General features: G+C 43.7%; 3 protein-coding genes and 1 pseudogene across 6 annotated transcripts; 1 reads left to right on the forward strand and 3 right to left on the reverse strand.

Annotated features, from left to right (window-relative positions):
- Positions 1–3496: 3496 nt before the first annotated feature.
- On the reverse strand, positions 3497–23377 carry KARS (lysyl-tRNA synthetase). Of its 2 annotated transcripts, XM_025371071.1 has the most exons (15): positions 23166–23275; positions 19536–19715; positions 16507–16666; positions 15167–15332; positions 11884–11977; positions 11342–11528; positions 11109–11234; positions 9624–9743; positions 7458–7620; positions 7180–7353; positions 6919–7004; positions 6202–6287; positions 5193–5319; positions 4348–4491; positions 3497–3767 (listed from the first exon to the last, which is right to left on the reverse strand). In XM_025371071.1, the coding sequence occupies exons 2-15, from the start codon at positions 19679–19681 to the stop codon at positions 3669–3671; spliced, it is 1878 nt and encodes a 625-aa protein (XP_025226856.1). In that variant the 5' UTR covers positions 19682–19715; positions 23166–23275; the 3' UTR covers positions 3497–3668. The 2 variants fall into 2 exon arrangements, with proteins under 2 accessions (XP_025226856.1, XP_025226855.1); XM_025371070.1 differs by lacking the exon at positions 19536–19715 and having other exon boundaries at positions 23166–23377.
- Positions 23301–33012, forward strand: TERF2IP (TERF2 interacting protein). Its single transcript, XM_025371072.1, has 3 exons — positions 23301–24140; positions 29862–29986; positions 31788–33012. Exons 1-3 carry the CDS (start codon positions 23471–23473, stop codon positions 32193–32195), a joined length of 1203 nt encoding a protein of 400 aa, XP_025226857.1. The 5' UTR covers positions 23301–23470; the 3' UTR covers positions 32196–33012.
- A 4484-nt stretch (positions 33013–37496) lies between these two features.
- Positions 37497–38705, reverse strand: LOC112613842 (annotated as a pseudogene).
- A 17023-nt stretch (positions 38706–55728) lies between these two features.
- On the reverse strand, positions 55729–63166 carry DUXB (double homeobox B). 3 transcript variants are annotated; one of them, XM_025371242.1, is made up of 5 exons: positions 63101–63166; positions 61698–61852; positions 58561–58666; positions 57778–57932; positions 55729–56361 (listed from the first exon to the last, which is right to left on the reverse strand). In XM_025371242.1, exons 1-5 carry the CDS (start codon positions 63123–63125, stop codon positions 55765–55767), a joined length of 1038 nt encoding a protein of 345 aa, XP_025227027.1. In that variant the 5' UTR covers positions 63126–63166; the 3' UTR covers positions 55729–55764. The 3 variants fall into 3 exon arrangements, with proteins under 3 accessions (XP_025227027.1, XP_025227029.1, XP_025227028.1); XM_025371244.1 differs by lacking the exon at positions 61698–61852; XM_025371243.1 differs by lacking the exons at positions 58561–58666; positions 61698–61852.
- Positions 63167–64263: the final 1097 nt, after the last annotated feature.

A 64263-nucleotide genomic window follows, 5' to 3' on the forward strand; every position in this document is an offset into this window, starting at 1 on the left:
ACTCAGGCTGGAGTGCAGTGGTGCGATCTCGGCTCAGTGTAAGCTCCGCCTCTCAGGTTCACGCCATTCTCCTGCCTCAGCCTCCCAAGTAGCTGGGACTACAGGCTCTCGCCACCACGCCCGGCTAATTTTTTGTATTTTTAGTAGAGACGGGGTTACACCGTGTTAGCCAGGATGGTCTCGAACTCCTGACCTCGTGATCCGCCCGCCTTGGCCTCCCAAGGTGCTGGGATTACAGGTGTGAGCCACCATGCCCGGCCGCCCAGTATCAATATTTTAAAAAACACTTATGTTCTGTTCTGTTTTTAATGCAAAGTTTAAAAAATCTGATGTGTGTTATGCTTAGAATACATCCCAATTTGGACCAGCCACATTTCAGATGCTGTATAGTTGCATGTGGCTAGTGGCTACTGTAGTACAGTACTACTACAGTGTAGTGGACAGGTCTAAAAACCTTTGGATTGCCAGGAATAGGTAATATCGCTGTCCGGATAGTTCAGGGGACTTTGTCACTCAGTAACTGAATGCCTCTATTACTAAAAATGAAATAATTCATTTTTCTTTGTTACCCCTCAGAAATGTATGCAACTTGCTCAACCCCATCCCTCTCTCTAGTTCAAAGGAAATGGGCCATGGCCCTCCTCCAAGGCCAAAGACTTTGCTCCTCATTCCTGTCCAGTATCTTTAATCTGCAACTGACTGCCTCTTCTGTCTTTAAAGAAATATTCCAGTGCGGGTAAGGGGTATCAAAGACCTTCTTCTAGGGTTCTTTATCTCAGAGATTTGCATTACTAGCAATCTAGTTGCACAACTAAAAAGTGAGTCATCTTCCTTGTTATCTCCCTTCCCTTAATCCCCTTAGTGCAATCCATTACCAAGTCCTGTTGATCTTACTTCCTATCTCTTGAATCCATCCATTTCTCTCCACTTCCATGCCAATATGCTAGTAAAAGTCACTATCATAGAATCTCTTGGATTGCTACGCTCATCTCTGAACTTCCACCTTTTCTTGCTTAACTCCAATTCATTTTTCACAGAGCAGCAAGACTAATCTTTTCAAATCACAAATCTGATGTCACCCCACTGCTTAAATAATACTTCAGTGAATGCCTTCTCAGTACTTTATTTTTTTTTATGAGATGGAGTCTCCTTCTGTTGCTGAGGCTGTAACACAGTGGCACAATCTCAGCTCACTGCAACCTCTGCCTCCCGGGTTGAAGCAATTCTCCTACTTCAGCCTCCCGAGTAGCTAGGATTACAGGCACATGCCACAACACCTTGCTCATTTTTGTGTTTTTGGTAGAGACGGGGTTTCACCAGGTTGGCCAGTCTGGTCTCGAATTCCAGACCTCAAGTGATCCACCTGCCTTGACCTCCCAAAGTGCTGGGATTACAGGCGTGAGCCACCATGCCCGACTGGCTTCCCAGTACTCTTAAAATGCAAAAATCCCATAGTAGTGCTCACAGTACTGCACTGTCAGCCCCTTCCCGCCTCACCTGGTGCCGTATTTCTTTGGGCTTCTGTACTCTGTCACTGGTCTTCTCCATATCCCTTCCTACCACAGGGCTTTTGCACTTGTTGCCATACCGTGGAAAGCCCTCTTCCCTTCAGATCTAATGTCCTCAGAGAAACCTCCTCTAACTAGATCCATGGCCATTATAGTTTCTCAATACCCCATGGACCTCTCCTTCGAACCATTTACCTGAGCTGCCATTTTATACAATTTTGGAGGATGATTTATTACATATCTATTTTCTTTACAAATGTAGATGCTTGATGAAGTTTGGGACCATGCCTGTTTCTGCTCACCCCAGCAGAGCAGTTAGCAAATTGTGAGCCTGCAACTGTCTGAAGAAGAAATGGGGACTTTATGTCCCTTCTAGCTTTCGCACTCTTGGTCATTTTTCCTGCCAACCCCCACATACAAGTTGTCTACTGCTGCCTCAGTTCCTTTCTATCCCCAGCCTCCTTAAGACCAGACAGCTGGTTTCTGCCTCCAGCCCTCCATTAAACCACTCTGTAAAGTCACTGATGACATCATCAATCCTTGTAGCCTTTTTCAATGGTGTGCCTTGACAGTATTACCCGAAACCTGGTCCCTTACCTGGCCTTGGCCTTCCACCACCTCCCTTGGTGAGGTTATTATGTCCCGTTTTAGTTACCACTCCCTTTCTGAGGATGTGCCATCTGAAAATGTTTCTTCCGAAATGCCACCTGGTCATGTACTGCTTAAACGCCAGCAGGGGTGAGCATGCTCCGCACTCCCTGAGGTAGTTCTGCTGGGTAACTCTGAATGCTTAGGTTGTTTACCAGTTACAGAAACAGAAACCAGCTCTGTGAAAGGAGGCTGGCTGCTCCCAAACTGGGATGCTTGCAGGTTTTGCTGCGGTGCAGAAGGTAAGTCTTCCGTTATCTGAAAAAAGGTCTTCCCCGCTGGGTCAGGAAACAGGGGCTCCACTCTCACGGCAGGCCATCAGCCACAGCCTTGTCACATTCTTACCTCTATTGAATGGAGCTGAAAATAATGAGAAAACTTCAGATTCATTACTCAACATTCTGCTATTCCCATCTGGCTAACAGGCATGTCAAGTTTAACATGTCCAAAACCAAACTTCCAAACTTCCCTCTGAAACCTGCACTTCAGAGGGCAACTTTCTTCTAGCTGTTCAGGCTCAAAACCGTGAAATCACTTTCGGCTTCTTTTTGTCACAACCCACATTCCATCACCAAATTCTTCTGCCGTCAGGAACACAGGCAAAGTGCAACCACTTGTGACCATTTCCACTGCTCCAACCACGTCCCAGCCACTGTCTCCTCAGCCTATGGTGACTGCTCAGCTGGTCTCCCTTCTTTGCCCTTGTCCTCCACACAGAAACTGTAATAATCCTTGAAAAACACTCCTCTGCTCAAAACCCTTCCATGGTATCTCATCTCCCTCAGAAAACACATACTTTTCTGCGTGGCTTCCGGGAGTCTGCGTGATCTGGCCCCTCACTGACCTTCACTCATCCCTGTCCAGTCACACCAGACCCTCTGCCATTCCTCAAAAACATAGTCCTTTGGTCCAAATGGCCTTTTCCCATAGACCTCCCCAGCTCAGTCTCCAGACCTCTACTGAAATGCCTAGCAGAGGTCTTCCTGACCACCATAAAGTAGCACTGTTCCCTCCACCTCTAAAATAGCACCTCTGTCCCCTTACCCTGTTCCATTTTTCTTCTTGGTATATACCACCACCAGAAAGAACAGGTATTTCCTTGTTTTTTGTTTGTCTACTTCTCCTCCCTATCCCAAAGAAAGAATACAAGTTCCATGAAAGCAGGAACTTGGCTTTTGTTCACTGCTGTGTTCCCAATCCCTTAGAACAATGCCTGGCACAGGGCAGACATTAATATAAATTTGTTAAATGAATAAGATGGTAAAATCCTAAACATTCATTAGGCCAGCAGTGTGGGAAAAAAAGTTGACATTCTAAAGGTAAAGAGAACAGACAAATGGTTTATTTGGTAACAAGGATTAAAAAGAAAATTTTAATTCCTTGTCTCTCTTCTAATGGCTGAACCGAACTGCGGTGTCAAATGGAAAGCAGCACACAAGAATTCCCTTGCAGACTTGATCTTTCGCAGAAATGCAAAGACGCCTGAGTTATACAACTTGCAATTATTATTTTCTAGACAGAAGTGCCAACCGTTGTGCTTTCCAGCGTATCAGTGGTTGCTACATTCTCTTTCTTGTCTTCGGGTTTCATGGCCGGAAACAGAAGTACTTCCTGTGGGAGATAAAAATGTACCCTGAAGCTAAGAAGCACTCTGAACATTTTTTCACACCTATCTACTCATTCCTTTTGCCTCTGTTGTTACCACCAAAATCTAGAGATTAGTATATTATATTCCAGCTGAAAAGACACATGTCTTCTTCTATTTCAACTCAGACCCTCTCAGTTACAGATGACAAAGAACAAATGCATAGCACTGCCTAGGGCACTATGTCAAAAGGATGAATAGACACATTTCTATGAAAATTTGATATCCTCATCTGTAAAAATGGGAAACAAGAGTTTCTATACCTCATTGGGCTGACTTAATTAGCTGAAATAATGCACGGAGACTTCCCTGGATCCTCAAGAAATGCAAACAATTAGTATTCCTTCTGCCTCTGGGAGGAAAAAACCCAAATCCTTCCAGGTCAGAGGCTCTGGCCCTCCTGTGAGTGGCATGGAACTCCTCTGCCTGCTCCTCTTCCCAGTCCAAATCCCTTCCTTAATTTTATCCCCCAGGCCCACCATGCCCTGGCTGCAACACAATGGAGTTTCTTCAGGGCAGTATGCGCTGTGGAGGGCTGCTACGTACCTTGATGTTGTTGGAGTCCGTGAGAAACATGGCGACTCGGTCAAGGCCCATGCCAAAGCCACCTGTCGGGGGCAGCCCATATTCCAGGGCAGTACAGAAGTTTTCATCTATGAACATGGCCTCATCATCACCTGCAGCCTTGGCCTAGAAGAGGAAAGAGAACCAAAAGGTGATCTTCTTCTAGGATATCTCAGTGTGTGAGTGAACACGTTAATAGGCTCCGAGGTGGGAGTACCATCATTCCAGGGATGCTCCTGACACTCAGGACTTGCTGGGGATTCATTTCCTAGTAACTCCAAGATGCAGCCGTTTCTCTCAAAGACCTGGAGGTCAGGACTGATGAAATCAACCTCAGAACACATACAAATTTCTCTGAAAGAAAACACTTCCGCTGCTTGGGGTTCTGGGACTCCAAATAGGTTAATTCTCGGAGACTGTGACAATGCCAAGAGTCTTTCTTGCATTTCCTGAAAGCAGCCCTCACTGGCAGCACCTGCTGCAGGCAGCCTGTGGGGGCTTTGTCTTCTCCATCCATCTTTACCTGCCTCCCAACCCTAAGCCACCTCAATACATGTATAATCTAAGAAAATAACGTTCTTGTTTGGCAAGCGTATTTTCAAGACCAAACATCATGCTTCCCATATGGAGATTAATAACTAAGTTCCTCTTATGTACTACAGAGTCAATACCAGGTGAAGTCTCCATTTTGAAATGTGACTTCCTCCAGCAAAGCCTATGGCTTTCTTCTGAAGTCACCAAGAACGTATATGCCGACACAGATCAGGGTTAAGGCTGGTATCTCCTGGTGAGTTGGCACAGCCTCTGCTCACAGTCCCCTTGCTCACCTTGGCCTGTTCTTCAAAAAGCTGCCGCTGCCGCACGGGATCATTCAGCTCAGTGTAGGCATTGCATATCTCTTTCTTCATGACAAACAGCTCAAAGCGCTCAGTCAGACCCTCTTTAGAGCGGTGCCTAGGGACAGGAGACCAGAGGGGAGGCTGAATATACAGGCCCCTAATGAGCTAAATTCTTTTTTTTTTTTGTTTGAGATAGAGGCTCACCGTTGCCTAGGCTGGAGTGCAGTGGTGTGATCTCGGCTCACTGCAACCTCCGCCTCCTGGGTTCAAAAGCTTCTCCTGCCTCAGCCCTGAGTAGCTGGGATCACAGGCGCATGTCACTATGCCTGGCTAATTTTTGTATTTTTAGTAGAGACAGGGTTTCACCATATTGGCCAGGTTGGTCTAATGACCAAACATCTAATACAAGAATTGAACTCTAGTGGACTCAAAAGTGTTACTGATTGCAGTTTGCAGCCTGCATGCACTCTCAGCAACAAATCGTTTGGTATAACGGTGAGTAGGGTGAGAGAAACCAGGAAGGTTTAATGATCTTCCTAACAGGCCAGTGTGGCAGACTGTTACAATGGAGCACACCTCTTGTATTCATGCCCACGTGTAGCCTCCTTCACCTGGACTCTGGGCTGGCAACATGTCTTGGTTTGGCCAATGGGATATCAGCAGAGGCTTGATATGTGTTTGCACAATGAGGTCTGTTCTTTTGGAAGCTTCTCCTCAGAGCCCAATCGCCATGCTGAAAGGAAGCCCAGGCTGTGCTGCCAGAGAGGCCACATGAAGAGGCCCTGGAGGACAAGATCCTATGTGGAGTGACCACATGGAGGAGAACCAAAGTGCCCTGGCAGAATCCCCAGTTGAAAAAAAGCCCCTTGGGTTATCCTAGTCACCACCACCCAGCAGAAAGACCACCAGTCAACCCACAAAATCTTGACAATAAACTGTTGTTTAACACCACTAAGTTCTGGGGCTGTTACGCAGCAATAGGTAACTGGAATCTTACCATTTAGCCAAAGGGCTCATTATCTGTGGGTGATCACAGATGAATGTAGGATTGATGCAAGTCACCTCCAGGAACTCCCCAACAAGCTTAATGAGAAAGAAAAGCAGAGTCAGTCACCATTTCTGAATAGTATTTGATCATCCCAGCCCAGACAGAAGACCTCAGCTCCCATCCAGATGGGTTTATCCTATAGTTATTTATTATTATTATTAATATTATTGAGATGGAGTCTTGCTCTGTCGCCCAGGATGGAGTGCAGTGGCACGATCTCGGCCTGCTGCAACCTCCCCCTCCCGGTTCCAGTGATTCTCGTACCTCAGCCTCCTGAATAGCTGGGATTACAGGTGTCCGCCACCACACCCAGCTAATTTTTGTATTTTTAGTAGAGACGGGGTTTCACCATGTTGGCCAGGCTGGTTTCAAACTCCTGACCTCAGGTGATTCGCCCGCCTCGGCCTCCTAAAGTGCTGGGATTACAGGTGTGAGCCACCGCACCCGCCCTACCCTATAGCTTTTTAAAAGCTGGAAAGGATTAACAGAGAGCACACCATAAATGATTTGGCACAGAGCTTAGTATGACAGGTCGAAGTTTGTTATTTCTCTTGTTCAAACTCTTTAGGGTTTTCCTACGAAGGTGCAGAAATGAACTCTCCCCAGGGAAGAGGGAACTGTTCAGCACCAGATGAGGACATGTACAACAAAGGCGGAGCCTCTCACCTTGTCAAGGAGCCTGGCTGTGGTCCGAGGTGGAGGGCATTCAACAGCTTTTGCCACACAGATATCATCAAGAATTTTGCGAGTTTCTGGGATACAAACGCACAAGTTAGGGCAGGAGACATCACATTAGCCAAGTACAAATGTACGTAAAGAGAATAGTGTGGGAAATTCTAGCTCTGACCCAATCAAATTCAGAGCTGGACAGGAAGAGAGGAGGAGTAAGTGCTGTCACTCACAATGGAGTGAGTGTTGTCACTTTACCTTCAGTTTCAAAGAGATTAGTTTCTGGCAGCTTCATCCCCAGGGCTTTCTCAAGCTCTTCTATCATGCTGATTCGCCGGAAGGGTGGGGTGAAGTCAATATCGTAGGCTTGGCCCTCTGGGCCATCTGGGTGGTAGCTGATCTTGTAACTGCCTGTAATATGCTTCACCATCCCTGGGAGAGAAACCTGTAATTTAGCAGGGATGAAACCCAGGCAGCCCTCCTCTGAAAGCAGCATACCAAACCACCCGATGAGTATGACGGAGGGCAGGAGTCACCTGAAACCATCTTCTCTGTGATTTCCATGACATCGTGATAGTCTGCATAGGCCATGTAGAACTCACAGGTGGTGAACTCAGGATTGTGCGTCAAATCAATCCCCTCATTCCGGAACTGTCGTCCAATTTCATAAACCCGGTCGATGCCACCAACCACAAGAATCTAACAGCAACACATGGCCACGGTCATGACAGCTAATCTTATATTAACACCTCTGGGAAGTTTCAGTCTCCAAAAGCCATAACTTGGTTTTCACAGATTAGGCACGCTCTCAGGTCTCTAGTCAAAATGCCAAGCACCCTGCTCTCTTTAGACCCTTGTAGTGTGGATAGTTACCCCTCCTTTTTGGCTGCCCAGGAATTCTAGATACTCTTCCTGTCTTGGGCATCCCCCACCGTTGAGTCTGAGCCTCCCCAAGGAAGCAGCGTCTCTTGGGGTTAGGCTGCAGGCGTGTGACCCGCACTCCACCAGTCAGACACACTTGAGACTTCAGCATGTTACATCTATTACATCTACATAACAGAAGATGTAGGTATTGCACAGAATTCATTCTAGTGAAGGGGGCCAGTCATATGTAGCATTTAGATTGCAGAGGTCCTAGTGGCAGTGACTTGTGCCTAGTGCCAGGGTTATGAGCTATACTAACTGTGCCTAGTAGGAAAAAACACTGGGTTCTCCATGAGAACAGCCCATTCTAATATGACTCGGAATCATTCCTAGTTGTGTAGTTTACAAGCCTGATTCTCTGATCCTCCTGGGGACTGTGAGCTTTCTGTACGTGGGGATTCACTCAGGATGGTGGCAGAAATATTAAAGGGAAATATTGGGGAAGTTATAATAGTCGCAAATCTTTTGGAAGGCTGAAAGGTTACGTAGCTTATAATAACTGAACAGGCTGAAGGGAGCTGGTTCTTACCTTAGAGCATTAGGTCATAGGGTAAATACTACAGACAACAGAGGCTTTCTCAGTTAAATCTGTTTACCCTATCTCCATTAACTAACCTTTGAGCCACATGGCCCTCTTGGGGGGAGGTCGACCAAAGATACTGCCCCCTAATAGTATTTACTTTAGACAGCAGTACCTGAGCTTTAATAATTCCTAGAACTACTCTCTTAACCATGTTAATTATCCACAAATGTGTTTACTCGAAGCTTCTGTTGTTAATTCTCTACTAAATAAATGCCTGGAGTGCGAGCTGCTCGTGGTCGGCCGCAGTGACAAACCTCTCTTGGTGTGCGAGCAGTCACTCAGCAGGACTGGCAACACAGAGTACCCGTATTTCAGTGTACGTTTTATTCATCCGTTGTTTACGTCAGGCTCTGCGGGCAGACCCCCGCAGCTAATGCCCTCTTCTGAGGAGCAATACCTCACCTATAGAGCTGAATAAATTTTTATTTTGCTTCACCTAGTTATAACAGGTTCTGTTGTCTGCAACTAAGAATCCTGAATAATAATCTTCGATATTTACCTGGGAATTTGAAAAGACATCTTTATAGTGATTTGAAGATACTTTTTTTTTCTTTGAGACAGAGTCTCATTCTGTCACCCAGACTGGAGTGCAGTGGCAGATCTCGGCTCACTGCAACCTCTGCCTCCTGGGTTCAAGCAATCCTCCTGCCTCAGTCTCCCGAGTAGCTGGGATTACAGGCGCCCGCCACCATGCCCAGCTAATTTTTGTATTTTTGTAGACACTGGGTTTTTCACCATGTTGGCCAGGCTGCTCTCAAACTCCTGACCTCAAGTGATCCACCCGCCTTGGCCTCCCAAAGTAGCTGGGATTACAGGTGTGAGCCACCGCGCCAGGCATGAAGGTATGATTTCCAACTTCCACAGAGAGATTAGGCTCTTTCTTCTATGAAAGACTTAAATCAGATCCAATCCAAGTAAGACTGTATCTTAAAAGTTTTAGGGGAACCAAAGTAGGTAAGGAGTGCCTGTACACATGGGAAAGACAATCCCTTTAGCCTCTGCCCTGCAATGCTCTATTGATCTTGTAGAGAAATTCTGGCAGTGTTACTCATGTCCACACACCTGACCCATCAGAACACCTTCTTGGCTGCTTTACTCTCTCTCTGTTCCTCTTATTTCTGACTATACCTGTCTAGCCAATGGTTTTCCAGCTTTCTGCTTCTTTAAGGGAACAGGATGTAATATTTTTGACTACCTTATGATAGAGTTCTGGAGCAATTCTCATATATAAGTTCATGTCCAGCTCGTTGTGATAAGTGATGAAAGGCTTCGCCACAGCTCCCCCTGGGATGATGTTCATCATGGGAGTTTCAATCTAAAAAAGACAGGAAGAAACATTCAGTCCTTAGATAACCAGAGGCCTTGGGGACAGATCATGCTTTGCATGTAATATACTAAGCCTGTTATATCCCAAACTAAATGTTAATAAGTTCAACAGTAACGTGCAAGTGCTTGACAAAAAAGAACAGATAGTATTTCTACGATGGTGTTTCAATTTCTATTAATACCTAACACCATTAATATAGTACCATGAACTTTCACAAGCTGTAAATAAGAATCTAAATGGATATAGCCTTTCTTGAGTTCAATTTGCAGTATTTATTTTTTGAGACACAGTCTTGCTCTTTTGCCCTGGCTGGAGTGCAGTGGCGTGATCTCGGCTCACAGCAAGCTCTGCCTCCCGGGTTCACACTATTCTCCTGCCTCAGCCTCCCAAGCAGCTAGGACTACAGGCACCTGCCACCACACCTGGCTAATTTTTTGTAGAGACAGCGTTTCACTGTGTTAGCCAGGATGGTCTCGATCTCCTGATCTCGTGATCCGCCCATCTCCGCCTCCCAAAGTGCTGGGATTACAGGCGTGAGCCACTGAGCGAGCCCAGCCCAATTTGTACTATTTATTAAAAATTTAAAAATTAGGCTGGTCTGAAGGTAGTGAGTTATCTCAACTGATTGTTTAAAAAAATTTTAACTGCTTATATCCTTTGACTTATTCTACTTCTAGAAATCCATCCTACAGAAACACTTGAACATGTGTATAAAGATACTTGTTGAAACAAACAATGCAGCATTAAGAAAGAATATCTATCTATCTCATACAAAGAGTTCCAGAATATCTTAAGTGAAATAAAAGCAGGTCCATCACAATACATACAGTGTGACTTCACTCATATTTAAAGCAAAAATAAAACCGCTCCAAATTGTTTACATATGTGCACTCCATCCGCAACACGCACATGTATGTATGTAATATGCCCAGTAAATGGTGCGGAAGGATACATATCAAACTCAAGTTTGGGGATGGAAGTTAGTTGGAAGGACTGGAAGGGTACTTTCAATTTTGCTTCTATTTAATTTATTGTTTGAATTTGTTTTATGGTATGTGTGTTTGCTTTTCTCATACCATCAAAAAATATTTAATGCTACAAAAAAGCAAAATGGTTTGAATACATATTGAATGTGACATCATTAGCATGTGGATGGCCCTATACCTTGTCCATTATCTTAGAAGTCAGCTCCTGCCTTCCTAATCAGGACAAGGTAGAACAGAGACAATGGCAAGAAAGGGGACATTCTCATTAAGCATGACACAGGATACGCTTTGGAAAAGGCAGGCAAGGGAGAGGCGGCAGCAAGCATTGCAAGGCAGCTCATCACGTCAGGCAAGGAACTCTCCCTACCTCTAGGAATCCCAGCTCATCCAGGAAACTTCTTATATATGTGATCATCTTAGAGCGGATGATAAATTTCTGCCTAACGAAGTCATTCAGGATCAAGTCCAAGTATCTCTGGCGATACCTTGTTTCCTAAACCAAAAGAAGCAGTTAGAAATCACTGGTATGTCTGATTCGATGGTATGATAAAACAAACAGAAGGCACCGCCATGCCACAGCTAGGAGGCATGAACGCTTACCTTGTCTTTGAGGCCAAAGTGAAGATGAGGTAACATATGCAAACAGGGAGACAGCAGTGTGATCTCATACGGAATAATGCTCAGCTCACCCTTCTTGGTTTTCCCAGGATTCCCCTGAACTCCAATTATGTCTCCCCGACGCAGTTTGTTATTAATATGAATAAATTCTTCTTCTGATTTATAATTTCTGAGTGAAAAGGAAATGTAATTCAGTAAGAACAATTCAAATGAACACTGACTACTGGGTTCCTCTGGAACCCTCACTCATCTGTTAATACCTAGTTAATGTGAGCCCAAGAAGCAGCTCAGATTCAGGGGCCACTATTAAAAAGGACTATCCTTTACTTTACTGTCATATAACTTGAGGGCAGTCATCACTTTACAGGTGACCAGGTGGCCACGTTATCTTCTTCTCAGTCTTCCCCAACCATGTCCGACTCCTTCTTACTCTTAACTTCAAATACCAGTAAGACCACATCAGCCTATTGCTGTGTTGTTCTAGGCCAACCAAGAAAAGTCTATAACTGGGTATTTCGAGATACCTGGAATTGGCCATGACTTGCAACTTCACTCCCTCTCCTCGAAGATCATAGAAGATGAGCTTTCCCCCAGAAGCTCTTTTGGCATGGATCCTACCTAGAAAAAGAAGAGCAAAAATACTGACTTACAGAACCAGAAGTCATTTTACAGTATCAGTGTCAAAAAAAGCTCCCTCTGCATATATATATATATATATATTTTTTTTTTTTTTGGAGACAGAGTCTTGCTCTGTTGCCCAGGCTGGAGTGCAGTGGCACGATCTCGGCTCACGGCAACCTCCGCCTTCCAGGTTTAAGTGATTCTCCTACCTCAGCCTCCTGAGTAGCTGGGATTACAGGTGTGCACCACCACACCTGGCTAATTTTTTTTTTTTTTTTAACTACAGAGGGGGTTTTACCATGTTGCCCAGGCTGGTCTTGAACTCCTGGGCTGAAGTGACCCACCCACCTCAGCCTCCCAAAGTGCTGGGATTACAGGCGTGAGCCATGGTACTGGCCTGCATTTTTTTTTTTCGTCAGGGCAGAACACCAAGCAGTACAATCTTATTTTAGCTTGAGGTCTAATCCCCATCTTTTCCCTCAAGCCAACGATCTCCATTCAGATCAGTTAAAGACATGCAGGGAGACCTGGCTTTCAAGATAAGTCACTGGATGCCTGGAAGATGGTGGTGCTGGGAGCAGCAGAGTTTTTGGATTTCCTTGAATCCTCAAATAAAAATAGAAAGCATAGCTAGAGAGGCAAAGTGAAAAATCTATGGACAAAATTTACAACAAAATGATGTGGGAAGATGTTGCCAAGAACCCCCAAATACAAGCAATGAGGTAAACCACCAAGAGTCATAAGACCTCTACATGGAGAAAAAGCGGTGGGGAGGAATGGGATATGGGAGGGATCTGAGAACTGGAGAACTCCCAAATGGCCAAAGTTATCCGCTGGAGAATGTGAACCTTTTCCTCCAGGAAAGCAGCTGAAGCTGGGAGGGGATGTGCCCATTTCCATACAGTTGAGGGCTACATTAAGATTTAAAGGGGGCCGGGCGCTGTGGCTCACGCCTGTAATCCCAAGACTTTGGGAGGTCGAGGCAGGCATATCACTTGAGGTTGGGAGTTCAAGACCAGCCTGACCAACATGGAGAAACCCCGTTTCTACTAAAAATACAAAATTAGCCGGGCATGGTGGTGCATGCCTGTAATCCTAGCTACTCGGGAGGCTGAGGCAGGAGAATTGTTTGAACCCGGGAGGTGGAGGTTGCAGTGAGTTGAGATGGCGCCATTGCACTCCAACCTGGGAAACAAGAGTGAAACTCTGTCTCAAACAAGAAAAAAAAAAGATCTAAAGGGAATGAAGAGCCCACAGAAACCCTCTCAACAGCCAGGCTCCCTTCTAGGATAAGACCATAAAAAACCGAATGGGACAAGGGAAAAAGAGACAAAAAAAGGAGAAGACCCAAAAAAGATGAGGAAGAAGATGAGGACTGGGAAATTTCAGAAAGCAAGCTGCTGTATTTCTGAACACGTTACAAAAACAAGAGGGAGCTCACTAAAGTTGGAAAAACGAAACCTAGTTTCCTTTGAACATTCAGGAAAACTGATTTCATGTAAATATAAGCAACATAAAAGCATTGAGCTCATCTACCATATAAAGTTACCTAAAAAACTAAAAAAGGAGAGATAGGAGAATAACACTGCTCTAGACAAAATAAAAGCTCTCAAGACAGACATGCTCAGAACAACAAAAAAATTTTTTTTTTTTTAAATTTTACTTTAAGTTCTGGGATACATGTGCAGGACATGCAGGTTTGTTACATGGGTATACATGTGCCATGGTAGTTTGCTGCACCTATCAACCCGTCATCTAGGTTTTAAGCTCCACATGCATTAGGTATTTGTCCTAATGCTCTCCCTCCCCTTCCCCCACCCCCCGACAGGCTCCAGTGTGTGATGTTCCCCTCCCTATGTCCATGTGTTCTTATTGTTCAACTCCCACTTATGAGTGAGAACGTATGGTGAAAAGCAAAAAATTCTAACTTACTTTTCAACAATGAGCTGAGAGACATTAAGAAAAAAGACACAAAACATTAAAGAACACAAATTAGAATTAGAAAAACTAAGAAATGAGGTGATAACACATGAAAGAATTAGAAATAAAGTAAAAATCTTTCAGAAAATGAGGACTAAGCTATAAGGAAATAATAGTGACTAAATACAACAAATAATGCCTCAAGAGAAACAGTAAGTGAAAAGAAGGATAAAATTTAAAAATCAAAGTATGAAGAAAGAGATAAAAAGGATTTGAGACAAAGTAACAATTATCAAAAAGAATCAGATGATTCAGTATGCAGATAAAAGTCCCAAAAGAAATGTAAAGAAACAGAATAAAAACAAAAAATTAAAAAAAAAAGATCTGAAAACACACATGTGAAAAGATCTCAGAGCACATTACATAGTTGAGAATATCAAACTAGAATAACTAACATCAAGAAATATTTTAGTGGCAGGGCGTGGTGGCTCACGCCTGCAATCCTCACACTTTGGGAGGCTGAGGCGGGCGGATCACCTGATGTCAGGACTTCGAGACCAGCCTGGCCAACACGGTGAAACCCCATCTCTACTAAAAATACAAAACTTATCCGGGTGCGGTGGCAGGTGCCTGTAATCCCAGCTACTTGGGAGGCTGAGGCAGGAGAATCGCTTGAACCTGGGGGGTGGAGGTTGCAGTGAGCTAAGATGGTACCACCGCATTCCAGCCTGGACAACAAAGTGACACTACATCTCAAAAAAAAAAAAACAGACTTTAGTAAAAGCACTGCACTTTAAAGAAGAAATCTTTTGGGCATTTAGGTGCTGGCAGGAATTCTCACTGGGTGGTAGGATTATGGGTAATCAAAACTTTCCTTGCTTCTTTGACTATTCTAAATTTTCTACAACTGATAGTTGGTGGGGGAGGGCAAGGAAAAGATGTGATTTTTTTAAATTTAGGAAAAGAAAATCTAATACAAGATACTACAACTCCAAAAGAGCAATGTTCTAGAAAAACTGTCTCAGTGCAAAGCATTCTCAGGCCAAAGACCAGAATTCTTAGAAGCCTGAGACTTCTACCACTGATTCTTGCTGATGAAGGGAATCCTCTACTTCTTTCTGTGAGTAGATATAACGGCGCTGTCCTTTGTAAAGTAGCTTCAGACACAGACTACTTGAGAACAAGACCAACCCAGATCTTCCCTTGTGCTACCGAAGGGTCCTGCCTGTTGCGGGAGTTCAGTGATTTGCCAGGGAGAGTTCCTACCTGCCACCTTTAAGGTGATGTCAGTCAGGTGATCCCCAGGCTGCAGATGACTATATTTCTGGATGAAGTCAGTGAGTGAGATGTCAACATGGAACTTGTGTGTGTACGGATTTTCCCCATTGACCTTCAGCTGATGAATTGCTTGGCTGCGGATTTTGAAGTATTGCTGTTAAAAAAAAAAAAGCCCTTGAGAAGTTGAACCTAGTCAGACCAGTGGGACCCACCTAGCAGAGGGCAGTATTCTGCCCCAGAGTGACCCCAATACATTGTTTTCTTTAACCAAGACCTGTGCATTACAGGAATGAATATGGAGATTTGCACTTAAAATATGCAGGGTGGCCAGAGGCCAGCATTCCAAAATGCAAGAGTCAACAAAAAGAAATATCAGAGTTCTGCCTAAAATAATAGAAGTTTAATTTTTAATTGGTATAGGTGGCCTTGTCACTTTTGTAGACCACATTTTGCATGGTGAGTTGAGTCACTTATCTTCTTAACTACTCTCCTACAGCGACACATCAGATTTTTCCCCAAGGCATGGGGTCTGGAGAATGTAAACAAGGAATATTCTACAGCAGCCTTTCTCACAAAGCTTTTCTGATGCAACTTCTCAACTCAGCTGTTTCAGGGGGAAAGCAGCCTCAGAAATATGTAAACAAATGAACACGGCTGTGTTCCAATACAATTTTACTAGTAAAACCAAGGAGGGGCAAGGTGTGGTGGCTCACACCTGTAATCTTAGTCCTCAGGGAACCCAAGGTGGGTGGATCACTTGAGGCCAGGAGTTCAAGAGGAGCCTGGCCAACATTAGCTGGGTGCAGTGGAGTGTGCCTCTAATCCCAGTTACTTGGGAGGCTGAGGCAGGAGAATCGCTTGAACTGGGGAGGCGGAGGTTGCAGTGAGATTGCACCACTGCACTCCAGCCTGGGTGACAGAATGAGACTTTGCTCAAAAACAAAAACAAAAAACCAGGGAGGGAAGGATAAAGTGGGGGGCATAGAGAAGTGGATTTGGCTGGTGGAATGTAGTTTGCCAGCCCCTGGTCTAAAGTAAACCTCAGGCAATCTTTAGAGAGACACTTTCCCTAGGGCCTCAAGGTCAAGCTAATTCCAAGGAAGGTTAATTCACTTGAATGCTGGACTCTCCCAAATGTCTTTTGGGGGTTGACATAAAAAACACTCAGGGTCTGTGCCTTTAAGCAGATGGAGTGGCAGACCCTCCCTTATCCTGGCAGTGACCTCGGGCATACTGGTCCTTCCTACTGTCCAGTCCCAAAGAATCTGCCATAAGCCTCATCAGAAGCTTTCGTGTGCCCGGCCATGCTGGTGGCCCAGGGAACTCACATTTGGGTCCAGGCTCTCTTCCTCAGGACCCACACCATTGTCAGTGGTGTGGCTGGTGGCAGCCACAGTGGCTTGGCTTAGCTGTTTCTCACTGAGCTCTTTCTGCTTTGCCTCCTTCTCTGCTACTTTCTTCTCAGCTTTCAGGCGTCTCTTCAGCTCACTGTTGGAAAGATGAAAGCGTTCAATGTGTTAGCTGCCTGAAGAGTCCTCTATGTTCTGCCCCTAGCCACTTATCAAAAACGCGAATCGCCTGGGAGGAACGCTCTTTCTCAGTTGTATACCCCTCAATTCCACACCCATAGCTCAGCTCAAGTCTCTCATCACTAAACTCTTTATGTGAAAGACACAAAGGGAAAAATAAGCTTAGAACAAAGATATGAAAGATCACTCTCAATCTCTGCTTGCCAGTCTCAGGTCCTTGGCATTAGGTCCCAACTAAAACCAAGATCTACCAGGACAAAGAAAATCCTATGCATTAGTTTTGAACAGGAGAAAATATTTTCTAGAAAATTAGCAGAAGAGGCTTTTCTTGAGCTAATTAGGTTAGGGAGCTCCTTGGGGCTGGTGACTGAATCTTAGTTGTTTAGTATCCCCTCCAGAACGTGACGTTCCAACAGTGATAGATCTTTTTTTTTTTTTTTTTTAAATGAGACAGAGTTTTGCTCTGTGGCCCAAGCTGGAGTGCAGTCACAATATCAGCTTACTGCAATCTCTGCCTCTCGGATTTCAAGGGATTCTCGTGCCTCAGCCACCTGAGTAGCTGGAATTACAGGTGTGTACCACCACACTCAACTAATTTTTGTATTTTCAGTAGAGACAGGGTTTCACCATGTTCGCCAGGCTGGTCTCAAACTCCTTGTCTCAAGTGATCTGCCAGCCTTGGCCTCCCAAGGTGCTAGGATTACAGGTGTCAGCCACCTGACCCCTCCAATGCCAGATCTAACACATGATCAGGCAACATCTCTAGCCCTCTGCCACCCCCTCTCTCTAACCTCCCCTAAGCATGAGTTAGGCTGATAGTAAGGAAGAGCTGGCTCTTTAGCACTCAAGGAGACCTCCCCCACCAACAGTCTCTCCAAGAATGGCTGTCAGCATTAGTCTCACTTTGCCCACTGGAGCCTGACTTAGACAACAAAGTAGAACGGTGTGCAAAGCAGCATAGTACAGGGGATAATACATCATCTTTGTAGTCAGGCTGCCTGGGACTAAATTCCAACACACTTGTCAATTATGTGACTTGGATGAGTGAATTAACTTCTCACCTATAAAACGAAAATAATAGGCCGGGCGCGGTGGCTCAAGCCTGTAATCCCAGCACTTTGGGAGGCCGAGACGGGCGGATCACGAGGTCAGGAGATCGAGATCATCCTTGCTAACCCCGTGAAACCCCGTCTCTACTAAAAAAATACAAAAAAACTAGCCGGGCGAGGTGGCGGGCGCCTGTAGTCCCAGCTGCTCGGGAGGCTGAGGCAGGAGAATGGCGTAAACCCGGGAGGCGGAGCTTGCAGTGAGCGAGATCCGGCCACTGCACTCCAGCCTGGGCGACAGAGCGAGACTCCGTCTCAAACAAACAAACAAACAAAAAAAACGAAAATAATAATAGACAACCTCCACCAGTTGCTGTGGTGTGTACTGAGATTATGTTTGTATAAAGGGATTACCCTAACCCTGGCATTTAGTTAACCAAATATGAGCTTTCTAGGTATCTTTCAGTATCTTAACCCTTTACTCTCTGTATAGAAACTATACTGATTTGAATATATTTCTGGCTAAATCGCTTGCTATCCAAACTCTTGATACTTATCCCTTGAACCTCAAAAACCAAAGCGATGTGGACAACTTTGAGCTGTTCTGTATGATACGTTCATGTCTCTTATGGTCTGAATTTGCTATCTGAACCCAGAAACTAAACATATTGGTATAGGGAGGGTTATCTTTACTATTCAAAGACAATTTATGGAACATTCTTTCAAACCACTAATCAAATATTCTGCAACAGTGAACCACAGCAAAAGATCCCAAGTCATGCCTGCGTACTTTCTGGCTTCAGGACACATCCCTCATTTTCTGTAAGAATTTAGAATAACTTAAACAAAATGAATTGAGGTTTTGAATCTTTCACCTCTTTTTATTGAGACAGAGTCTCGCTCTGTTGCCCAGGCTGGAGTGCAGTAGTGCAATCTCGGATCACTGCAAGCTCCACCTCCCGGGTTCACATCATTCTCCTGCCTCAGCGTCTGGAGTGGCTGGCACCACAGGTGCACACCACCATGACCAGCTAATGTTCTTTTTGTATTTTTAGTAGAGACGGGGTTTCACTGTGTTAGCCAGGATGGTCTCGATCTCCTGACCTCGTGATCCGCCCGTCTCGGCCTCCCAAAGTGTTGGGATTACGGGCGTGAGCCACTGTGCCTGGCTGCTGCGCAGTGTGCCTTTCCTTTTAAACAGGAAAAACAGATTCTGATGGTTTCACAGTTGACAGCTTTTTCTACATATAATGTCTTATAACATTTGTAAAGACAACCTTTCCAAAACACTGTGCTGGTGCTATCATGCTATAATTCAGTCAGTGGACTGCTAAGACTAGGCTGTCTAGTTCTTCTAGAATTAAGATAAATCTGTTTTCCACTCAACCAGGTGCTCCTCTTAAATCAAATCAATCTTAAGGATAATCCAAAAAGGTCCTAGGGATAGCACTAAGACTAGAAACCAAATTAATCTCAAGAGCAAACAAAACCCCAGAAAGACAGAAAAGGGAAATAACTGGCATTAGAAATTATTTGTTCAAACAAAGGTTTTGTACTCAGCACTGTTCTAGAATAAGATCCACATGTCATCTCAAGACTCTAAGGAGAGATGATTCGAATTTATTAAAGAGGAAATGAGAAAGGACTATTGGTTTTGGTATTAGGGTTCCTTGTTTCCTTAGCAACAAGTCCAAAGACTTAGCCAGAGGCTTAACAGATAATGAACCAAGTAAGGAAAGAATTTTTGCTTCCAGAGCAATAAAGAAGGTAATGGGCACCAACCTTCTTTGATCAGATAATGGCTTGTCCTTGTGAGGCGCTGTGAAAGGAGCAAGTTGACCCAGTCGCAGTTCCCTGTGACCCCACTCTGCCCAGGAGGTTTTGCGCAGGGACCCCCTAACAAGCCTTACAGCAGCTTGCGTCAACATGGCAGAACACCCTGGAACTAATGATTACCACCACCTAGCGGGAAACAGAGACGTGGTGTCAGATGGGACAGACAGTATACACAGACCCAACCAACTCTCTTATGGGTTGGGGAGGGGCACCATGCTTCTACAACCTTTTAGTCCCATTTAACTTAAGTCTCTCTTAACTGATAGCAACCCTGTAACACTCCCTGTGCTACAACTGTAACTGACAATGTTCTTAGTCCTGACTATGGAAAAAACATGCACATCTGGGGTCAAAAGCCAACAGCAAGTTAATGGATCGCTTACAGGTAAAAATGCTAACAACATCCTAGAATATGGGAACAGGATGTGAGGTACTTTCTGAAGCCCTGAAGTGTGGTTTCTCACCTGGAGAGAAAATACTTGGCCACAAGATGGCAATAGGAAGCATATAAAATAAGAGGAAACTGTCACTATCAGTTGCAAACTCTAGACAAAGATAAATGCAAGTCAAACAAAAACACGAATCAAAGAGAAGACTTGTCTGGAACTCTAGGAACAAGGGGAAAGGAGAATTTCAGGAGGGTCCTTAGACTATGTTATGTTTATACATTATAAATGCTAGAAGGCAACAGAATTACAGAGATCACCTTCTTTACCATGTTCAAATAAATCTGAGGAGGCTATTTCACTTGGGCAGGGAGCACATCTGTTTTTAAACTTGGAGTCAATACCTGGCATAAAATGGTGCTTACTAAAGATTTCAGACCAAGGAATGTCCAAGAACAATTAAATGGAAGGAAATGTTAATCACAAAAAAGTTATCTTAGTCCGTGGTAACTAGAGGAACAGACATCAATAACAGGTAAGACAACGTGAGTAGTGCTGTGCAGTCAGGATACAGAGCATGGGCTGAGGAGGCACAGGCCTGATTTCAGATCTCTGCTCCAGTGCTCTGTGTCAGCGCTAGACTGTATTTTAGGAATGCACGCTTTAGTAATGCATTTAATTACCAGGGCCTCAGTTTATTAATCTGAAAAATGGACAATAACTCTTCTCTTGCAAAGTTATTATTTAGACAGAAAGCTTGCAGAGATCTAGCATTGTGCCTGGTACAGAAAAGCTGGTCAAAAAAGTTGTAGCTTATGGCCGGGCGTGGTGGCTCAAGCCTGTAATCCCAGCACTTTGGGAGGCCGAGACGGCGGATCATGAAGTCAGGAGATCGAGACCATCCTGGCTAACACGGTGAAACCCCGTCTCTACTAAAATACAAAAAAAAATTAGCCAGGCGTGGTGGTGGGCGCCTGTAGTCCCAGCTACTTGGGAGGCTGAGGCAGGAGAATGGCGTGAACCCGGGAGGCGGAGCTTGCAGTGAGCTGAGATCCGACCACTGCACTCCAGCCTGGGTGACAGAGCCAGACTCCGTCTCAAAAAAAAAAAAAAAAAAAAAAAGTAGTAGCTGTATTTAATCTTAGAAAAGTCAGTGAAGCAGGGAGTGGTGGCTCATGCCTATAATCCTAACACTTTTTGGGGCTGAGGCGGGCGGATCACCTGAGCTCAGGAGTTTGACACCAGACTGGGCAACATGGTGAAATCCTGTCTCTACTAAAATACAAAAATTTAGCCGGGTGTTGCCGCATGCGCCTGTAGTCCCAGGTACTTGGGATGCTGAAGCATCAGAATTGCTTGAACCCGGGAGGTGAAGGTGGCCATGGGCTGAAATCACACCGCTGCACTTCAGCCCGGGCAACAATGACTCTCCCTCCAAAAAAAAAAAAAAAAAAAAAAAAAAGTCAGTAAAAAGAAATTAACCAGTTTTCTCAGTTTACCTAAAAACACTGAACTGGAAACCCTGCTTTCACCTGTGATATACAGTCCTATAATTCAATTCAATGTAATTTATTATCATAGGTGGTTTGAAAGAATGAACTAAACTTTAGGGCTGTATATCACAGATACATCACATTCAACTAAATTTGACTTAACAGATTAAAGTCCAGTCAATTTTCTCTAAGGTAGTAGTTCAAAGGCCAGGTTCCAAACATTTATGGAAGTCCATCAGATTGCTCTAATAAAGGACAATATATTAGGGTGCTACCAAACTGTAAACTTAGACCATTTCTCTAATACTTACTTCTAAGATATTTGAAGCACAAATCTAGGGTCACAAAAGGAAACATCGGGCCAGCTGCGGTGGCTTACGCCTGTCATCCCAGCACTTTGGGAGGTCAAGGTGGGCGGATCACGAGGCAAGGAGTTCGAGATCATCCTGCCCAACACGATGAAACCATGTCTCTACTAAAAATACAAAAATTGGCCGGCTGTGGTGGCACGCGCCTGTAACCCCAGCTACTCGGGAGGCTGAGGCGTGAGAATCGCCTGAACCCGGGCAGCGGAGGTTGCAGTGAGCCGAGATGGTTCCACTGCACTCCAGCCTGGCGACAGAGCGAGACTCCATCTTAAAAAAAAAAAAAAAAGAAAAGAAAAAAAAGGAAACATCATTTCTCTTTTCTTTTTCATTCAGGGTCTGGCTGTCTCAGTAACGCCTTGTGGAACGCGACGGAGAAGAGCTCGCTCACGCAGCACTCATAGCAGTCCCTGAAGGACCTCAAGTCTCCCAGGCCGGAGTGCAGTGGCACGACTTCAGCTCACTGCAACCTCCGCCTCCTGGGTTCAAGCGATTCTCCCGCCTCAGTCTCCCGAGTAGCTGGGATAACAAGTGCGCGCCACGGGGATTAAGCCGTCTCGTATGCGTCTGGAATGGTACTATGTACCGTCTTCCTAGCAATGATAAAACACTCAATTACCTGTGTTCTGTGGTTCAAATGGGGAATGCTAATAAGAATATAAGACAGCCAGTTAAAGAGTGGCTAATCCTGACTTATCTATGTTAACCCACACACTCCAAGGATATGGGAGTGGTTAACAAAAAGGTATCAGGCTTAATTAAGATGGTCTCTGCTGTTAGACGTTGATCACTCAATACTCACAGGAATCTAATGAATAACCCATACGGGTAGATGGCAGCGAGCCGAAACTCAGTTTTAGAACTGATCCCTTTTAATACATAACGTTCAGAATGACCTTAGTGAGGCCTAGAAAATTTTGAAGGTCTTTCTGAAAAGCTAGGGTATTTAATATTTCTTCAACTTTCACGTTTACTGAGTGGCTCAACAAAAGAAAGCATTTCTCACAAGGAAGGAGATGAAGGTAAGCAATAAGTTTCGCTTTTCTTTCCTGATAACTCTTAGCTCGTCCTAGTTCCCCCTCCACAGTCTCTAAACTCTAGGGGTATGATAGGGAGGACCCCGCCGGTGCCGGCTGGGGACCGGGAGCCGGCGTGCCCGGGGTATCCTGGGGTGTGTGGTCTGCAGCGCACAGCCATCCAGTCTCACCATGTGCATACCCACGACAGCCGGCAAGAAGGCCCCGGCACAGCAGCCTTGGTGGGAACTTCGCAGCGCTTCCCAACCCAGGCTCTCCTACCGCAAAGGCTTTAAAGACTCGCAGCGACACTCACTTCTTGCTCAGTTTCGGCTCGCTGCCATCCACTTTCACCTCGGCCGCCTGCACCGCTGCCATCTTCCCGGAGGGCCCGACCCAAATGTAAGGACGATAGTACGTTAATTTCCAGGTCAAGGTGCGAAGCCCCACCTCTTCCGGGGGAGAGGGGGCAGGCGCTTTCATTGCGCCGTGGCTGCTGTTGCGCAGACTCAGTGCTGCGCTTCGCATCTGAGGCGTCTGCTGCGACAGCTCAGTCAGTCGCGCTCTGTGTGCCGGGGGCTCGTGAGGAGGCAGCTCTTCTAGTAGTGCTCGGCGTCAGACATGGCGGAGGCGATGGATTTGGGCAAAGACCCCAACGGGCCCACCCATTCCTCGACTCTGTTCGTGAGGGAGGACGGCAGCTCCATGTCCTTCTACGTGCGGCCCAGCCCGGCCAAGCGCCGGCTGTCGACGCTCATCCTGCACGGCGGCGGCACCGTGTGCCGGGTGCAGGAGCCTGGGGCGGTGCTGCTGGCCCAGCCCGGGGAGGCGCTGGCCGAGGCCTCGGGTGATTTCATCTCCACGCAGTACATCCTGGACTGCGTGGAGCGCAACGAGAGGCTGGAGCTGGAGGCCTATCGGCTGGGCTCCGCCTCGGCGGCGGACACCGGCTCGGAAGCAAAGCCCGGGGCCCTGGCCGAGGGTGCCGCAGAGCCGGAGCCGCAGCGGCTCCCGGGGCGGATCGCCTTCACGGATGCGGACGACGTAGCCATCCTGACCTACGTGAAGGAAAATGCCCGCTCGCCCAGTTCCGTCACCGGTAACGCCTTGTGGAAAGCGATGGAGAAGAGCTCGCTCACGCAGCACTCGTGGCAGTCCCTGAAGGACCGCTACCTCAAGCACCTGCGGGGCCAGGAGCATAAGTACCTGCTGGGGGACGCGCCGGTTAGCCCCTCCTCCCAGAAGCTCAAGCGGAAGGCGGAGGAGGACCCGGAGGCCGCGGATAGCGGGGGTGAGGAGGCTGTGCGCGGGGCCTCGCGGACCGCTGCGCGGGTGGGGTTGGGGTCTTTTTCCCGGCTGCCTGGCGTCCATCTTGGCATCTTGGGTAGAAGCGATTGGCCCCTCCCCCTGTTGACATCCGGGTAAATTTGCACCATTTTCTTTCCTCCTCGCTCCCGTGTTGTTTATTATTGTCATTATTTGTTTGCGATGGGGTCTGTGTTGCCGAAGCTGGTCTGAACTCCTGAGCTCAAGTGATCCTCCTGCCTCGGCTAACCACAGTGTTGGGATTACAGGAGTAAGCCGCCATGTCTGGGCTCTCGTCGTTTTTGTTTTTAATTTTTGAGTGGGGGCTCGCTCCGTCGCTCAGGGTGTCTGTGATGCAGCCGCGCGATCACGACCCACTGTATCCTGGACCTCCCGGGCTCAAGCGAATCTCCCGCTTCAGCCTCCCAAGTAGCTGGGACTACACTCTGACGCCACCGCATCCCGCTTAAAAAAAAAAAAAAAAAAAAAAAATTGTTGTAGAGATGGGGGTCTCGCTGTGTTGCCCTAACAGGTCTTGAACTCTTGGGCTCAAGCGATCCTCCCGCCTCGGCCTCCCAAAGTGTTGGGATTACAGGCGTGAGCCATCACACCCAGCTTCTTGGTCTAGTTTTAATATACTTTACCATTGACTAGAATGTTAACATGGTTCTGTATTCAAAAGTTACAAAAAGAATATATAGAAAGTTCTCTCTTGGCCGGGCGAAGTGGCTCAAGCCTGTAATCCCAGCACGTTGGGAGGCCGAGGCGGGCGGATCACACGAGGTCAGGAGTTCGAGAGGAGCCTGACCAACATGGCGAAACCACGGCTCTACTTAAAATACAAAAATTAGCCGGCGGTGGCGGAGAGTTCCTGTAGTCCCAGATACTCAGGAGGCTGAGGCAGGAGAATCGCTTGAACCTCGGGGGAGCGGAGTAAGCCGAGACTGCGCCACTGCTCTCCAGCGTGGGTGACAGCGAGACTCCGTCTCAAAAAAAAAAAAAAAAAAGAAAAAAAAAAAGATAATAATAATTTATCTCGTCCTTCCTGCCCACCAGTTACCGACGGGATAGCTGGTTTCTTGTGTTTCTGTTAAGAGATGTTCCACAGACTCCTTTTTAAAAAAGATTGCTGCTATGTTCAGGTAGATTCAGTATAAAAGCGTACCAGACTTGTTCATTTTAATGCTGTGGCGTAACTGAATGCCTATGGACTTAAGAAGGTTCTCGGCAGTTGGAAGGTCTCTTCCTGGTCTTGCTTAGGTGAAGTGAATTTTGAATGCAGTTGGGTTGAAAATTGGAGTTCAGTATGACTAGGATGCAGAGCTAGGCTGTTAAGATGTACTTGTGACGTATCTGGCATTGACAACTTAAACTGACAGACCCTTTTGTTTAAGGAGGCATGCTGCTTCTCCTCCCCCTCCCTAATCCTCCCACCTTTTCTTTGCCTGTATGGCTACTCCATTTAACACTTGGAGTCTGGGGAGTAAAATCTTTTTCTCTTGTTCAGTATGCTTAGTAGGAATTTTGTTTTTGGTAAAAGTGACGTTTTGGCTTCATTCATTCAGCAGATATTTGAGTGCCAGACATTGTTGTCCCGCTGGAATATAACAAATAAAAATCCGTGTGGTCATGGAGCTTATAACATGGTAACTGGGGGGTGGTAAGGGCTATGGAGAAAAATAATTCAAGAATGTAAAGGGTTGGGGAGGAGGTTTTTCCTATAGGATGATAAGAGAAGGTGACTCTCATAAGCTGATGTTTAAGCAGAGACCGAAGGAAGAGAAAGAGCAACCCAGGTGGATATCTGGGGAAGAGTGTTCAGGCAGAGGAAGAAGCCAGGGCAAATGCCCTTATGTGGGAGTGTGACTGGTGTGTTTTTGGAGCCACCAAGAGAACAGAGTGGCTGTAATGGAGTAGGAAGAGAATTAATCTAGCAGATGAGGTTAGGGCTATGTGTATGGGTGAAGTATGTCATCATGTAAGGCCTTGCTTTTATTTTTATTTGTATATGTTGAGACAGGGTCTTACTCTGGCACACAGCTGGAGTGCAGTAGTGCGATCACAGCTCACTGCAGCCTTGACCTCCCAGGCTCAGTGGATCCTCCCACCTCAGCTTCCCAAGTAGCTGGGACTACAGGCACTCGTCAGAACACCTAGCTAATTTTTGTATTTTTTTGTGGAGACAGGATTTGGCCATGTTGCCCAGGCTGGTCTCAAACTCTTGGGCTCAAGCAATCTGCCCAACTTGGCCTTCCAAAAGTGCTAGGATTCCAGTGTGAGCCAGCATGCTGTGTCCAGGCCTTGCTTTTAAATCTGTGATGTTGGGACTATTGGCAAGCCGTTTGGAACTTGGGACAAAATTGAGCTGGATTTATCCTATGCCTCTTAAGTAATCTTTTGATAATAAGATATGTAAATGTAAAAATTAGAAAATTCTAAAATGAGTAAGAGAAGATATGAATGAATATATCAGTACAGTGGGAGTTGCTCTGAACCATTTGTGGTTCAGGATGCTGCCTGATTTGCCAGAAGAAAAAAAGTAAAAAATATTAGCATGGTGGTAAGTCATGAAGCCAAAAAGACTAAGAAAAAGTTTTATATATTTGATTACCTGAAAATTAAGAACTTCTCATGATAAATAAAGTCAGAGGGTATGCTGGAAAAACATTCCTAACACATTGCAATAGACTTAGTTTCTTTAATGTCTAAAGAGCTCTTTGTCATTAAGAAGTCGCTAAGTAAAAAGAAAACTAATAGAAAAATGAGAAAAGGAAATGGAACAGGAAGTTCCCAGAAAAGGAAATAAATAAGCGGCCAATAAACAAATGAAGAAATATTCTGTTATTAAATGAAAGTATATCAGACCGGTGCGGTGGGCTCACGCCTGTAATCCTAGCACTTTGGGAGGCCAAGCGGCGGCAGATCACGTGAGGTCAGGAGTTCGAGACCAGCCTGGTCAACATGGTGAAACTCCGTCTCTGCTAAAACTACAAAAACTATCCAGGCATGGTGGCCTGCGCCTGTAATCCCAGCTACTTGGGAGGCTGAGTCATGAAAATTGCTTGAATTGGGGAGGTGCAGGTTGCAGTGAGCTGAGATCAAGCCCCTGCACTCCAGCCTGGGCGATAGAGCCAGAGTCCATCTTGAAAAAAAAAAAACCAAAAAGAAAGTAAATCAGACCCTGAGCAGAGGGTCAGTATAAGCTATACTTTGACCCATGAGACCTGTGAGATAATAAATGTGTTGGAATTGTTGTGTATTTATTTGATGAATTGAGATAGCTTCCATTATACAAAATAGAACAAAAGCTCCCCAAGTTATTTATTTTTTTAAGTAAATCAGAGCAAGGAAATGTTATATTTTATCTGTAAGATTGGCAAAAGTCAATACAATGGATAATATCCAAAGTTAGTATATGGGAAAACAAGTATATTCCTACGTTGTTAATAGAAATTGATACAATTTCTTTGGGGGACATTTTGACAATATCCGATGACATTTATAATGTATATTCCCTTAAACATGGCAGTTTTGTTCTAGGAATTTATCCCGTAGATATACTCAGAGAACAAATGGGTACATACTGAAAGGCAGTCTCCCTATTTACATACCCTTTTTCCTAGGTCCTTTCCTAGAGGCAACCTTTATTATCGTCCCTTGTCTGTTACATGTCCCCTTTGCTCGTAGTAGTACTAGCACACTAGACATCAGCTTACTCTGTGGTTTACTTTTTTAAAACTTATTTATCTTGAAGTGTTTGTGTAGTCTGCATAAAGATTTCCCTCATTCTTTTCTCATTGATTGCACTGTATTTCATTATGTGAATGAACAGTAATTTACTTTTTATTATACAGAATTCCAAGCATTTACAAATAGAGAATAGTGTAATGAGCTATATTGCAGGTAGCCATCACCCACCTTCACCTGATTGTAGTTCATGGCGTTTTTTAAATCTGTACCTTTCATCCCAACTTCCTGGACTATTTTGAAGCAAATGCCAGACATTATATCATTTTATCTGTTTTAGCATGTATCTCTCAAAGATAAGGCTTTTTAAGTTACTATTTAAGAATTTAACTAAATACATATAGTAAAATTAACTTTTTATGGTATACAATTACATGCATTTTAAAAACTTTTTTATTGTGGTAAAATGTATATGTCATAAAATTTACAATTCAAATAGTTTTTTAAGTGTTCTGTTCAGTGGCATTATTAAGTGCATTCACATTGTTGGGCAACTCTCAGCCACCATCTGTATCTAGAACTTACTCATTTTCTAAAACTGAAACTCCATGCCTTTTATTATTTTCTGCTTTTAGGGGTCAGAAACATGCCTATTAAACACTAACTCCCCATTTCTCCCTCCTTTTAGCCTCTGGAAACAACCATTCCACCTTCTGTTTCTATGAATTCAATCTTTCTAGATACCTCATACAAGTAGAATCGTGTACTATTTGCCCTTTTGTGTCTGGCTTATTTCACTTTGCATAATATCTTCAAAGTTCATCCATGTTGTAGCATGTGTCAGAATTTCATTCCTTTTTAAGGGTGAATAATATTCCATTGTATGTATATACTATGTTTAGTTTATCCATTCATCTATCAATGGGCATTTGGCTTATTTCCATCTTTTGTCTATTTTGAATAATGTGGCTGTGAACATGGGTATGACTAGTATCTGTTTGAGACCCTGCTTTCCATTATTTTAGGTTTATGCCTAGAAATGCAATTGCTGGATCATATAGTAATTTTATGTTTAATTTTTTCTTTTTCCTTGTGGGTTGTCATCATGAAATTATATTGAATTTTTTGAGGGACTGCTGTTCTCTTTTCCAGTTATATGTGTTTTAACATATGTTATATTTTGTAACCAGCACCCGAATTGGGATTTAGAACAATTCCATCATGAAAAACTCCCTCTTGCTGCCCCTTTGTTGTATATTTTAGTAAGCAGAAAAGGAGCAGAGTTAGATCTTCAGAGAACAAAATGTAAAGGGGAAGAAACAGGATGTTTAAATTTAGAAGGCCCTCCTTTTTGTAGGTGGTATATGGTGGATTGTGGTACATGGCCCAGATCTGCCTTTGGCTGCTAGGAGAGCTGCCTTGCCCAAAGTCCTGTCTGCTTAGGGCTGCCACCATCCAGTGATTGATATTTGCAGAGTTACAAAGTCTCTGCTCCTTGGCCCCGGCTTGGTCAATTCTGAAGGGCCTTCCTAGCTCCAGAGTTGCCCATGGTTTTGGCTGAGGCCTTATAACTCTTTGATAAATCAGCTTCTCTCTCTGCCGACTCCTGCTTTCCTTCTCTTCCATAAAGGTTTTCCCAATATCGCTCCCCAATTCTTTAAATGTCAGTCTCCATCTCAGAGTTTGTTTCCCAAGGAACCCAATTTATGACACATTTTTGTTAATTTGCAAAGTCTGTAAATACAAAGCAAAAAATGAATTAAACTTGAAGAGCATTTTTTATATGTCAGTTTAAAAATGTATAATCATTTGGATAGTACATCTTTTCAGAAGCAAGCATAGAAATGAGTGTATGTACACGTCTTAGACTTTTTTTACCCTTCTGAATCAAAAACAGATGTCTTCTGATAGAAAAAAAAAAGTGCAAGCTCACTCCTGGCCCAGAGCTCGCACAGCAGACAATATATTTTTGGTTTGTATAAAAGAGGCTACTGCTAGTCTGTCCTGTTCTTTTTAACAGAACCACAGAATAAGAGAACTCCAGATTTGCCTGAAGAAGAGTATGTGAAGGAAGAAATCCAGGAGAATGAAGAAGCAGTCAAAAAGATGCTTGTGGAAGCCACCCGGGAGTTTGAGGAGGTTGTGGTATGTTAACTAGATTTACTCATTATTTTTGTCCCTACCTTCATTCTTCTTTGAAACTGATTATCCTATCCACCTTTTTCATCTACCTGGGGCTCAGGAAAGTGAGAGAGGAGTTCAAGATGGAAAGGAAAAATGGAAAATGGGACTGATCTGGGCTTCAGACATTGTTGCCCTGAAGCTTTTGCTTCACAAAGCTTTTAGTTTTTGGCAGGACAAGTTGAGGGGGAAAGGGAGAAAAATTGGGTAGAATAGGGACAGTTATATAAACAGTATAAAGCATCCCACTTTGAGTACTTTAATGTCAATATGTTTTTCAAAAAGTTTATAGTACTTTTTTTTTTCTATTTTTTTGAGATGGAGTCTCGCTGTCACCCAGGCTGCAGTGCAGTGGCACCCGCCATCTCAGCTCACTGCAGCCTCCGCCTCCCAGGTTCCAGCGATTCTCCTGCCTCAGCCTACCGGGTAGCTGGGATTACAGGCATGTGCCACCACGCCCAGCTAATTATAGTAATTTTTTTTTTATCAAGCAAATTTAGCTTTTTGTGTACTTTGACCTTTTTTGAAGTGTTTTAGCTCTTCCATATTCAGTCTAGCTTCTATTACTCTGTTAGAATCCTATATTTAGTAATAGCTACAGAGAAAGACAGGACCCATACAATAATGATAAGTTTTTTAAAGGTCCAAATTTTATATTTTTCAAGGATAAAGGGTCTTGTGAATTAACTTTGATTTATTTATTTATTTATTTTTTTGAGACGGAGTCTCACTCTGTCACCCAGGCTGGAGTGCAGTGGCCGGATCTCAGCTCACTGCAAGCTCCGCCTCCCGGGTTCACGCCATTCTCCTGCCTCAGCCTCCTGAGTAGCTGGGACTACAGGCGTCCGCCACCTCACCCGGCTAGGTTTTTTTTTTGTATTTTTTAGTAGAGATGGGGTTTCACCGTGTTAGCCAGGATGGTCTTGATCTCCTGACCTCGTGATCCGCCCGTCTCGGCCTCCCAAAGTGCTGGGATTACAGGCTTCATCCACCGCGCCCTGCCTAACTTTTCATATTAACAGAGAAAAATGGTTAGGCTTCAGTCCAAACAAGGGAAATAATCTAAAGCTTCTGTAACTGGTGAGTGAAGGAATGCACAGGAATTGGTAGGATTTAGGGATTGTTGCTTTTTGTAGTCTGTGTTTTATTATTTGATATTTGGTTCATTTTTCATAAACTTCCAACACTCAGCTCTCAAACATGACCTACCTAGGCCTCTTCTCATATAGCATGCTTTGTAATCTGTCTAACTAGTATACCTTGGAAGCCCTAATATATTCATACAGCAATGCTTTTTGAGTACTTATTATGTATAGGCATTGGTAGGTATTGGAGATGTGGTGATGAGCAAAACATACAATTCCTGTCCTTAGGAGCTTACAGTCTTGAGAGTGAAGTCAAATATTTAACAAATCTAATGAACATGTGTGCACATATATGTGTGTCTCTCTTTATATATACATATATTTTTCATATTCAGTGTAGCTTCTAATCTATTGAAATACTGTAGTCAATTATACACACATATACACATATACTCCCCCTACCCCCACACACGTGCACGTACACACACACACGTGTACATATACATACACATCAGACATGAATAAATGTGAGAGGGAACACAGCATATTAAGAGGAACTGAAGGAAGTCCAATGTGATTGGAATGCATAGGGCAAGGGGGTGATAGTTGGAAGAGACCAGATATTGTAAGAATTCAAGGCTTGGTAATTAGGAGCTGGTTTTACTCATCATTCTGTCTAGGTGGATGAGAGCCCTCCTGATTTTGAAATACATATAACTATGTGTGATGATGATCCACCCACACCTGAGGAAGACTCAGAAACACAGCCTGATGAGGAGGAGGAAGAAGAAGAAGAAGAAAAAGTTTCTCAACCAGAGGTGGGAGCTGCCATTAAGATCATTCGGCAGTTAATGGAGAAGTTTAACTTGGATCTATCAACAGTTACACAGGCCTTCCTAAAAAATAGTGGTGAGCTGGAGGCTACTTCCGCCTTCTTAGCATCTGGTCAGAGAGCTGATGGATACCCCATTTGGTCCCGACAAGATGACATAGATTTGCAAAAAGATGATGAGGATACCAGGGAGGCATTGGTCAAAAAATTTGGTGCTCAGAATGTAGCTCGGAGGATTGAATTTCGAAAGAAATAATTGGCAAGATAATGAGAAAAAAAAGTCATGGTAGATGAGGTGGTTAAAAAAAATTGTGACCAATGAACTTTGGAGAGTTCTTGCGTTGGAACTGGCACTTACTTTTTGACCATTGCTACTGTTGCTCTGTGAGTCCTAGATTTTGTAGCCAAGCAGAGTTGTAGAGGGGGATAAAAAGAAAAGAAATTGGATGTATTTACAGCTCTCCTTGAACAAGTATCAATGTGTTTATGAAAGGAAGATCTAAACCAGACAGCAATTGGTCTACATAGTAGTAATCCTTTGTTGGAATGGAACCCTTGCTATATTAGTGACAAAGTGAAAGGAAATTTAGGAGGCATAGGCCATTTCAGGCAGCATAAGTAATCTCCTGTCCTGTGGCAGAAGCTCCTTTAGATTGGTATAGATTCCAAATAAAGAATCTAGAAATATGGGAAGATTTAATTATGAGGCCTTGAACACAGATTATCCCCAAACCCTTGTCATTTCCCCCAGTGAGCTCTGATTTCTAGACTGCTTTGAAAATGCTGTATTCATTTTGCTAACTTAGTGTTTGGGGACCCTGCTCTTTGGCTGTTCTTTTTTTGGAGCCCTTCTCAGTCAAGTCTGCAGGATGTCTTTGTTTACCTACCCCTCAGTTTTCCTTAAAACACGCACACAACCCTAGAGAGTCTTACGAATAATGTTACTTGGTTAATGTGTTATTTATTGAGTATAGTTTGTGCTAAGCATTGTGTTCGATTTAAAAAATTAGTGGATTGACTCCACTTTGTTGTGTTGTTTTCATTGTTGAAAATAAATATAACTTTGTATTCGAGTCTTGTCAGTAAGTGTTTTGATTGTATACACAAAACTTTTTAGGTATAAAAACCACAAAGGAACTAACAGTTATTGTTAATTACAACTGATAAAGTGGTTCCATTTTAGAGTGAATAGGCCATTGGAAAGATACTAGTTCTTCTGGATGGAGCAAAGAGAAGAGTTGCATCAAGCACTGTGAGAAGTGGCAAAATGAGCTGAACTGCTGAAAGCCAAAGGAGAGAGAAACCAATCAGGGACCAGCAGGTGGGTAGCAGAAGGTGTCAGGACCTCATCCATATTTCCCGGGCACTCATCATTCTCTAGCATATGCCACTAACAGGAATCTTGCAATAAGCACCTGCTTGAGGCTTTCTCTCTGCTTGAAGTGCTATGGAGTTAATGCCCCTGTATGGGAATTCGAGGGTGCCTACCCAGCTTCCCTGCCGACCAGAGAAGTTACACAACTGTATATCTGAAAGTTATCCTTCGAGTGGGATAATGGTTTCCACGCCATATTTTAGAGGTCCCCAGTAGTATTAAACATAGTTGCCCACAGTGGGAATCTACTTATGAATGCATCCTGCATAGGCTTCCTTCTTTTGTCTCACTCCCCACTTCCATACAGTGCATCCTGGAATCATCATTTGTACTAAATGCCTGCTCTCCTCATTTTTTTTTCCTTCAAGAAAATATTTATTGCTTATTGTTTATTATGTTTTACAGCAAAATTAAACACATATACTTTTCACAAACACAAAATGGGAATCAAGGCATCTATCAAATTTAAATGTTGAGCCGAGTCCTGGTTTTCAGAATTCAGCAGCCAATCCTGGTTCTGCACCAGGGCCACTAGTCTATGATTTCCAATAGCTGAGGATCTTTTCAGTGATTGGAACAAAATCTTTATATGTGACAATCACTTCTACATAAAACCCTTTTGGGAGTTCAGATAGTTTACTGGGTCCTTCACTTGTTGAGACATCCTTTTCTCTATTTTATCACCTGACGGCTTCGCCGTTTTCCGGCTGAAGTAAAACATTGAGCCCACCAGAGTCCAGGTGCTTACCGACATTCATCTGTACCAGTCTGAACTGGTTTTTTTTTTTTTTTTGAGACAGAGTCTCGCTTAGTCGCCCAGGCTGGAGTGCAGTGGCGCGATCTCGGCTCACTGCAAGCTCCGCCTCCTGGGTTCACGCCATTCTCTTGCCTCAGCCTCCCGAGTAGCTGGGACTACAGGCGCCCGCCGCCTCGCCCGGCTAATTTTTTGCATTTTTTAGTAGAGACGGGGTTTCACCGTGTTAGCCAGGATGGTCTCGATCTCCTGACCTCGTGATCCGCCCGCCTCGGCCTCCCAAAGTGCTGGGATTACAGGCGTGAGCCACCGCGCCCGGCCTGAACTGGTTTTGATACGTTGATACTCTGGCAAGGGCCTTGATTCTCCTTGTCATGGTTCTTAAAGGTTAAACACCTGAATGGTAGTAGGCTGAGGCAGAGGTACACTCAAAATCAAAAGTGTGTGGGGAAAAAAACAAAAAACAAAATCAGAAATGTGTGGGTGAGGGTAAAGAACACTGAAAGCCTGGTGGGAATTGGGATCTGGATTTAAAAATTAAAGTGCCCATCCAGGTCACATGTGAGTATACCTCAATGCTCTGGAAGGCAAACAAAATTTGAATTTGGCTAGCAGAAAATATTTTTATCACTTTTTAAGGGCTTAGAGTCCAGTTTCTACTTAGTAACAGGCTGTTTGTGTTTCCTATTGGCCTAGGGACCCATATCCTGGGTTTGTCAGTTCTCGGCCTCCATTACCTGGAGATAGGATTCTGTCTAGCGGTTCACACTTGCCATTGGTTGCACTATCAGGAGTCTGCTCTAGAGAGTCCCCAGGGCTGTTTGTGCTCAGTCCTCACCTTGGGCAATCAATGTTGCCCCAGCGAGCTGCAGCTTTGGTTTAGGTCCTGGCCCAGGGTCTGCAGGAATGGGGTTCGGGATTGGCGCAGAAGGCTGAGACAGTCTTGATGGTGTGGTTGTTCACTGTCGTGTCATCTGGTCCTGCAGAGCTGCGGGAAGACCCAGTCCTCAGTTTTGCGAAATGGGGGCCACCCCAATTATGCTGGGACCATTGTAAGTGGGGTATTTGAAAAGATGGCGAACATGATATTTACTGATTTCTTTTGCATTAAATGAGTAGTTTCTAATACATTAAATAGCATTTTATTTTCCTTTTTTAGAGACAGGGGATCTCTCTGTCACCCAGGCTGGAATGCAGTGGCACTATCATAGCTCACTGCAGCCTCAAACTCCTGGGTTCAAGTGATGTCCCTGCCTTGGCCTCTCAAAGTGCTGGGATTACAGGCATGAGCCACTATGCCTGGCCAACAGTTTCATTAATTTTTGCTGTATATTTTTAGTGTTTAAAAGTGGTTTCTCTAGGATTTGCCATACATATCTGATCAGAATTAGTTTCAGATTTATATTAGTTTAAGTCCAGTGAAATAGGGCCGGGCGCGGTGGCTCAAGCCTGTAATCCCAGCACTTTGGGAGGCCGAGACGGGCGGATCACGAGGTCAGAAGATCGAGACCATCCTGGCTAACACGGTGAAACCCCGTCTCTACTAAAAAATACAAAAAACTAGCCAGGCGAGGTGGTGGGCGCCTGTAGTCGCAGCCACTCGGGAGGTGAGGCAGGAGAATGGCGTAAACCCAGGAGGCGGAGCTTGCAGTGAGCTGAGATCGTGCCACTGTACTCCAGCCTGGGCGACAGAGCGAGACTCTGTCTCAAAAAAAAAAAAAAAAAAAGAAATATACGTAGATGTTACTCCTATATGACTATTCTCTTTCCCCTGTTTTTGTGGTATATATATTACATATATTAATATTACAAATCCAACAATACATTATTATAAGGATTACTTTAGCAGCTATGATCATTTTTATTAGCATCTGTGATCATGTACCTCCTTCTGTTATTGTCAAAATACATACATTAGACTTCTATGTTACAGGACCAACTTACACACTTACGCAATTTTCAAAAAATCAGTTGAGAAAAAATTCATTTACAGTGTCTTTTATAATGGCATAATTATCTTTACATGCGCTTTCTATCCATATATATGATTATTTTGTTACATTTTTTTCTTTTTCTTTTGTAAGACAGAATCTCACTCTGTTGCCTAGGCTGAAGTGCAGTGGTGTGATCTCGGCTCACTGCAACCTCTTCTTCCTGGGTTCAGCCATTTGTGTGCCTCAGCCTCCGAGTAGCTGGGACCACAGATGCGTGCCACCATACTTGGCTCATTTTTTGAATTTTTTTACAGACCAGGTTTTGACATGTTGACCAGGCTGGTCTGGAACTCCTGATCTCATGTGATCCACCTGCCTCAGCCTCCCAAAGTGCTGGGATTACAGGTGTGAGCTACCACACCCAGCTAAGCCACCCCGCCCAGCATTTGTTGGTTTTTCAACCCATACTCTGTAGAGCCAGGCTTCTCCAGGCCACCATAAAATATATGGTCACGAGTTCAGGAACTATAAGACATGTGGATACTGCTTCTCTACAAGAAGGGACCAACAGCTCATGGAGCCTTCCTGAAGACGTTTTTTTTTTTTTTTGAGACACAATCTCACTCAGTCACTCAGGCCAGAGTGTAGTGGAACGATCACAGCTCACTGTAGCCTCCACCTCCCAGGCTCAAGTGATACTTCCATCTCAGCCTCCCAGTTAAATGGGACTGCAGGCACATGCCATCGTGCCTGGCTTAAATTTTTTTTTTTTTTTTTAAAGAAATTAGGGTCTTCTGATGTTTCCCAGGCTAGTCTTGAACTCCTGGGCTCAAGCGATCCTCCTGAACCAGCCTCCTGAGTAGCTGGTACCACAGGAGCTCACTATCACACACAGCTAATTTTTTTTAAAAAGTGGTTTTTTTTTTTTTTTTTTTTTTTAAGAGTTGGTCTCACCACGTTGCCCAGGCTCTTGTCATGAACTCTTAGGCTCAAATAACCTCACCTTGGCTGGCTTTTTTTAATTTTTTTTTTATTTTTTATTTTTTATTTTTTTTTTTGAGACAGAGTCTTGCTCTGTCGCCCAGGCTGGAGTGCAGTGGCGCGATCTCGGCTCACTGCAAGCTCCGCCTCCCGGGTTCACGCCATTCTCCTGCCTCAGCCTCCCGAGTAGCTGGGACTACAGGCGCCCACAACCGCGCCCGGCTAATTTTTTTTTGTATTTTTAGTAGAGACGGGGTTTCACCGTGGTCTCGATCTCCTGACCTTGTGATCCGCCCGCCTCGGCCTCCCAAAGTGCTGGGATTACAGGCGTGAGCCACCGCGCCCGGCCTGATTTTTATTTATTTACTTATTTTTATTTTTTATGTCAAGGCTTCTGGAGATGACTGCTTTGGCCTGCTCTGTGGGTGACTGTGGGCTTGATCTGTGGCTATGGTTCTGACACTTAGCAATACTTTGCAAAGCTGCATCGTTGGGTCCCTGTGGCAGGCCCTTGTAGACCCCTCAACCTAAAACTGCTGCATTTGAGTCCTGGGTTGCTCTGAAGCCTCTTCCTGCATATCTTGCCCCAGAGGCAGCAGGGGTGAGTCGGCAGCTATTTGGGGAGGCACGTGCTGCAGTTGAGAGCACAACGGCTTTCTATTATTCGGAGGCAGTTGACTCTGCAGCTGTGACTGAGCCGAGGGCCACTGCTTCCCTAGATCCCAAGGACCCGAGTCCATTGGCAGCCGTTCCTGGACCATCATCCCCTCTAAGTAATTCTGAGGCTGTTGGTGCTGCTGCGGGTGATACTGCCAATCATTCTGCTGCTGTTCTTGCAGCAGTGAGAGACAAAATGAGCAACGACAACCGTCTGTCTTCTGCTCTTCCTGAGGCCTCTCCACCCCATATGCACCCTGAGCATAATCCAAAAGGAAGGGACTTGCATGCTGGCTTTCCCTAGTTTCAGTCCTTTCTCCATGAAAATATGGCACAGAACATGGAGGAGGATGAAGGCATACTGCAGAGTTGTAGCTGAGAAAACGATAGTCAGTAGAATGCCCACTTCCTGTGTCACCTCCATACTCCACAGCGTGGTTGCTTTTCAGTGCCTGTGACCAGATGGTAGCTCTGGGAGGCCACCTGCTGACTGGGAATCCCCGGTTTCTCCAGATAAGAGCACTAGGGGCCCACCTGTTGACTGAGAATCTCTTGGTTCTCCAAAGAGAAGCAATTGTAGCCCATCTGTTGACTGGGAATCCTCTGTTTCTCCAGAGGGGAGCAACCAGCTGTACTCATCAGAGCACTCTTGGCACAGGAAAAACTCTGCTCTGTGGCATAGTTGGAAGCTGCAGCCTGGGTTTCCTGGAGGCTTAAACATGGATGGGCTTGGACTGGGAAATCGTGTTTTTTCCAAATAACAAATACTCTGTGTCTGTCTTCAGGTGGAAGTCTGTCTCTATTATTTTGGAACCAGGTCTAAAGGGAAAAGATAATTTTGTATTATCAAATCTACTTACCTGATTATATTCCTCTACCCATTCCTTAATGTAGGAGGCTTTTTCTTTTTAAGCCTCTTAAAAGCAGAGTCCCTGACTTGCCTTCGGACATTAAGGCATATAAAAAATAAGACAATCTGTCCTAGAACTGCACATATTATACCAGAGGTCATGCATCATGCATTTCTAGAACCATAACCTCCTTCACTGGAGACAGTGACACCATGGTTTACATGTAAACCTAGGCTGTCCAGAATCTATCTCCAAACTACTTGTGACCTATTTGCAATCTTCTCCTGCTTGCTCACTGAGACCCACTCTGTGCTACAGAAGAGGCTCCCAGCTGTCCCACCTAGATGTGGATTGTTCCTACAACCCTGCTACTTTACTCATGCTCTTCCACCAGGAAGAATTTTTTTTTTTTTTTTTTTTTTTTTTTTGAGACGGAGTCTCGCTGTGTCGCCCAGGCTGGAGTGCAGTGGCCGGATCTCAGCTCATTGCAAGCTCCGCCTCCCGGGTTTTTATGCCATTCTCCTGCCTCAGCCTCCCGAGTAGCTGGGACTACAGGCGCCGCCACCTCGCCCGGCTAGTTTTTTGTATTTTTTAGTAGAGACGGGGTTTCACCGGGTTAGCCAGGATGGTCTCGAACTCCTGACCTCGTGATCCGCCCGTCTCGGCCTCCCAAAGTGCTGGGATTACAGGCTTGAGCCACCGCGCCCAGCCAACCACGAAGAATTAATAATGTATTTTCTGATACCATTTCTGTTGCATATATGCACATTCTTACATACATTGGGTTCAAGGGTCACAGGTAGAGTGCAATTGTTTCAATTATTTATTGACCATATATTTGTTGTATGACCCTCTTGAGGAGAAGAAACCATTTTTCTTCTGCTCTCATACCACAACAATCACAGAAGGACTACTGTGAGCAAATGTGTTTCCCTGCACACAAGGCAAGCAATCAGTTGTGCAGTGCACAGCAGCTGGGCATCCTCCAATTCAATTCCAGCACTGCCTACCTGGAAATACTGTCAGATCCCACAGGTGGAGGGCTCAGTCCTGTAAGACTGCCCCTCTTTCAGATGCCAGTTGCAAGTCTGGGCTTTTACAACTTTTGGTTGACTGGCTTCGGGTTGGGGCTCCTGTGACCTCCTTTTTGGGTTTGATTAACTTGCCAGAGCAGCTCACAGAACTCAAGGAATCACATATGTTTACCAGTTTGTTACAAAGGATATGGATTCATAGGGTGAGATATGGGGGAAGGGATGCAGAGCTTTCATGCCCTCCCTGGACAAGCCACTCTCCAGGAACTTCCACATGTTCAGCTATCTGGAAGCTCTCCAAACCCACTCTTTTTTTTTTTTTAATGGAGGCTTCATTGCATAGGCATAATTGATTGAACCATTGACTGCTGGTGATCAACTTAACCATCAGTGCCTTCTCCTCCCCAGAAGTTGGAGGGTGGGGCTGAAAGTCCCAACCCTCTAAACCTGCTTGGATCTTTCCAGCTCTCATCCTGAAGCTACTAGGGTCTACCAACCATCAGTCAACTCATTAGTGTACAAAAAGACATCACTTTGGAGATTCTAAGTATTTTGAGAATTGCATGCCAGGAAACAGAGCAGAAAACCAATTGTATATTTAGAATAACTGTAGTTATTTCATTCAATTTGTCTAATCTTTGTTTTTCTCTCCCCTAAAAAGAGGATAATAATATTCAAATATCCAGATTTATTCAGGCTTTGAGGGAGGCAGAGATGAGAAAATGCTTTTTGTACCCAAGCTGTGGTACATCCCAAGAAGCTATGGTTTGAATAAGGGAGAAAATTTTTTTTTCTTTTTTGAGACGCAGTCTCGCTCTGTTGCCCAAACTGGAGTGCAGTGGTGCAATCTTGGCTCACTGTAAGCGCTGCCTCCCGGGTTCATGCCATTCTCCTGCCTCAGCCTCCCGAGTAGCTGGGACTACAGGCTCCTGCCACCACGCCCAGCTAATTTTTTGTATTTTTAGTAGAGATGGGGTTTCACCGTGTTAGCCAGGATGGTCTTAATCTCCTGACCTCATAATCTGCCCGCCTCAGCCTCCCAAAGTGCTGGGATTACAGGCATGAGCCACTGCGCCCGGCTGGAGATAATTCTTATGGTTCAGGCAACAGGGTAAGTTACTTGCATAATCTAATAGGAACCTCTTATTTTTATATTTCCATGTCCTGTGCTACTAAGCTCAGAATGGCTTTAGGCTATGAGGAGCACTAAAGCTACAAGGATCTTTGATCCATACACAGGATAATTGTTTAAAACAAAACCATGACTAGGCACAATGAACCAGGCACCTACAACACAGAAAATTACACATATTTTAGAAAAAGCTGAGGTGCAGGAGTGCTGTGGTTTAAATGTCCCCACCAAAACTCATGTTGAAATTGTAAACCAAAAATACAATTCTAAAGCCCCCCAACCATCTGAATGGACTCCTCCTCTCAGCCAAGGGCTTTCCAAAGTTAACTGAAAAACTAGTTCAGACCATGATGGCAAATGGGAGCCAGGCAGGCCTCATTATACCCTCCATTCTTTTGGGATTACTGATAAAACACACTCTTCAAGTATGATAAGAAACATAGACTCTTCAAGTCTGATAAGAAACACAGTCTATTCTCTCTGAAGTCTGCCACCTGGTGGCTTCATCAGCATGACAACACTTTGGTCTCCACAATTCCTTATGGTAACCCAGACATTCCTTTCTAGTGATAATAACTCTTTCAACTGACTACCAATAAGAAAATCTTTGAATCTGTCTATGACTTGGAAGCCCCTGCTTCCAGTTGTCCTGCCTTTCCAGACCCAACCAACATATATCTTACATGTATCAACTGACGACTTACGTCTCCCTAAAATCTATAAAACCAAGTTGTGGCCTGACCACCTTGGGCTCGTGTCATCAGGACCTCCTGAAGCTGTGTCACAGGCACATTCTTAACCTTGACGAAACTTTCTACATTGATTAAGATCTGTCTCAGATACTTTTGTTTTATAAAACTTAATCTTCGGCCAGGTGCGGTGGCTCACGTCTGTAATCCCAGCACTTTTGGAGGCCGAGGTGGGCAGATCACTTGAGGTCAGGAGTTCGAGACCAGCCTGACCAACATGGAGCAACCCCGTCTCTACTATTTGTAAAAATACAAAATTAGCCAGGCATAGTGGCACATGCCTGCAATCCCAGCTACTCAGCAGGCTGAGGCAGGAGAATCGCTTGAATGGGGGAGGCAGAGGTTGTGGTGAGCCGAGATGGCGCCATTGCATTCCAGCCTGGGCAACAAGAGCAAAACTCCATCTCAAAACAAAAACAAAAACAAACAAAAAAACAAAACCTCAGTCTTCAACGTGGCAGCACTGAGAGGTGAGGCCTTAAGAGGTGATTGGATCAAAAGGACTTTGCTCTCATGAATGGATTAACACATTCATGGTTTAATAGATTAATGGCTTATCATGGGAGTGGTACTGGTGGCTTTACAAGGGTAAGTAAGACCCCTGAGCTAGTACCCTCAGCCACCTTGCCATGTGATACCGTGTACCACCTTGTGGTCCCCACCAGCAAGAAAGCTCTCACCAGATGCGGCCCCTTGACCTTGGACTTCTCAGCCTCCATAACTATAAGAAATAAATGTTTTCTTTATATTCATTCAATTTCAGATACTCTGTTCTAAGCAACAGAAAATGGACTAGGAGAGTCACGAATTTGTCAGAGTTTATAGAGCCAGTGGGAGGCAGTGCTCATGAGAGTCTAACCAAAAAAAGCAAGTGTCTACTTTCATATATCACAGTGCCTTCTATGCTCCTGCCCTAGTCATGATTGCCTCCTGATTACAATAGGGGCACTTTCTATAAACACAGGCAGCTCAAAGCAATGCAATGCAATTTAAATTGCCACTTTCCATGAACTCCCTTTCATAAGCCTGTCCTTTGATGGGCATTGAAAATGATTAATAAGCAATACCAAAAATTGAGAAACTCAATGGTCAGAAATTCAGAAATGTAAAAAAAAAAAAAAAAAAAAAAAGGTAATACTATAAGAATGTGTATTTACAGAAAGGACTGTGCCACTGCCAGAACTTCAGCTGCCTGGCATTTAAAGTTTTAACTCAGTTGAACAATCGAGAGATCATGGCGGACAAGAGGCAGGACTAGATTGCAACTCCCACACAGACAGACAGAGCAGTGTGTGGAGACTCACATGGTGAACTTTTGCTCCAGAACTACTGCAGGAATAAACCAGGAAAGCTGAGAGAACCCACAGACCCTCTCAAGGAAGTAGATTGCTCCTGAAGGGCCGGGGAGACATCCCAAATACTGTGATGCTCTCTTCAAAATGGGACCTCCTGGCAGGAGGCCAACAAGCACAAAAATAGTGCATTAAACAAGCAAAACTAAGGACCCTCACAGGGTCCATTTCACCCCCGGCCACCTCCACCAGAGCAGGTGCTGGTATCCACAGCTGAGAGACCTGCAGATGATTCACATCATGGGACTCTGTGTAGACAACCTCCCAGCACCAGCCCGGAGCCCAGCAGACCTGCTGGGTAGCTAGATCCAGAAGACAGATAACAACAACTACAGCTGGGCTCACAGGAAGCCATATCCCTGGGAAAAGAAAAAGAGTACTACATCAAGGGAACACCCTGTGGGACAGAAGAATCTGAACAGCAGCCTCGAGCCCTAGCACTTCCCTCTGAGATAGCCTACCCAAATGAGAAGGAACCGGAAAAGTAATTCTGGTAATATTAAGGGAGGAGATCACCCCTCATATTGTCTTATGCCCAATTTCTGCTCCAAAGAAAAAAGAAGTAAAAACTAAAAGGCAGAAATGAAATCCACAAGCAGACAGCCCGGTGCCACACCCTGGGCCTGGTAGTTAAAGATTGACCCCTGACCTAATCGGTTATGTTATCTATAGATTACAGACATTGTATAGAAAAGCACTGTGAAAATCCCTATCCTGTTCTGTTCTGTTCTAATTACCGGTGTTTGCAGCCCCCAGTCATGTAACCCCTGCTTGCTCAATCTATCATGACCCTCTCACGTGGACCCCCTTAGAGTTGTGAGCCCTTAAAAGGGACAGGAATTGCTCACTCGGGGAGCTCAGTTGTTGAAGACGTGAGCCTTGCTGAAGCTCCCGGCTGAATAAACCCCTTCCTTCTTAAACTCGGTGTCTGAGGGATTTTGCCTCTGGCTTGTCCTGCTACAATGTGACAAAGCAAGGTTCTTTAACACCCCCCAAAAAAATCACACTACCTCACCAGCAATGGAGTCAAACCAAAAAGAAATCCATGATTTACCTGAAAAGGAATTCACAAGGTCAGTTATTAAGCTAGTCAAGGAGGCATCAGAAAAGGTGAAGTACAATTTAAGAAGATGAAAAAACGAAGAAAAGGAATAAGGGGAGAAATCTTCAGTGAAATATACAGCATAAATAAAAAACAATAAAAACTTCAGGAAATAATAGATGTACTTAGAGCAATGCAAAATTCTCTGGAAAGCCTCAGTAATAGAATCAAACAAGCAGAAGAAAGAACTTCAGTGCTTCAAGACAAGATTTTTGAATTAATCTCAGCCAACAAAGACAAAGAAAAAAGAATAAGAAAAAATGAACAAAGCCTCCAAGAAGTCTGGGATTATGTTAAATGACCAAACCTAAGAATAATTGGCATTTCTGAGGAAGAAGAGAAATCTAAAAGTTTGAAAGACATATTTGGGGGAATAATCAAGGAAAACTTCCCTGGACTTGCTAGAGACCTAGACATCCATATACAAGAAACTCAAAGAACATCTGGGAAATTCATCCCAAGAAATAATCGCCTAGGCACATTGTCATCAGGTTCATCTAAAGTTAAAATGAGGAAAGAAAGAACCTTAAGAGCCATGAGACAAAAGCACCAGGAAACCTCTAAAGGAAAACCTATCAGATTAACAGCAGATTTCTCACCAGAAACTCTACACGCTAGAAGAGCTTGGGGCCCTATCTTCAGCCTCCTTAAACAAAATAATTATCAGCAAGCTGGCCCAAACCACCGTCACCTCCACTAACTACAGCAGCATTAACTCATCCCCTGCTTCCAAATTTGCCTCATTGCAGTCTGGTTTTCACAATACATACCCACTGTATTTCACATACATACATACATAATAATACTATTTTCCTATGTGATGAAATGCTATATACTGCTTACTTCTTTATATTTTTCTTTGAGACAGAGTCTTGCTCTGTCACCCAGGCTGGAGTGCAGTGGAAAATACCTGATGTGCTAAGGCAGGAGAATCGCTTGAACCCGGGAGGTGGAGATTGTAGTGAGCCGAGATTCCACCACTGCACCCCTGCCTGGGCTACAGAGTGAGACTCCATCTCAAAAAAAAAAAAAAAAAAATTACCTTGATTGGCATTGGTTTACAATTTCAAAATAATTTTGCACGTATTGTAGGACAGAGCAACTGAATATAAATTGAACTAGGGCATTCACTGTAAGAGAAGGGGCCACAAATGTACAGTACGAAAGTTGAGAAAGAATCTTATGTATGCCGGGTGGAGTGGCTCACACCTGTGATCCTGCATTTATGATTTTTTGTTTTGTTTTGTTTTTGAGATAGAGTCTCTCTCTGTCCACCCAAGCTGTAGTGCAATGGTGCAATCATGGGTCATTGCAGCCTTGACCTGCTGGGCTCAAGCGATCTTCCCAGCCCAGAATTCTGAGGTTAGGAGTTCGAGACCAGCCAGAGCAACATGGCGAAACCCTGTCTCTACTAAAACTACAAAAATTAGCTGGATGTGATGGTGGGCGCCTGTAATCCCAGCTACTTGGGAGGTTGAGGCAGGAGAATTGCTTGAACCTGGGAGATGGAGGTTGCAGTGAGCTGAGATGGCGCCATTGCACTCTGGCCTGGGTGACAAGAGCAAAACTCTGTCTCCAAAAAAAGAAAAATACATACAAAACACAGAATGAGCCCTTACATGTGACCTTCTCATTCCATCCAGGAGTCATCAATAACAATAAACCTAAGTCTAACCCAAGATGCTTCAAAGAGTGACAAAGCCTCTTCCATACTTTAGATATGAAAGTTCTCACAATATTTCTGAACAAAAGCACAGAATAAAAAACTGCCACATTTGTGAGCTAGGAAAAAAACAATACCTAGGACATTTTTGTTTTTTAAGAGACAAGGCCTCATTCTGTCACCCAGGCTGGAGTGCAGTGGCATGATCATAGCCTACGGCAGCCTCCAACTCTTGGGCTCAAATGATCCCTCCTGCCTCAGGCTCCGAAGTAGCTGGAACCATAGGCATGCACCACACCTGGCCAGTTTTTATTTTTTTCGTAGAAATAGGGTCTTGCTATGTTGCCTAGGCTTGTCTCAAACTTCTGGACTCAAGCTATCCTCCCACCTCTGCCTCCCAAAGTGTTGGGATTACAGGCATGAGCCACCGCATCCAGCCCCAATTGCTCTGCTTTAATAATTATTAATACATAGCCAGTCTTTGTCTGATCTAGAATCTATCCATTCGAACTTCCCCCCAAGATTTTTTACCTTTTAATAAAATTTGATCTGTAGGTATTTTTGTCTGCCTAAAAACCAAAGAATTTTATAAACAAGAACCATAATTGGGTTTAATTTTTAAATGCCTAGTCCTATCTGAAAGCTGCAGTGTCCAATTGTACCCTGAGTGAATAACACCAGTCAAACTGACTGCCCGCAATCTTCACTATTACAAGGTGAAAGATGAAGCCCTACAAAACCCCAGTTTTCATGGAAACAGTCTTGTCACAACAAAACACACTGAGTTCTCTACCAAAGGCACTCATCTTGGGAAGACATGTAGAATCTCTAGTCCAGGGTCTTTCCAACTGAAAAAATAATGAAAAGCCGAATTACTTTAAATATACTGAGGTGCCCACCCTAATCATGCATCCATCCTAGTCATGCTTTTTTGATTTATTTACAGAACCCACCTTTTCAAATCCTATCTTCTATTCATTGAGATTAGTTTTCTTCTTTAATTCTTCAATACCATATTTTCATCCTCATTTTACAGGAAAAGAACCTTTGGTGTAGAATTGTTCAGAGCCCAGGGTCAGGTCTCCGACCCTGGCAGTCTGACAGCTGATTCCATGCCTTTCACCACACACTTATTCTATATAACAGTGATTCTGTACACTCTTGTGAGAACTAAAAATAAAATTCCAAGCCCCCCAAACAACTCAATGAACTTCCCCCCCACCCACCTTAGCCAAAGGGACCTCAGAGAAACCTTAAAAACTGAGTTCTGGCCAGGTGTGGTGGCTCAGGCCTGTAATCCCAGCACTGTGGGGGGAGTCCGAGGTGGGCGGTCACCTGAGGTCAGGAGTTGGAGACCACCCTGGCCAACATGGCGAAATCCCATCTCCACAAAAAGTTCAAAAATTAGTCGGGCGTGATGATGGATGCCTGTAATCCCAGTTACTCAGGAGGCTGAGGCAGGAGAATCGCTTCAACCCGGGAGGCACAGGTTGCAGTGTGCTGAGATCGTACCACTGCACTCTAGCCTGGGTGACAGAGCAACTCTGTCTCAAAAAAAAAAAAAAAAAAAAAAGCAAAATACCCCCCAAAAACTGAGTTCCCAGACACATCTCATTATATTTCTCACTTTTGTGGTTTAGACACAGCTGACCAGCATTAATATTTAAATGGAGATCATGAGACTGACAAAAGTAACTCTTGGTGGCAGTAAAACCAAATTAATAAACAGGACCTAAGGCACTGTGAGGCATGGATTAAGTCATACACCCTTACACTTAAAGAATAAACTATGCACCAAGCACGGTAGCTCATGCCTATAATCCCAGCACTTTTGGAGGCTGAGGCTGGAGGATCACTTGAGGTCAGGAGTTCAAGATCAACCTGGTCAACATGGTGATACCCTGTCTCTACTAAAAATACAAAAAAATTAGCTGGGCATTGTGGCGTGTGCCTGTAATCCCAGCTACTCAGGAGGCTGAGGCAGGAGAATTGCTTGAACCCAGGAGGCGGAGGTTGCAGTGAGCTGAGATCGCACCACTGTACTCCAGCCTAGGCAACAGAGCAAGACTCCACCTCAAAAAAAAAAAAAAAAAAAAAAGAATAAACTATGCTCTAACTGCCGCAAGGGTTTAATTTATCTCTAGCAGCTAAACAAGCACTGGCCTCGAGATAAGCAATGCTGAAGCAGCGGCAGTTCACCAACTATTAGATACTGAGCTTCTCTGTTCCAAGAGCCATAACTACAGCTTTGATTGAACAATAGGCTGATTTATGTAATTCTCCACTGCTAAGGGACCACTGACTGAAACTGACCCAATAGTTTCATTGACAGCTGTTTTCTGATAAACTAGAAATGGACTCTTCTTGTCTTAAAGCTGGAAACTTACTTGTTTTATGTGAGTTTTAATTTTTTTATTTTTAGGAAAGGACTCCCAGGCCTCTCAAAAAGTATTAAAGAACTAAAACTTGGCCAGGCATAGTGGCTCACGCCTTTAATCCCAGCACCTTGGGATGCTGAGACAGATGGATTACTCAGGGTTAGGAATTCCAGACCACCCTAATCAACATGGTGAAAAAACTAGCTGGGTGTGGTCATGTGTGCTTGTAATCCCTGCTACTGGGTGGCTGAGGCAGGAGGAGGTTTGAACCCAGGAGGCAGAGTTTTCAGTGAGCCAAGACCGTGCCTCTATGCTCCAGCCTAGGTAACAGAGTGAGACTCCAGACTCAAAAAAAAAAAAAAAAAAAAAAAAAAATTAACAAAGAACTGAAACTCACTGGATCATCACATCTAAACAATGAGACCCCAGTCCCTTAATTCATCACAACTGCTTCCTTACCCCTCCTGAGTTCCTGTTTTCACATACATAGTTACATTTCTTGCCTGCTATATAAACCCCTAATTTTAGTCAGTCAGGGAGATGGATTTGAGACTGATCTCCTACCTCCTAGGCTGCAATAATTATTTTCTCAGTGATTGGCTTCCTTTGTGGCCAGAAGTACGACCTAGACTGAACCCCTGGTGTTTTGGTAACAGATTTTGGTTCCCTGACCCTGAATGCGTTGCTCATGGCTTGGCTCCCAAGGGCTGGGAGTCTCAGAAGCTTTCCTAAGCTGCTGCCAACCCAATTTTCGCTGGAGGTGAGTTTCTGTCTCTCTCTGGCCACACTGCAGCCAGCCCCAGGTGTGTTCCTGATTGCCTGGGAAGAATAGCCTTTGAAATTTGCCATCTGTATCCTGATAGGTGAATGTCCTTTGTGGATCCAGACAGCAGAATCTGCTCCTCTCAATGTGGCAAATTTTTTTTTTTTTTTTTTTTGAGACGGAGTCTCGCTCTGTCACCCAGGCTGGAGTGCAGTGGCCGGATCTCAGCTCACTGCAAGCTCCGCCTCCCGGGTTCATGCCATTCTCCTGCCTCAGCCTCCCGAGTAGCTGGGACTACAGGCGTCCGCCACCTCGCCCGGCTAGTTTTTTGTATTTTTTAGTAGAGACGGGGTTTCACCATGTTAACCAGGATGGTCTCGATCTCCTGACCTCGTGATCCGCCCGTCTCGGCCTCCCAAAGTGCTGGGATTACAGGCTTGAGCCACCGCGCCCGGCCAAACGTGGCAAATTTTTAAAGGAATTTCCATTTGCAGGTTGAACAAGGCCCACTGACTGAGAGAGGGAATGCCCTGACTGTTTTAGAGTGGATACTCTGGGATTACAGATGTGAGCCACCACCCCCAGCCATTTTCTAGTTATTTTTAATCCTAAACCATTTATCTATCACTGATGGGCCTTCATGTATGGACTTGAAAACAAAATATATACAAATGTTGCACTGGTTTGAAGATTTTAGTAATGAAAGCTACCTAATCGGTTATCAGTATGTTATCTAGAAAACAATCTTAGTAATATGTGATGATGCTTTTTCAAAATAGCTGAAAGGAAATTATTCTGTGCCTGCTTTTACTTTGTCCTTGTTTTGTCCTATAATATTTAAGTGAAGGGAGATTATTTAGCCTCATATTGAATTTCCAAAACTGATATTTGCGTTTGGCATTTTTTTATGATGGAGAGAAAAGTTAGTTATCTTACTTTGATAAGTTTGACATAGGACCTATCACTTTTTGAAGCTTTTGGTGACAGTTCTGTCACTAGAATGCTAACAATTAGATATATGCAATGAATAGCTTAATTACTTTAATAAAATGTCTTGAAGTGCTGCAGGCAGTAATTCTTGGACACCAAATCACAGTATTTTAATTTGTGGCATGTTAGAGAGAATGATACTACTTTCTGTGGTATAAATATCCCATTACCTAATCCTACTTCTGTTAACTTTCAGGGCTTTGACTCCTGAGTCTGAAAAAGCCACCACCTCCTCCTAAATCTTAAGTGTTAACACCAGTTGGAGTCTCATCTTCAGACTCGGTAGAAGATGACAATCAAAATGAACTGTTTTCATGAGACACGGGTCCGGGAATAAAAACCACTCAATCCTTCTAGGCCCAGGGACTATCAAAGAAGAGGTGGTGGTCTGAGACTGTAAGGACTGATTTTGGGGGATAAGATTAGTTCAGTTTTTTTTTTATTTGTTTCTTTTGAGACAAGGTCTCCCTCTGTCACCCAGGCTGGAGTGCAGTGGCGCCATCACGGCTCACCACAACCTCTGCTTCCCAGGCTCAAGTGATCTCACCTCCACATCCTGAATAGCTGAGACCACAGACACATACCACCATGCCTGCCTTGGCCTCCCAGGGTGCTGGGATTACAGATGTGAGCCACCACTCTGGGCCTGGAGTTTCTCTATAAATCAAACATTAATCTCAAAAGCACACTGAAGCATGGCCAGCATCTGGTCCCCTGTGTTGGAAAAACAGAGTTTTCTTGGAACATAGATCTACTCTTTAATAAAAAAATATAAAAGGTTATAAAACATTGATGGAAATCTTACCTTACGGTGGAACTGATTAAAATTGTAATAGTTAAAATTAATCACAAAATTAATTCAATTTTAATTTAATTAAAATTAGTTTCCAGAAGTCTGAGAGAGACACATTAGCCTTATTAGACTTATTTGTTATGTGAGAGTTATGTAGGAAGCATTGTCAAATCTGAGGTGGTGTTTAGCTTCCTTTGGGTTGTATTTATATAGATGTGTTGTTAATGTGTGTTCCAGGAGCCTATGAGATTTAAAAAATTCTCATATGTCTTAATATATATTGTTAGTAGTAATTGTGATTATTATAATTGTTGTATGCCACAGAAATAAGCAAATTTCCTTGTTGACTCTGTCTTTAACTATGGCTGTCTTAAGACTTTTGTCACCCATTATTGTTTTTTTTGCTTTGATTTTTCTCAAAAAAAAAAAAAAAAAAAAAAAAGACTTATAACTACAGTCCAGGGCTTGCTTCTTTGGGAGAGTTCATAAACAAAAACTTTTTTTTTTTTTTTTTTTTTTTTGAGACAGAGTCTCACTTTGTTACCCAGGTTGGAGTGCAGTGGTGCAAGCTTGGCTCACTGCAACCTCTGTCTCCTGGGTTCAAGCGATTCTCTTGCCACAGCCACCTGAGTGGCTGGGATTACAGGCATGTGTCACCATGACTGGCTAGTTTTTGTATTTTTGGTAGAAATGGGATTTTGCCATGTTGGCCAGGCTAGTCTCGAACTCCTGACCTCAAGTGATCTGCCCACCTCGGCTTCCCAAAGTGCTGAGATTATAGGTGTGAGCCACTGTTCCCAACCAAAAAGGACTCTTAAATGCAGATTTCTGATAACTTTGGAGATTGTGCCATTGGATTAGAGAGAAGACTTCCAGGGCATGAATGGAAAGGCGGACATGTTCATAAATATTGCTGACCTATTTTGAAGCAGAGCAGAGAGTTGATTGCATGGACTGGACTAATGGAGGACTGAAATAAATTTTTATTGCTTTTTGTTGCTGTTGTTTGTTATAAACATTGCTGATTCTTCAGAGTCTGGAGAGCTTTTTTTTTTTTTTGAGCTATTTATAGCCTTTAAAAATTGAGTATACTCTTGTAAACAGAATTTGAGGCATATTTCTCTCTCTGCCTAATTTCTCAAGAACTTGTAAATTAATTGTGACTGTTCTTAATTCCTGGCAACATGTTTGCATAAGTGCAATAAGAATCTGTTTTCTGGCTGGGTGCGGTGGCTCATGCCTGTAATCCCAGCACTTTGGGAGGCTGAGGCAGGTGGATCACGAGGTCAAGAGATCGAGATCATCCTGGCTAATATGGTGAAACCCTGTCTCTACTAAAAATACAAAAAATTAGCTGGGCACAGTGGCTGGCGCCTGTAGTCCCAGCTACTAGGGAGGCTGAGGCAGGACAATGCCGTGAACCCAGGAGAGCTTGCAGTGAGCTGAGATTGCGCCACTGCACTGTAGCCTGGGTGACAGAGCGAAACTCTGTCTTAAAAAAAAAAAAAAAAGAATCTGTTTTCTTTTATAATGGGACACAGTTTGAGGAACTGGTTATTTTCCCAGGGCTTTGACTGAAATGCCTTTGTGAGAGGTTCTAGCAAGGCCATTTTAGGAGCAGCTATGTGGACAATGATTCTTGCTGCATTTGTGAGGGTAATCAGGCCAAGTATATGGGACTAAAACATTTTTTGCAGGTAGGTTGGTTCTGCTGTGATTTGTCTTTGGCAGAAATTGGGAACTGGAGAGAGAAAGACTGTGTTTCTGAAGAAAACTACAGTATTAGATTAACCTTTGATTCCTGGGTAGCCACGTGGCCGCCCATGGTATGGAGCTGCCGACAACATTCTTCCTCAGCGTGAAGGAGCCAGTAAGATTGGCGATCAGATTCCTCACGATTGAGGAATCAATAAATAGAAAAAGGAGACTGGACTGAAATTGACCCAATAGTCTTATAGACAGTTTTTTGTTTTTGAATAAACATAGAAATCAACCCTTCTGGTCTTAAAGGTTGAAACTTAACATTTGTTTTATCTGAGTTCCTTCCACAGGAAAGAAGCCCCCAGGCCTCTCAAAAAGTATCAAAGAACTGAGGGTCACCAGATCCTCGCATCCAGACGATGGGATGCCAGGCCCTTCATTCATCATGATTTGTTCCTTACCCTTTCCAAGTTCTTGTTGTCCCATGCATAGTTAACGTTTCTTCCCTGCTATATAAACCCCTAATTTAATCAGTAAGAGTGATGAATTTGAGACTGATCTCCTGTCTCCTCAGCTATAAGTGCCCGATTAAAGCCTTCTTCTTTGGCAATAATCATTGTCTCAGTGAATGGCTTTCCATGTGGCCAGCAGCAGGACCTAGACTGAACTCCTGGTATTTTGGTAACATGAACATAAACTGGTCCTGGCTAGTTTTAGAGTCAGATAATGAAGGTAAAAAGAGTCTTCAGCAAGGTTTCCCTTTTAAAAAAAAAGCAGCCTCCCGATCATTTCTTTTCTAACAAAAAGACTTTTCTATGCCTTTTCCCATCTCTTCGCCTTCTGAAACTCCCCAAATTTAAATATTTGTTCATTTAATAATATCCCATATGTCATGTAGGCTTTCTTCATTCTTTTATTCTTTGCTTTCGTCTGACTAAGGTATTTCAAAAGACCTGTCTTCAGCCAGTTGTGGTGGCTCACGCTTGTAATCCCAGCACTTTGGGAGGCTGAGGCGGGCTGACTGCTTGAGCTCAGGAATTTGAGACCGGCCTGGGCAATATGGCGAAAACCTGTTTCTAACAAAAATACAAAAATTAGCTCAGTGTGATGGCACATGCGCCTGTAGTCCCAGCTACTCAGGAGACTGGGGTGGGAGGATCACTTGAGCCTGGGAGGTTGAGGCTGAGGTGGGAGAATTGCTTGAGCCCAGGAGGTTGAGGCTGCAGTCAGCCAAGATGGTGTCACTCTACTCCAACCTGGATGACAGAGTGAGACCCTATCTCAAAACAAAACCAAAAACCAAAACACACACTGACAAACAAAACAGAAAAAACAAATATAAAACTTGTCTTTGTAACCTGGGGAACTCTTTTCACATATGTGTTGGAAGTAGGGAGGAGTGACTATTTATACTAAGAGCTCTAATCTTTGCCTGCAAACAAGAATTATCTAGGGGAACAATTCAAAAACAAAACTAGGCATGGTGTTGATACAGGAGGTGGAGAGAAATTATGTAGGCAGATAGTGAGGGTAAAAGGAGCCCCCAGCAAGGTTTCCCTTTTAACAAAAGCAGCCCCAAATCTTTTCTAACAAAAAGTAGCCTGAAAAATGGAACCGTAGACATAGATAAGCAAGCTAGAAGCTCGCATGAATAAATGCCAGCAGCTGTGCTAATAGAAGAGGAAAGCCAGGTATGTTCAACATGGAGGCTTTCTTTTCTTTTTTGTCACTACATGTACAGTGAAAAAGCAGGCAACATGGTGGCGGCCAGGTAGAGAACACATCTGCATAATAAAAGATTTGGATGGGGTAGCCAGCTTCTTTGCATGCTATGCAAATGGTGCATCTGGTCTGACCAATCTTTGGTGCCCTATGTAAATCAGACACCACCCCCTCAAGCTCATCTAGAATACCTTCTGCATTTCACTATGCAAGTGGCAATCCATTTTCTCCAGGACCCCTCTCTGCACAGAGAGCTCTTCTCTTTCTTTGGCTTATTAAACTTCCATTCTTAACCTCACTCTGGTGTGTCTGTATCCTAGTTTTCCATGGCCATGGGAAACTGGGCCGTGTTACCCCAGATGATGACACTGCTTCAGTATCAACACTGTTAAATAATTATATCAGAATCTTTTCAGGTAGGCATGCTCCACTAACATGTGTGCATGTGCATGTGTTTTCATTCCCTAGATAAATGAAGGTGCATCTCATATTAGGAGCAACAAATTCAGCTGAGGCTAACTTAGCAATAAATACTGATGTCAAAATATTCTGGCACTTTTGCTTCAGTGTGCAAACCCTACAGAACCCTTTCACATAATGGACACAGACACTGGTAGGGATGTTCACTGCACAACTGTTTGTAGTAGTGCAAACTGGTATCTTTGTAAAACTAGATCTATATATACTGACCTTGTTTCCACACCTTTATATGGAGTTGAAAGTACTGTATAATGGAACATAATTCAAAAGGATAAGACAAACAAAGAAGTAGTATTTTTCAAGGCTGGGCGTGATGGCTCACACCTGTAATCCCAGCGCTTTGGGAGGCTGAGGTGGGCGGATCACGAGGTCAGGAGTTTGAGACCAGCCTGACCAAGATGGTGAAACCCCAACTCTACTAAAAACACAAAAATTAGTCAGGTGTGGTGGCGCACTCCTATAATTCCAGCAACTCAGGAGTCTGAGGCAGGAGAATTGCTTGAACCCGGGAAGCAGAGGTTGCAGTGAGCCGAGATTGCACCATTGCACTCCAGCCTGGGCAACAGAGCGAGACTCCATCTCAAAAAAAAAAGAAAAAAAAATTTTTTTTTCAAAGATATTTTTATCGTTCCAAAGTAAACCCCACATACGTCTTGTGGAGGCTAAAATAACTCTATCTTGGATGCTAACCCATGTGAAAGCAAAGTAAATGTGGCCTGTGAAGGACTCTGTGCTTCTATATTTGAGTACTTGTGGATGAACTGTAACCTAGCTTAATAGGTAGACGTTGAAAACCTAACTTAGTAGTATGTATGTGTAACAGTAGCTAAGTCTTGGACAATTCCAGTGGCCATACTTCAACCATTCATACAATGCTGAGTGTTCAAATAAGGCATACACCAAGCTGTAACTAATCCAGCCATCTGTACCTCACTTCCAATTTCTGTATGTCAGAAATTGTCAGGTTGTACCTTTATATTTATTTATTTATTTTGAGACGGAGTCTCACTCTGTCACCAGGCTGGAGTGCAGTGGCGTGATCTCGGCTCACTGCAACCTCTGCCTACCAGGTTCAAGTGATTCTCCTGCCTTAACCTTCTGAGTAGCTGAGACTACAGGCATGCGCCAACCCCCCCAAGCTAATTTTTGTATTTTTAGTAGAGACGGACTTTCACCATGTTGGCCAGGCTGGTCTCGATCTCCTGACCTCGTGATCCGCCCACCTTGGCCTCCGAAAGTGCTGGGATTACAGGCGTGAGCCACCGCGCCCGGCCAAGTTGTACCTTTTACTGAAGAACTCTGCATTACAGGAGTTGACCTAAAGGCTTGAGGTTTCTACATATTGCTGGGGCAATTGGCCAAATGGATGACATGGTTCTCAGCTGAGTGTGCCTGCTGCTGCCACAAGTCTGTCTCAGTGTGTCCCTTTGAGAGGGTCCCATTCTGCAAGCAGAGCCTGGCAGATCTTGTCCCACCTTTGCAAAATGTTCGATATGTCAAGCTGACCCAGATTCAGAGGTTGTTGCTCCCTGTGCTCTGGTTCAGGCTGCGAATGGCTCTTGAACTGTAGTACTCCCGAGCCCGTGTGTTCTTTGTGATTCTGGTGTTCTTCTTGGTATTGGAGCCAGAAGGGAGTCAGAGTATCTAAGTCCTTTTTCAGAATTGGCAGTGTCAGGACGTGATTCGGAAGTATGAGAGGTTGATCAGAGTTCTCTACTTCCTGCACAGCCTGTGTGGGCTGCATGATCACGACATTTGGTCCTTGGCTCACATGGACCCTGAAGGAATCCCAAGGCGCCTGGGTTGAAGGAAGAACAGGTAGAAGAGTTTGGTGCCCACTGGAAGAATTTGAGGAAGAAAAATAATGAGAGCTGTCTGTGAGGCTGAACAGGTTGACTGGATGCCACCCAACACTTGTATCTGGTCTCTCGTTTGGGTCATCTACCAATAAATTTACGGGCTCCCTTCTGCAATTCTTGGGGTACAGAGATCTTTGTTTCTGAAACCACATCTAAGTGAGAAAAAGGGAGACATGACATCATAAGATATAAGCAATTGTAACTCTGCATCACATGCTCTGTAAAACAAAGGAGCTATTAACCTAAGGACAAGTCACAGGGTGATTTTATAGAGAGAGTTGACTCTCTAAATCCATGGGTTCTGTCTATATACCCTGATTCAACCAACCATGGATTGAAAATATTTGGAAGAAAACCCAAATAAAAACCAATGCAACAATAAAATAATACAAAGAAAAATTCAGTATAACAACTATTCACATCGCATTTACATTATATTAGGTAGTACAGGTAATTTACAGAGGTTTTAAAGTACACGAGATGTGCATAGGTTATATTCAAATGCGACACCATTTTATATCAGGAACTTGAGCATCCTTGGAGTTTGGTATTCAGGGGAAGGTCCTGGAACCAATCCCTCATGGATACTAAGGGACGACTGTATATGAAATCATGTATATATATGTTTATTATTATTTATTTTTATTACTTTTGTTTATTTTTCGTTTTTATGTGAATTTGAGAAAAAGAAAATCTTATACATTTTATATGTGAAATTAACTCCAGTCCATGTGTTCATGTGTGCATGTGTGTGTGTGTAATGTGTATGTTTGTATATACACATAAACACAAATACATATTCTGAGGTTATAACACAGTCAGCAATTAATTACAGGTGAGTTGAATCTCTGACTAGAAAGGCACGTGTTCTTGAATTCTCCCTCTAATTGTAACAATGGATCAGCAAAAAAGATCTCTTGACCAGGCTGACATTTTTTTCCTCTTCATGGATATGTGCATAAGAATTGACAGTTTGTGTGCATGTGTATTCATCTGATTAATGACTAACAAACACAAATAAATGTATTTGAGAGTTTGTGTGTCATAAACCCATGACTGTGCCTCCTAAGTCATGAGCACTTAACATATGCTAAATCACTATCCCCATAACTTAGGTAAAAGAAAATACTCTGTGGGGGCCAATTTTGTCCCTCAATGGGAGAACATTTGACTATGTCTGTGAATTATTTGCTTGTCACAAACAGGGGAAGAGAAGGTGGGCAGGTGCTTTACTGGTATCTAGATGGTAGAGGCCAGGAATGCTGACTAATATTCTACCATGCACAGGGTGGCCCCTCACAAGAAAGAATTATCTGAGCTAAAATGACAACACTCTCAAGGTTGTAGAAAATCTAACAATGTTCTCAAAATGGGTAGTTTCTGCTAGTGATTCCAAATCTGTGCATAGCAATTTGATTTGAAAATTCTTCCTTGACAAAAATGGGACTTGCAATGCCAGACATTTACCATCCCCCGTCATTGCCCTTGATGACTTTGATAACCCAAGACACCTTCAGAGGGCAGTATCACAGGCAGGATATAGTTGGGGTCACAGACATGGAACTTACTTGAATTCTTGATTCCTGCAGTCCTGTTTGTTCAGTCAGTTTTTTCCTGGTAGCAATATCAGGGAATGGGTTCCTCTCAAAGGCTTGCACTAGTTTGTTTTTTTGAGTCCACGTGATCAATGTCTGTTTTTGCCGGGCTTCTTTTGGTAAGTATTCTAAAGGAGAACATAGAAGCTGTTAGGGGAATTTTCATATTCAAACCAGAAAAACAAACCCATGAAGATAATGCTGGCCATATTTGCTCTCTCTGAATCCCCAAGGTGGCAGAAGAGGTCATTGCTCTGCAGCAGGACCAGAAAGCCCAGAGCTAGGCTGGGCCCAGTGGCTTATGCCTGTAGTCCTGCACTTTGGGAGGCCAAGGTGAGTGGATCACTTGAGGTCAGGAGTTCAAGGCCAGCCTGGCCAACTGGTGAAACCCTATCTCTACTAAAAATACAAAAAATTAGCTGGGCGTGGTGGCGCACCTCTGTAGTTCCAGCTACTTGGGAGGCTGAGGCAGGAGAATCACTTGAATCCGGGAGGCAGAGGTTGCAGTGAGCTGAGATCACGCCACTGCACTTCAGGCAACAGAGTGAGACTCCATCTCGAAACAAAATACAAAAATAAAAAATAAAAAAATAAAAAGCCCCGAGCTTGCTTGTGAAGAACCTGCCTGTCTCATTCAATTGTGGGAGGCCGCTCTGCCTATGGAGTGGCCATTCTTTTGTTTATTTACTTCTCTAATAAACTTGCTTTCACCTAAAAAAAATTGTACTCTCAATGGGACCCACTGAGCATTCTTACCATGAGTCAGATGCTGGGACTGGTCATGCCCCTGGGTTTGATCTTTTTCTGAGAAGCATGTATAATCTAGTTTTCTCTGTTTTACTCTGTAGTTTTTAAACCAAACCTAAGTAGGAGAAGAAGATGTGACAGTCATGCATCTCAGGCTATGTCATTCCAAATATCAATTCAATTGAACAAAACTGATTTGACTAACTGTCGCTGGAATAATACCCACAAGAGAAAGGCAATGCATTGTCCTAGGAATGATGCTACTATTGGCATACGATTCAGGGTCACACATGAATCTCCCTTCAAATCAAATGAGCCTTTCTTTCATGGTCATTTTTTGTGGCATCCAAAGTAAATTTGTTTGATTTAGGAGACCCTATGAGGTCTCTCAAAGGATTGCACTCTCTCTCTCTCTCTTCCTCCTAGCAGGACTTCAGTTTCTGAGTATCTTTTCTTGACCCTCATCACTTCTTCACAGGAAATACCATTTCATAACATACAATACATATGGAATTAATTGCAGAAAAATTTCTTTAAATAGGAGAGCAGAATTAGCCATAGTAAAGAGCTAGGCTAACACTCATCTGTATTTCCTCTTAGTCATTTTTATCCCAGGGTTAACAATAGATGAGGAGACTTCTAGGGAGCCACACACCTCATTTTGTCACTCTTGTCCCTAACAAAACCAATTGAACTCTTTGCTTGTTTCCTCATTATTAGAGTCAGAATTGTAATATATTTTCTAATGATTTCTAAGTGTTATTATTTTGATAATTAGATATTCTTAAGAACATTTAGCATCTTAATGACAACCAATATCCAATAAACCACTCTTATATCATAGGCATTGTGCTAAAGCTGGCGTCCTCAACCCTGTTAGGAACTGGGTGGCCCAGCAGGAGGTGAGTGGAGGGCCAGCGAGCATTACCTACCTGAGCTTCACCTCCTGTCAGATCAGCTGCTGTGTTAGATTGTCACAGGAGCACAAACCCTACTGTGAACTGTGCATTTGAGGGATCCAGGTTGTGAGCTCCTTATGAGAATCTAACTAATAGCTAATGCCTGATGATCGGTGGTGGAACAGTTTCATCCCGAAACCATTACCCACCCCTCCTTGTCTGTGGAAGTACTGTCTTCCACAAAACCAGTCTGTGGTAAAAAAGTTGGTGAACGTTATGTTAAAAGGTTTTATCTCTTCTCTAAATTAATGAATCAGAATAGTTTTAGTTAAGAAATCTTAAGTACAGATGGAAACTGGAAACAAGTGAATAAAGTATAAACACTATAGCAGAGGCAACCTCTATCTACATCATTTCCTGAACTTGCCATTTTCACCATCATTCCAAGTGGGCCCAGTACCTCAAAGCCAATTACCAGTATTCCCATAGAATGTACTTTTGTTACTGGGACTTGAGTAATCCCTGCCTCCCACATCCAGTATAGATACATGAAGAGACAAGTAAAATTCTTCTCTTCTATATCCTCTCAGACTGAGATTCTTATAGCCAATGGCTTGTTGGAGACTATACATTTGATGCAAAACCCAGAACTCATTATTTTCCTCTAAAAACACAATTTCACTTGGTCTTCATTGGTTTAAATACCATTTTCACTGATAGAATTATATTATTTACAGAGATCCCTTTTTCTTTCTTTCTTTCTTTGAGACAAAGTCTTGGTATGTTGCCCAGGTTGGAGTGCAGTGGCTATTCACAGGCACGATCCCACTACTGATGAGCATGAGTGTTGATCTGCTTTGTTTCTGACTTGGACTGACTCACTCCTCCTTAGGCACCCTGGCGGTCCCCAGCTCTTGGGACATTACCATATTGATGCCAAACTTACTGCAGACATCCAATCCACATACTGCAGACACCCAATCTGCATAACACAAGCATACTATAGCACAGAATGTCTGGGCTCAAGCGATTCTCCTGCCTCAACTTCCTAAGTAGCTGGGAGTACAGGTGCACACCACCATGCCAGGAGTCAAAGATATCTTCTTTTTTTTGGTAGACATTGTCTCGCTCTGTCTCCCAGGCTGAAGTGCAGTGGTGCAATCACGGCTTACTGCAGCCTCTACCTCCTGAGCTCAAATGATCCTTCCACCTAAGCTCCCCCAAGTAGCTGGGACTGCAGGTGTGGACCAACACACCCAGCAAATTAAAATACATTTTTTGGAGAGATGGTGTTTTATGTTGTCCAGGGTGGTCTTGAACTCCTGGCTTCAAGTGATCTTCCAATTTCGGCCTCTGAAAGTGTTGGGATTACAGGTGAGGGTCACCCTACCCAGTCCAGGTATCTCTCTGATAACTGAAGAGGTTTAACTTAGCTTCATTTTATATCAGCTATTATATTTAAAATAATTCAGTATGGAATTTTATTTCAAACATTGTGTGTATGAATCGCATTGGAGACATTAAATTAAAAAATAGTCTGAGACTTGGGAATGCACATGCATTCTTACCCCAGTTTCCTTGTAATTACATATGAATAATCTATCTGAATATTCCAATACTAAAATATAGGACATAATTCTCATGGTGATTTCATTTCCTATATTCTCTAAATCTCAAAATATGACTTAATTACCTATTGGCAGAGACTGAGCCACTATATTCTCCTTCCCCATTGGTGAATACAAATGATATTTCCACCTTTGGTAAAATTCATAAACAGCATCCTTGTTTTTATTTGTTTTCTTTCCTTTTCTTTTTTTTTTTTTTTTTGAGACGAAGTCTGGCTCTGTCACCCAGCCTGGAGTGCAATGGCGCAATCTGGACTCACTGCAAGCTCGGCCTCCCAGGTTCATGTGATTCTCCTGCCTCAGCCTCCTGAGTAACTGGGACTACAGGTGCCTGCCACCACGCCCGGGTAATTTTTTTAGTGGAGACGGGGTTTCACCATGCTAGCCAGAATGGTCTCGATCTCCTGACCTCATGAGGCCCCACCTCGGCCTCCCAAAGTGCTGCTATTACAGGCATGAGCCACCGCGCCTGGCCTTTTTATTTGTTTTCTAATTTTGTGTAACAGGAAAACGTTTCTTAGCAAAATACCTGATATAAGGGAACTGGCAAAAGCGCTGGGCCTAGTCTTTCTCTTTACCGTGGTTCTGACAGATAATGAAGTAGAAATCTAATGCCCACCTGAATATTAGACTCTGGAACCCCAATTTCTTTGGCCAGTTGTTCTCTGGCAGCTTTATCAGGGAAAGGGTCATGTTGAAACCATGACTGGAGGATATCCTTTTGACTCTGGTTATACTGAATTCTGTTTCTCCAGAATTCTTTTTGAAGTATGCCTGATGAACAGAAAAGGGGGAGAACAGCATGAAGAATATATTTATAGGTTTAAATCTGTGGTTTAGTTTAATTAATTTATTTTGAGACAGAGTCTAACTCTGTTGCCCAGATTGGAGTGCAGTGGTGCAGTCTCAGGTCAATGCAACCTCCACTCCTGGGGTCAAGCAATTTTTATGCCTCAGTGTCTGGAGTAGCTGGGACTACTGGTATGCACCACTGTGCCTGGCTATTTTTTTTTCTTTGTAGAGATGAGATTTCATCATCTTGCCAGGCTGGCCTCGAACTCCTGGGTTCAATTGATCCTCCTATCGTGGCCTCCCCATTTTGTTAATTATTAATATTATTATTATTATTTTTTTTTGTGAGACAGAGTCTCAATCTGTCGCCCAGGCTGGATTGCAGTGGTACCATCTCAGCTCACTGCAAGCTCTGTCTCCCGGGTTCACACCATTCTCCCGCCTCAGCTTCCCGAGTAGCTGGGGCGCCACCACACCTGGCTAATTTTTTGTATTTTTAGTAGAGACAGGGTTTCACTGTGTTAGCCAGTATGGTCTCGATCTCCTGACCTCATGATCTGCCTGCCTCGGCCTCCCAAAGTGCTGGGATTACAGTCTTGAGCCACCACGCCCGTCCTATTATTACTCTGTATTTTTGCTCTTTTTTTTAAATAGCTAAAAGTCATGCTAAATTGGGTACATAAACATTTAAACATATATATTAGAAAACGATAATTAATGGCCTAAATTTCCAAAGAGAGAACTTACACAGAAAATGTACAAAATTACCAAAAGAGGAAGCAGTAGGGAGGAGGAAAATTAATAAAAATCAATGAAAAAAGTGAAACTCATGGAACAATTGAAAAGGTGAAATAAGACACACAGGAACTGGTACTTCTAATGAAAAAGAATATATCTCAAAAAAATTCAGTAGGCTGCATTAGACAGTTCATACATTCTTCCCTCCACATAAACTGTCAGCTTTAAAACTTTAGGTAGATGACCCTTGTGTGGGACTAGGTAGATGACCCTTGTGTGGGACTCATGGCTGCCGTCTTACATTTGAAATTCAAGAGTCCAACTTCAAAGCACCCATGGCTGTTCTAACACAATTTATCAGCTAAAAACAGCTGCTGCTCTACCATTCTGTACCTCTAATCATGTTTGTGCTGTGAACTTTGACAAACTCTGAAAAATAAGCAAGGCATGTAGCAATCCCAAAGAACAGAGAAAAAGCTGATGGGAACTTACCACCTGAAGTACCGTCCAAATTCATCTTGGGTAGAAAACCCGGACTCCACGGAGATCAGCGAGTAATTGAGCAGCTCCCAAAGACAGGCTTTATATAGGATCAGGGTGACCCGCCCTTTTCTTAAATACCTTTCAATTTAATCCCCTCATTAAATATTTAACACCTGTAGAAAGAAACTTGAAGTAACTAGATTAAGCGGAAGTACAGATTCTACTTGATGATTTTGTCTTTTTCATAATACCTTTCTAAATATGACTCTTGTTTAATTATTTCAGTTTGGCCATAGTAGTTTCCACATTATAAGAATGTTCTCACCTTACTTTGTATTTTTTGTTTTCCTCGCCTCTTCTGAAACTCGTGTCTTTTTTTCATTGCGATGGTGCTGTCTACGTGTCAACTTGGCTGCTCTACACTTCCTATTTTTTCAATAAAACACGAATCTAGGCATTGCTGTGAAGGTATTTTGTAGATGTGATTGGGTTATATAATCAGTTGGCTTTCAGTAAATGAGATTATCCTGGATAATCTGGGTGGGTTATTTTCAATCAGTTAAAGAGCAAAGCTGAGGTTGCCCTGGGGGGTGGAGGTGGTGGGAATCACATCTGGCTGAGTGTGGTGACTCAAGCCTGGAAACCCAACACTTTGGGAGGCTGAGGCAGGAGGATCGCTTGAGCCCAGGAGTTAAAATTCAGTCTGGGAAACACAGGAAGACCTTATTTTATTTATGTAAAAATTTAAAAAAGTTCTATAAGTGCTCAGCTGCTTCATCTGCTGTTTCAGGAGTTTCCACCTGCTTTTCCGAAGGGCCTGCCCTACAGAATTTATTCTGCCCACCCAGCCCCTAGAATTATAGAAGTGAGTTTTGTATTGCTATGGGCTGAATGTTTATGTAGCCTCAAAATTCATATGTCAAAATCTTCACCATCAAGGTAATGGTATTAGGAGGTAGGGCCTTTGGGTAGTGAGTAAGTCATGAGGGTGGAGTCCTCACGAAGGGGATTAGCGTCTTCATCAAAGAGAGCAGAGAGGGGGAGGGAGAGAGGGAGATCCCTGTGATCCTTCTGCCATGTGAGGTTAGAGTGAGAAAACGACTTTCTACTAGGACGTGAGTCCTCACCAGACACCTAACCCGATTGTACTTCCCAGTCTCCAGAACTGTGAG

The sequence above is a fragment of the Theropithecus gelada genome, chromosome 20 (assembly GCF_003255815.1).
Source record: "Theropithecus gelada isolate Dixy chromosome 20, Tgel_1.0, whole genome shotgun sequence".
NCBI classification, from domain to species: domain Eukaryota; kingdom Metazoa; phylum Chordata; class Mammalia; order Primates; family Cercopithecidae; genus Theropithecus; species Theropithecus gelada.

Excerpts from the sequence above, each read along its gene's own strand:
- KARS (XM_025371070.1), bottom strand. The coding sequence starts at position 23,377 with ATGCGAAGCGCAGCACTGAGTCTGCGCAACAGCAGCCACGGCGCAATG. Across the intron at positions 6,288-6,918 it reads CAGCCAGGCTCCTTGACAAG|CTTGTTGGGGAGTTCCTGGA; the intron begins GTGAGAGGCTCC and ends TTTCTCATTAAG. Across the intron at positions 5,320-6,201 it reads ATGAGCCCTTTGGCTAAATG|GCACCGCTCTAAAGAGGGTC; the intron begins GTAAGATTCCAG and ends TCCTGTCCCTAG.
- DUXB (XM_025371242.1), bottom strand. The coding sequence starts at position 63,125 with ATGAATTTGGACGGTACTTCAGGTG. Across the intron at positions 61,853-63,100 it reads TTTGGACGGTACTTCAGGTG|GCATACTTCAAAAAGAATTC; the intron begins GTAAGTTCCCAT and ends TCTGTTCATCAG. Across the intron at positions 57,933-58,560 it reads GTCCCAGCATCTGACTCATG|AATACTTACCAAAAGAAGCC; the intron begins GTAAGAATGCTC and ends GTTCTCCTTTAG.
- TERF2IP (XM_025371072.1), top strand. The coding sequence starts at position 23,471 with ATGGCGGAGGCGATGGATTTGGGCAAAGACCCCAACGGGCCCACCCAT. Across the intron at positions 24,141-29,861 it reads GGAGGCCGCGGATAGCGGGG|AACCACAGAATAAGAGAACT; the intron begins GTGAGGAGGCTG and ends TCTTTTTAACAG. Across the intron at positions 29,987-31,787 it reads GGGAGTTTGAGGAGGTTGTG|GTGGATGAGAGCCCTCCTGA; the intron begins GTATGTTAACTA and ends CATTCTGTCTAG.